Below are 72,089 nucleotides of genomic sequence, written 5' to 3'. Positions count from 1 at the left end.
AAATGACCTATGTATTAACACTGTCAGATTCATTTAATTAATCCCAACAAGATTTTTTTTTTTGGTCATGCCATGTGGCTTATGGGATCTTAGTTCCTCCATGAGGGACTGAACCTGGGCTCCCTGCAGTGGAAGTGCAGAGTCCAAACGACTGGGTCACCAGGGAAGTCCTTCAAAAGAATTTTTCAAGCCCAAGATTTTTAATACTGCACCATCATTTGATTTTTCACTTCCATTGAAATATAATCTTTAATCTCTTAACTATCAAGAATGTACATGAGACTAGGACCCCCAAACTAAGTAAGAATAGGAACACTACTTTGCTCCCTGTTTTTGTCACGGCCTGAAAACTAGCTTATGAGGCAGGCATCTTCCATTCTTAAAAGTGAAGACTATTGGCAAATCCTTCTAAGCTGAGATTTGCCAATAGTCTTCACTTACAAAGGGAATTGAAAACACTATTCTAGGCAGATCAAGTCTTCTAAAATAGCCACTGTGGTCTCATCATCACCTGCGTCAGAGCTGACTGACTTATTTAACCTACAGACAGTGCTCAGGTGCCATCCTCAATGTGTGGAGGTAAGACCTTCCTCTCAGTTCACATCTGTCTCTCAGCTTCTCTTTCTCTTCTCTTTCTGTTGTGTCCCCAATTCACACAGTTTCCTCCTCACTGGTGCAGACAGTTGTATCGAGTTGTACACAGAGTTGTACAGACTCACTGATTATCTCAGTAATGAGGCAGTGAGCCAACTAGGTTTTCTCTTTCGTTTTTTATTAATTCCAGAAAAGGGAGTTTACTAACACTTTTTGGGAGCAACTGATTCTTCACCAAGCTTTTCCTTCAGACAAACTTTTCAAAGAAGGCTATGTTTCCTCCCACCACAAAATAGGTCAACTATGTGCCACACCTCCACCCTGACGAACTGGTGCTGTTGGTAAACCATCAGCTATGAAGAGAGGACATTTTAAGTTTCTAAAGGGAAACTCTTAAAAAGTGTTCTTGAAAGTGTTTCCATGAAGGCTGTCTATAATGTTCCTAACAGGGTTGAGATTGTGACAAAATAAGGAGCGATTATTTAAAAATACTTCATTAAAAATTATTAAAATTTTCCTTTTTAACTACTGACTTTCATTTTTATCATTTGTTTATGATAGAATTGAATTGTAGAGAAAACTCACATCCCAAAATTCTTATTCAGCATAGTGTGAAATTCATGGAAAAAACCACCAGGCTTTTATGACTGTATTTCTCTTGTTTCCTAGCTACTAGCAAGGTAAGTAAAGACATGGCAGATTGGTTAGTAATGATCTTGGATACTACATTTTTTATTATTTCTATCACCTAAATAGATTTGTTTTATTTCAATGGACACTGTCTTTCAGATATGTATGTGGATGCCTTAAATCAGCACTTTTTAAAGACTGTCACAAGAAACCCTCTATAGATTAAAAAAAAAAAAAAAAAACCTGAGTTCTGAGATCAGATAATTTTCTCTTGAGATTCACAATTCACATATTAAAAGCTCTGTAAACTCACAAAGTTTTTTAAAAGTTTAACATCAAGATAGCATTTCCAAAATTGATTACAGAACACTTTTATGTAAAAACCACTAACCTAGCACACTTGGAGGAATATTGCTTTATACAAAGAGACTCGGTTAAGAGTCTTTTAAAACAAGCTCTGAAGGAATTTGCTGAAGTAAGAGATTTTCCTTTCAGGATTGAGGAGGAGCCACCCTGTGCCTGAGGCCAGGGGCAGCGGCTGGGAGGAGCAACCCAGTGTCCAAGGAGCGGTGGCTGCACAGGCGCAGGAGGGCCTAGAGGAGCTATCCCACGTTGAAGGTCAGGAAGGGCTGCGGTGAGGAGATATCCCTCATCCAAGGTAAGGAGCAGCAGCTGTGTTTTGCTGGAGCAGCCGTGAAGAGATACCCCACGCCCAAGGTAAGAGAAACCCAAGTAAGATGGCAGGTGTTGCAAGAGGGCATCAGAGGGCAGACACACTGAAACCATACTCACAGAAAACTAGTCAATCTAATCACACTAGGACCACAGCCTTGTCTAACTCAATGAAACTAAGCCATGCGCGCGGGGCAACCCAAGACGGGCGGGTCATGGTGGAGAGGTCTGACAGAACATGGTCCACTGGAGAAAGGAATGGCAAACCATTTCATTATTCTTGCCTTGAGAATCCCATTGAAAAGAAAGATGCTGGGAGGGATTGGGGGCAGGAGGAGAAGGGGACGACAGAGGATGAGATGGCTGGATGGCATCACTGACTCAATGGACGTGAGTCTGAGTGAACTCCGGGAGTTAGTGATGGACAGGAAGGCCTGGCATGCTTCGATTCATGGGGTTGCAAAGAGTCGGAACGACTGAGCGACTGAACTGAACTGAATTGATCACAACTGGACGTGTTCTCTTTAGGCCATCCTTTCATTTAGTCAGTTTAAGAAGGACATTTCATCAAATCTAATGTAAATTTTTCTGTGGAAACACACATCCTCTATTCTAATTCAGATAGTCTTTATGGTACTCTATCCATGAAATCTTCATGCTTTTAGTCATTATGGTCTTACTCCTTAGGAAGTTCTTCCAAATTCTATCAGCTGTAAATAAAAATCATGTTTTCCATGAAGGTAAAAATTTTTTAAATCTCACTTTTTAAAATTCTTCATTTATCTTCAGCACAGTCCCAGTAGCTAAAATTCCACCAGGCTTTACTTTTTGAGGTATTATGAAAAAACAAGTATAATGTATTTGCTTTTGTAAACTATCTATTGCTCCACTTCCATCATCACAAAATTTGGGCACGTATTTCCAAGAGGTTTGTCACTCTACTGTCACTTAAAATCTTTGCACTAGATTAATACTAATAGTTATCAACAAATTTCTACATAGAACATTTCACTTCAGTTTTCAAATTTGCTACTTTGAAGGCTATACAATGGAATACTTCTCAGTCATAAAATGGAACAAATTTGAGTCAGTTGAACTGAGGTGGACAAACCTAGACCCTGTTACACAGAGTGAAGTAAGTCCAAAAGAGAAAAATAAGTATTGTGTATTAATGCATACATATGGAATCTAGAAAAATGCTGATGAACCCATTTGCAGGGCAGGAATAGTGTCACAGACATAGAGATAAGACTTGAGGAAACAGAGGGGAAAGGAGAGGGTGGGAAGGATTGAGAAAACAACATTGCAATTTATACATTACCATATGTAAAGAGGGCTTTCCTTGTGGCTGGGCTTCCCTTGTGGCTCAGCTGGTAAAGAATCTGCCTGCAATGCGGGAGACCTGGGTTCAGTCCCTAGGTAGGGACGATCCCCTGGAGAAGGGAAAGGCTACCCACTCCAGTATTCTGGCCTGGAGAATTCCATGGACTGTATAGTTTATGGGGTCACAAAGATTGGAAGCGACTGAGCAACTTTCACTTTCACCTTCATATGTAAAATAGCTAGCTAGTGGTAAGTTACTGTGTAACCCAGGGAGCCCAGCCTGGTGCTGTGAGGATTTAGAGAGGATGTGCTGGGGGTGGGTTGGGAGGGAGGCTTAAAAGGAGGGGATATATGTATACTTACGGCTGATTCACATTGTTGTACAGCAGACACCTACACAAAGCAATTATCCTCCAATTAAAAAAAATGTGTTAAATGAAGGCTATTACAAATATAACCAAATACGTTTTCTAAATGTCAGCCATTCCCTGACATATGCACACCTGCTGTAAGGGAGTCTGTACCAGCCATGACTTCTGCTAAGTGTTCTTAGCCGTGTGAAGTCATGCTTCTCAACCTGACCAACAGGGCCCTTTAGGGCATCTGTCCGAAGTACAGTTAACTGAGAGACTAACGATCTGTGATAAATGTCACACAGCTTGAGAAAATGAAAATGTTCCAGAAGTGTGTGCCACAATCTCAAATAAATTTACCCAAAGTAAGACTGAAATAGAATGTTTTAAGGTTTTATTAAGTTGAGAACTGGCAAATTGAAGGAATGGGGGAACAAAGAAGTACATAGTAGTGAGTGAAGGAGATACACAATTAGAGAATGGACAGATGAGTAAGAGAAGCATAGAGCCTGGCAGAGGGACCAACCCTTACAGCTTCCTCAGGACCTAAAGACATTCCAGTTCTAATCCACATGCTTCTTTTATTAATCTTCCATCCTTCTTTTCATGGTGTCTTAGAAGGATATCTTGTCCATTATACTTGAAGGTTATACTGAGATGATTTTACATGGATGAATGAGAAAATAAGAATGAAAGGTAAGTTTATGAATATCAGGTACTCTATTAGGAAGGGAAACTTAATGACTAGACCATCCAGGTAGGACCTAAATCAAATCCCTTATGATTATACAGTGGAAGTAACAAACAGATACAAGGGATTAGATCTGACAGAGTGCCTGGAGATCTATGGACAGAGGGTCGTGACATTGTACAGGAGGCAGTGATCAAGACCAGCCCCAAGGAAAAGAAATGCAAAAAGGCAAAATGGTCGTCAGAGGAGGCCTCACAAATAGCTGAGAAAAGAACAGAAGCGAAAGGCAAAGGAGAAAAGGAAAGATATACCCATCTGAATGCAGAGTTCCAAAGAATAGCAAGGAGAGATAAGAAAGCTTTCCTCAGTGATTAGTGCAAAAATATAGAGGGAAACAATAGAATGGGAAAGACTAGAGATTTCTTCAAGAAAATCAGAGATACCAAGGGAATATTTCATGCAAAGATGGGCACAATTATGGACAGAAATGGTATGGACTTAACAGAAGCAGAAGATATTAAGAAGAGGGGACAAGAATACACAGAAGAACTATACAAAAAAGATCTTCATGACCCAGCTAATCATGATGGTATGATCACTCACCTAGAGCCAGATATCCTGGAATGTGAAGTCAAGTGGGCCTTTGGAAGCATCACTATGAATAGAGCTAGTGGAGGTGATGGAATTCCAGTTGAGCTATTTCAAATCCTGGAAGATGATGCTGTGAAAGTGCTGCACTCAATATGCCAACAAATTTGGAAAACTCAGCAGTGGCCACAGGACTGGAAAAGGTCAGTTTTCATTTCAATCCCAAAGAAAGGCAATGCCAAAGAATGCTCAAACTGCTGCACAACTGCACTCATCTCACAACTAGCAAAGTAATGCTCAAAATTCTCCAAGCCAGGCTTCAACAGTACGTGAACCGTGAACTTACAGATTTCAAGCTGGATTTAGAAAAAGCAGAGGAACCAGAGATCAAATTACCAACATCTGTTGGATCATTAAAAAAGCAAGAGAGTTCCAGAAAACCATCTACTTCTGCTCTATTGACTACACAAAAGCCTTTGACTGTGTGGATCACAAGAAACTGTGGAAAATTCTTAAGGGGATGGGAATACCAGACCACCTGACCTGCCTCCTGAGAAATCTGTTTGTAGGTCAAGAAGCAACAGTTAGAACTGGACATGGAACAACAGACTGGTTCCAAATCAGGAAAGGAATACATCAAGGCTGCATATTGTCACCCTGCTTATTTAACGTATATGCAGAGTACATCATGAGAAATGCCAGGCCAGGTGAAGTACAAGCTGGAATCAAGACTGCCGGGAGAAATATGCAGATGACACCACCCTTATGGCAGAAAGTGAAGAAGAACTAAAGAGCCTCTTGATGAAAGTGAAAGAGGAGAGTGAAAAAGTTGGTTTAAAACTCAACATTCAGAAAACTAAGATCATGGCATCCAGTCCCATCACTTCATGGCAAATAAATGAGGAAAAAATGGACACAGTGACAGACTATTTTTTTGGGCTCCAAAATCACTGCAGATGGTGACTGCAGACATGAAATTAAAAGACAGTTATTCCTTGGAAGAAAAGCTATGATCAATCTAGACAGCATATGAAAAAGCAGAAATACTACTTTGACAACAAAGATTCATCTAGTCAAAGCTATGGTTTTTCCAGTAGTCATGTATGGATATGATAGTCGGACTATAAGGAAAGCTGAGCGCCAAAGAATTGATACTTTTGAACTGTGGTGTTGGAGAAGAATCTTGAGAGTCCCTTGGACTGCAAGGAGATCCAACCAGTTTATCCTAAAGGAAATCAGTCCTAAATATTCATTGGAGGGACTGATGCTGAAGCTGAAACTCCAAGACTTTGGACACCTGATGCAAAGAACTGACTCACTAGAAAAGACCCTGATGCTGGGAAAGATTGAAGGTGGAGCAAGATGGGGATGACAGAGGATAAGATGGTTGGATGGCATCACCGACTCAATGGACATGAGTTTGAGTGAGCTCGGCGAGTTGGTGATGGACAAGGAAGCCTGGCGTGCTGCAGTCCATGGGGTCACAAAGAGTCTAACACCACTGAGTGACTGAACTGCACTGAAACTTAATGATTAAACTTTGCCTCCCCAAGTAGGAAAAAATAGTTGAGTCAATAAGGAAATCAGGCTTCAACTTTATAAGGAAGTCTTGCAAAATGAGGAAACTATTCCTTCTGTGTTATGCTCAGGTGGGGTTGGAAAGTTTCTGTTTGTTTCAACTGAAACTTGTATCAGGTAATTCTTTTCCTGAAAGTCAAATGTTAAGGGAATTTAAGAAAAGTTTATGTGACATTTTAGGGTAGAATGTGTAACAACTTTACCTTTTATTTCTAATTAAGGGCTGTGTGTGCGTGCTGTTGCTTCAGTCGTGTCTGACTCTTTGCAACTCTATGGACTGTAGCCCACCAGGCTCTTATGTCCTTGGGATTCTCCAGGCAAGACTACTGGAGTGCATTGCCATGACCTTCTTCAGGGGATGTTCCCGACCCAGGGATCGAACTCACATCTGCCTGTGTCTCCTGCGCTGCAGGTGGATTCTTTACCCACTAAGCCACCGGGAAAACCCACAGAACACATACTCAGAGCCAAAGAACACATTCAGATGATACGTTTAAGCCAGATCACATCACTCCCTATTCCTGTAAGTAAGCCGAAACCATTTTAGTGGCCTCCACAGCATGAACAATCTGGAGCTTTAGGTTTCTAATCTTCTGTTCTTTGCTCACACCATTCCACAGTTACAGGGGTCCTACCTTACAGCCTTTGTCCTTTGTTATCTTCTGCATGAAATCTCTTTTCTCTGCTGTCCACCTACATGATTCAGTATATTAAATACTCATAACACAGAGCACTTAAACCCAGTAAACAATTTCAACAAAGTAAACAAAAAGAATAACCAATAAGGGCTCAGCCCTCTGTATGCTGTATGCTCAAATGTCACTTTCTCATGCCATTATCCCTCAAACCCTACTTAAAACTGCGACCCACTTCCATTCTCCAACAAATTTCATTCTAACCACTTCTTCCCCACTTTTTCTCCATAACACTCATCACATTCTAATGTAAAATATATTGATTTATCTTCTTTATTGTCAATCTTCATCCACTAGACTGTGAACTTCAGAAGGGCAGGGGCTTTTGACTGGTTGGTTCACTGCCCCTAGATCAGTGCCTGGTACATAAATAGAAGCTAAATATTTGAGGAATATATAACATGTACATATATCTAAAATTATATAAAAAGTTCAGTGTCAGACATTTGTGGCAAAGATTTTACATACATTACTGGTAATCCTCAAATTGGGCCTGGCTGATGAATATAATTATATTAAAGTATATTTCTTAAAATTCAGTTTGTGATTATCTCACACCATCCTGGGATGAGGAAAGATGTCTTAACTCAATGTATTGAAGATTTCCTGCTGTAGAACATGGTTTTAAGCACTTTTTGGCGTTGTAAAGGGGAAGCATAAAGTCATATTAAATTTTACCATTGAAAACGGTTTGAGTTCAAATAACAGATCCCAGCCTACTTAGTTTAAAGAAAAAGGAATTTATTAAAAGTTACTGGATAATTCACAGAAATTTCTGCAAGAGCCACCTAATCAAGTTAGGCAGTTGTTCAGCCAGAAACAATGCCCAAATCATAATGAAAAACTACTTCAGTGGAGGACAGTCAGCTAAAGAGCCACCATGGGGACATGTGACTTCAAAATTAAAATTAAAACTACTTTAAATCATTTAGCATTTGGACTTAGATCGGAAGCTCTGGGCTCTAGGGCTGCTGTCACAGATACTGTGTATACAAACATAAAAAGTAAGAAGGAATCCCATTTACCTTTGAAAAAGCATCATTCAGCACTCATATTTTAGTAACCCATTACCTTTAATCCATTTGATGTCATTTGACTTCTTCACATGAATCAGTGTGTTCTTCCTGCTTCTTCCCTTGGCATAGTCACTGGTTCAGAGTTGAAGAGTAACAGGTCGTATCTTGCAAAATGGGTGTCACTTCTTGACGCTGTCACAGTTCCCTTCAAAGCCCAGTGTATCACCACCATCCTCAAAACAGATGCATACTACAGTGTCTGCTTCCTCACAATATCTGTTTCAGAATCTCAGTCTGTTCCATAGTTACAAGGTTACATATCTACTCCATAGCTGCAAGAAAGGGTGGGAAACTAAATTCTGGCTAAGATTTGGAGGTAGTAGAATTCAGTAAAGAAAACTTACCAAACAGGGTTTTCAAAAGATGCTAGCCACAAACATGACAAATGACCCTTAGAGATAGTAAGAAAACTCAGATTTAAAATAGATCGAGACAATTTTTCACTACTAGATATGTTTTAAGCAGTGTTTAACTTCTACTATTGTTCCAAGTTTAGTTAAATAAAGTATCTAAGGCAGTAAGTGATAAGCCCCTCCTCACATAACAGCTTTCTGGTAACTATATCAGTGACAATTTTTCTAGTAATACCAGAGGGAGAACCATAACACTGTTTATCAAAAACAAAGACCATGAGAATACAGTGCCTCACCAAGAATACAGAGCTGATCTAGAACACATGTTGCTCATTCAAATGGTGCTTTGCTTTTGTCTATAATAAGAGACTGAAAAACAAACTTTTAGGTTTAAATTTTCAAACTATAATAGTTAATTGAATAGCAAGTTGTTAAAGGGAAATCACCCTTGAAGAATTAGTGTTCAAAGTGAAGAATTTCTGATGTTTCCTGTGTGGTCCACATGAGTTTTTTTCCTTATTAGAACTCCTAAGTTTGGGAAGATTAGTAAAAATGGAAATATATTATTACAACTTTCCGGTTCTTAAAGTATTCCTCTTGACTAAAATAACAAAAGGGAGAAATAAGATAACTTTGAAAAATCTTTAAAGTTTTACAGTATAAGTAAGTAAACATATATATATTTGCCCCTCAAAGATCAAAAGCAGAAAGAAAAAAAAAAAAACCTCTAAAACATTTAGACCAAGTTTAATTCTTGTTTTAGCTCTATAAATCAAAAATTCATTTGCATTTCTCAGACTTGTCAAAATTCTTCAAGGTTGTAAAACAGTTGAGCTCAGTTCTGAAGTGAGGGCTATATCAGAATATGAGTATTCAAGAAAATTCAGGAAAAATTATCTTATTAAAATTACATAGAGTTGACAGAAACCACTTTTAACAAAAGTATCATAGAAACTAGCTTAAATATATTATTAATAATTACTATTAATATAGGGCTGCTGCTGCTTCAGCTGCTAAGTCGCTTCAGTCATGTCCGACTCTGTGCGACCCCAGAGATGGCAGCCCACCAGGCTCCCCCGTCCCTGGGATTCTCCAGGCAAGAATACTGGAGTGGCTTGCCATTTCCTTCTCCAACGCATGAAAGTGAAAAGTGAAAGGGAAGTCGCTCAGTCATGTCCAACTCTTTGCGACCCATGGGCTGCAGCCTACATTTGTGAATGTCAGAAAACAAATGAAGAGGAGGTAGTGATTTTCAATAAATTATCAAATGCGAGTGGTTCTAAAAAACATAAATCTCTTCATTTTTTAAAGATTAAAAAGGATTAAAGTATTATATATTCATTTAAAAACTGGTAATACAAAAAATACAAAGAATATGTAACATCATAACTACTTAAGAGTAGAAATAAACATAAAGAGGAATATAAATGCTTTAAAAGCCTTTTTATCTGTCTCATCTTCTATATAACTGCAATTGTATTTTACACATATTCACTATTTTAGGCTAGCTTTTTGTTCTAATGACAAAACGTAACCTCACCATGCCATTAAAAATTATTTGAAAAATGCTTTATTAACTTACCATATTAATTTTTATCACTACAAATAATAGTATTATTAAATGTGTTCTGCATAAATATTCTTCTTCAGATTATTTCTTCAAGAAGAAATACATTTTAGGAATAAAATTACTGGATTATGAGACATGTGTATTTTAAAGGCTTTTAAAGTAAATTTAATCAACTTCTTCAAAAAGTTATCATAAATTTGTATCTCCACCATCAGTGGATAAGGGCATTCATCTTAATGCCCCAGGCAGTCTTCAAGTGTATTATAATTTAAGATTTTAAGACTGGTGATTCAATGAATGAAAATCAGTATTTCATTGTCAAGTATACTCACCACTACTGGCAACCTCCTATCCGTAGTTGCAAATTCAAAACAGGCATAGAAATGGAGGTTTTGAGCAGAGAGACGTGAAAAAAAAAAACGAAAACAGGACCGTGAAAGTGAAGAGTTCTGTGAGATAAGATTGAACAGTTGCAATTATCAGTAACTTTTACTCAATGATGATTTGTCCTCAGTCCTCAGGACAATCCAAGTAGTTCACTTTTCACAGCTCTGACAGCTCCCATTTTATAGACCCCACCATACACATATTCATTAGGACTGATGCTGAAGCTCCAATCCTCTGGCCACCTGATGTGAAGAGCTGACTCATTAGAAAAGATCCTGATGCTGGGAAAGACTGAAGGCAGAAGGGGATGACAGAGGACGAGATGACTAGATGGCATCACTGACTCAATGGACGTAAGTTTGAGCAAGCTCCGAGAGATGGTGAAGGACAGGGAAGCCTGGCATGCTGCAGTCCATGGGGTCACAAAGAGTCAGACACCACTGAGCAACTGAACAACAACCATACACATAGGGCTTCCCAGGCGGCACTAGTGGTAAAGAAGCTGCCTGCCAGTGCAGGAGACGTAAGAGACTCAGGTTCGATCCCTGGATCAAGAAGATCCCCTGGAGGAGGAAACGGCAACCCACTCCAGGATTCCTGTTGGGATAATCCCAGGGATAGAGAAGCCTGGCAGGCTATAATGGGGTCACAGAGTCAGACACGACTGAAATGACTTAGCGTGCACACTCATCATTCACATACCCTCTCCACCACTTCTCCTCACTAAAAGGTAGTGCAGCTCTTTATATTTCAGCAAGTTTTCTCCTAAGCACTGGGACAAGGTAAGGGGAAGAAAAATAGGAAATGGGGAACTGTATGACTTGTGATAAGAAGCTTCAACACTTACAAAGCATTTTGTTGGTATTTTTATAATTAAGTTCTGTTAAATTCTTTCACAACATTGCAAATCAACTATACTTCAATTAAAAATCCTTTGTTCTGTCCTAAACTGCAAGTATCTGTTTATATAATGACTTCTCCAAATAAATTATCAACTGTAGGACAGGGACTAAATCATACCTACGTATAAATCTTGATTCCCAGCATTTCATAGAATGAAGAACACAAAAAACATTCTTCAAAAGGATTATAAAGTTTTAGCTTTGTGCATCTAATATGATTTGGTCTAAGCACTTATTTAGGACTTCTCAGGTGGTCCAGTGGTTAAGACTTTGTGCTCCCAATGCAGAGGGCTTGGGTTTGATCGCTGGCTGGGGAACTAAGATGATCCTTATGATTAAACAGTGGAAGTGAGAAATAGATTTAAGAGTCCAGATCTGATAGATAGAGTGCCTGATGAACTATGAAATGAGGTTCGTGACATTGTACAGGAGACAGGGATTAAGATCATCCCCATGGAAAAGAAATGCAAAAAAGCAAAATGGCTGTCTGGGGAGGCCATACTAATAGCTGAGAAAAGAAGAGAAGCGAAAAGCAAAGGAGAAAAGGAAAGATATAAGCATCTGAGTGCAGAGTTCCAGAGAATAGCAAGAAGAGATAAGAAAATAGAGGAAAAGAACAGAATGGGAAAGACTAGAGATCTCTTCAAGAAAATTAGAGATACCAAGGGAACATTTCATGCAAAGATGGGCTCGATAAAGGACAGAAATGGTATGGACCTAAGAGAAGCAGAAGATATAAAGAAGAGGTGGCAAGAATACACAGAAGAACTGTACAAAAAAGATCTTCATGACCCAGATAATCACGATGGTGTGATCACTCATCTAGAACCAGACATCTTGGAATGTGAAGTCAAGTGGGCCTTAGAAAGCATCACTAAGAACAAAGCTAGTGGAGGTGATGGAATTCCAATTGAGCTATTTCAAATTCTGAAAGATGATGCTGTGAAAGTGCTGCACTCAATATGCCAGCAAATTTGGAAAACTCAGCAGTGGCCACAGGACTGGAAAAGGTCAGTTTTCATTCCAATTCCAAAGAAAGGCAATGCCAAAGAATGCTCAAACTACCGCACAATTGCACTCATCTCACATGCTAGTAAAGTAATGCTCAAAATTATCCAAGCCAGCCTTCAGCAATACGTGAACCGTGAACTTCCAGATGTTCAAGCTGGTTTTAGAAAAGGCAGAGGAACCAGAGATCAAATTGCCAACATCTGCTGGATCATGGACAAAGCAAGAGAGTTCCAGAAAAACATCTATTTCTGCTTTATTGACTATGCCAAAGCCTTTGACCGTGTGGATCACAATAAAGTGTGGAAAATTCTAAGAGAGATGGGAATCCCAGACCACCTGACCTGCCTCCTGAGAAATCTGTATGCAGGTCAGGAAGCAACAGTTAGAACTGGACATGGAACAACAGACTGGTTCCAAATAGGAAAAGGAGTACATTAAGGCTGTTTATTGTCACCCTGCTTATTTAACTTGTATGCAGAGTACATCCTGAGAAACGCTGGACTGGAAGACACACAAGCTGGAATCAAGATTACCAGGAGAAATATCAATAACCTCAGATATGCAGATGACATGACCCTTATGGGAGAAAGTGAGGAGGAACTAAAAAGCCTCTTGATGAAAGTGAAAGAGGAGAGTGAAAAAGCTGGCTTAAAGCTCAACATTCAGAAAACGAAGATCATGGCATCTGGTCCCATCACTTCATGGGGAATAGATGGGGAAACACTGGAAACAAGTGTCAGACTTTATTTTTTGGGGCTCCAAAATCACTGCAGATGGTGACTGCAGCCATAAAATTAAAAGACGCTTACTCCTTGGAAGAAAAGTTATGACCAACCTAGATAGCATATTCAAAAGCAGAGACATTACTTTGCGACTAAGGTCCGTCTAATCAAGGCTACGGTTTTTCCAGTAGTCATGTATGGATGTCAGAGTTGGACTGTGAAGATGGCTGAGGGCCAAAGAATTGATGCTTTTGAACTGTGGTGTTGGAGAAGACTCCTGAGAGTTACTTGGACTGCCAGGAGGTCCAACCAGTCCATTCTGAAGGAGATCAGCCCTGGGATTTCTTTGGAAGGAATGATGCTAAAGCTGAAACTGCAGTACTTTGGCCACCTCATGAGAAGAGTTGACTCATTGGAAAAGACTTTGAGGGATTGGGGGCAGGAGGAGAAGGGGACGACAGAGGATGAGATGGTTGGATGGTATCACTGACTCAATGGACGTGAATCTGAGAGCTCCGGGAGTTGGTGACGGACAGGGAGGCCTGGCCTGCTGCGATTCATGGCATCGCAAAGAGTCGGACACAACTGAGCGACTGAACTGAACTGAAACACTTATTTAGCTCCTATATAAATTGATCTCACTTACATTCATTAGATAAGGTTAGCTGATTGAAGGAAAAGAAACCCACCGTAAAGATTATAACTTTAAGCTTCCCAATCCTAAGATGAAATGCTAAAGTAACAGTATAAGAATTATATGCTAATGTGCATGAGTAATACATTTGAGAAGCATAATTTTCTAACAAAATTATGTGAGGTGTTAATATGAAAGATTTTTTTAATCAAATATTGCCTGGCTGGTAGCTAAACTATGTTTCTTAAAAACAAACAAAAAACACATGGGCTATTAAAATCAGAGCAAAATATATAACAAAAAACTACATCTTATAAATCTCTGTCATGTAATATCATCAAAAAAAAAATACTTATTACAGTTGTTCTTGTCGTTCAGTCGCTAAGTCTGTCTGACTCCCTGTGACCCCATGGACGGCAGCACACCAGGCTTCCCTGTCCTTCACCAAATCCCAGAGCTTGCTCAAACTCATGTACACTGAGTTGGTGATGCCATCCAACCATCTCATTCTCTGTCATCCCCTTCTCCTCCTGCCTTCAATCTTCCTCAGATCTTATTTCCAAGAGGCCATTACTAGAGGATAGCAATCTTAAATTATCCAAAAGCACCCTCTAGTGGCAAAAACGTAATTCACACATCCAAGAAAAGTATAGAAATAAATGACTATTGTGACAGTATTTAACTAAATTTTTTCTAAATGATAATAAAAATGAATATGGCTATTGTAAACTTTGTTTCAATGATTCTCCACTACTATATTCAACAGAACAATCGTTGGACAAATCAATCTATTTTTAGTACTAAAAATACACAACCATTTTAAAATTAAAAATACACTTAACATATAAAATACATATATGTGCAATGTTAATAAAGACATAAGAGCCCTGCTGACTTTCTGTAGCTATGTACTTATTTTATTATTTTTCATTCCCTGAGCTTCTACTCATGGTAGAAAGTATCTACCTCAAGCTTAAGGAAAACTGAGTTCCAATAAACATGTCTAATATTTTCACTACAGACAGCTATAGTTTAAAGCTTTAAATATGATGATCTAATTAAGTATTCATCACAAATACTTTTTGCCACTGAAAATTATTCTAATTATTACCTAATTAGAAATGCTCATAATGTTTCCTTATTAACCTTATTTCTCTAATGTTTTCAACTGTCAAATTTTATTGCCTAAAAAAGAGAATTTCTATGCCTTAAAAATCTTATGAAGTAACAGATTTATAATACTTTGAAGTTATAAAACACTTCAAAATAAAACAGTAGTAACTCCTTTTAAAAGCTGACAGCACATAAAAAAACTGCCAGTGAAAACTCTTTCTCATTAAAAAAGTCTGTAATTTACTTTGAATATATTCTTATTATTTCAGTACATTGCTATCTTTCTACCTGTGTCTGGAAAAAAGATACGACATCAATGAAAACCAACTGGCAATTTTTTGCTTCATGTCTTTATTGAATAGGTTCAAAAATGAAGACACTATTTGTAATTTAAAAAAACAGAGTGAACAAGAGACAACAGCAGCCATACTACTCTTACTTTCCAAGCTAATAACTTTCATAATATTATATAAGCAATTTTTACAGTTTTAATTTAAGTTTAAATCATCTTTTCATTCTACCACATGGGGAAATACTTGTGAAAATAAATAAAAATAAAGTAAATGATGCATCAATCTAGGAAAATTTCTTAAAAACTGAACTATTGCACAACAAATCAACATGAAAATAATATATGTAAGTAATATAAAAATGCATTTAAATACACTGCATCGATATGTTTCATAATTCATTAATATATTTCACCTACTTACTGTTTATAACAATTTCTGGGTTTTAGAATTAGATGATTTCTTACCAACTCATTTCCATATAGTACATTATAACATTTACTTGCTACAATAAAATTCAGTGAGAAGCAAACATGTGCCACTTTGTTTAAGATCATTTACCTATCCCTTCCTTGGGCGGACAAAAATTATGTGATCTTTAAAAATATACTTGGAAGAAAATAGTGCTCAATTCTAGATAAAGCAAGAGTTTAAAGTTCTTTCTTTGTATGGTTTCTAATAATTAGAACAAGAACATAAACAATTGAAATGGAACTCTAATATGTACATTATTCTCCTAAATTTATTAAATCTTATTCTAGTTGATGGAATAAGCTGTAATATAGTTTTTTTGACCTTCTGGCCAATATGACTAAATAAAGGCAACCAGAAAAAGAATTATTGAAAGTCAGGAAAGGAACTATAATGTAAATCATAAATTTCCATTACCACTAAGTTATCCTCTGCCCAAATGAAAAACACAAACAAAACAAAACAAAAAAACTAATGAATAAAATTATAAAGTTAAGCATAAATGAATTTCAGAGAAAGCTATAAGCCACAAATTTCTACCCTGATCTTTACAATTGATCAGAATCATAAACAAGAAGTTAGAAATTGCCTATAAATGATTTGCTTGTACCTTTATAATAAGATCAAGGTTTGTTAGGTTTGATTCAACAGAAATAACTACTGAATTACTGAATTTGGCTGAACAAGAAACAAAAGGTATTTACTAGTAAATACAATATTACACTGAAAGTGACAATGATTAAAAGCTGTATTTTAGTCAACGTAAAGGTGAAAGTATAATCACATTTTTGTGACTGTTTAATTACATAATAAAGCAGCTATCCATTAAAGCAATGCATTTTCAGAGGCTTATTATTGTGAAGTAAATGGTGCTTCAGCACAAAACACTGGAAGAAAAACATGAGTAGGAAAAATTAAATATTCACGTTCTCTTAACCTACCCATAAATACATATAACTATACTTCGAGTGACTAAAATTCAGTTCTTTTTACCTTCATGCCCTGCACTAACGATTAATTATCGAAGTTAATTGTTTATTAGGTGAGATGATCTGTTTTAAAATCTATTAATTGTTTCTAAATTCAAATACATAGATATAAATCCAAGATTTTGCAAGGAACTTTGTGCACCTTCTATTAAATAATTATCTTGCAAACTGCAAAAATGAAGTAGCAAACTACCCTTCAGACATGAGATAATGGGGGGAAAAAGGACAAAAGTGAAATCTAAAGACAATCAGAAGCCGAAAGAATGTATGGTAAACTAATATACACTGAGCAAAAAAAAAGGAAATTATTCAGTTATAACTAGAAAAAGAAACAGCTGTATTTTCAGCTTTGTGTCTCTGAAAAGGGAACTGCATAATTATGTTTTAAAGAACTGAGTAAAAACCTCTACAGAATCAATAATACACTGAGTAAAGAGCAACATACACAATAGGGGTTTTTCCCTCTCTTTTTAAAAAATATTTATAAAATTAATTATTAAAGAGCTCTACAGGAAAATGACACAGCTAATTGTAACTAAAATATTCTCTCAGTTTCAAAAGTTCAAGCATTCCATCCTACAATGATACTGTCTGAAAATAGGTCAATAATAAAAATGTTTATTCTGATGTTCTGCTCAAAGTAATGATCATCTGAAAACTTACAGCGCTAAGCACTAATGCTAGATTGTTTGTGGAAGTATATCAACAGAAAAGGAATACCTAAGTGAAATGATTCCACCTAGAAGTTATTTTCTGACTGATAAGTAGGCATGTCCTTGAATGGCACAGCTTAGGTTACCAGGTATTTATTATATACAGTATACGTACACTCACATATATACACACACATTACACAGCCAAAGAATTATGCTCCAAAATGTTGAAAGAAAGTATTTTGAGTAATTTTAGCACGAAATCACTCGAGGAAGTGCTCTACATGTCCAAGCAGCAATAATCATAAAATTCAGGACTTAGCTTTTTCTTTTTTTTGGATTCTGTTCACAGAACCATTCTTCGAACGCCACATTCACAGCAGAACTTTGCCCATTCTACAGGGTATTTAGTCCCACATTCATGGCAGAATTTTGGTAAGTGTCCCGCTGAATTTCCTTCAATGCCTTTAGTGTTTCCACCATTAAATGAAGAGATGTAGTCTCCATCTGGCCTGGAGAGGTACAGAGAGAAAGTAGAAACACAAAGTTCAGGACAGTAATTTTCAATCTGTAAGCCTTGGGAAACAGAAAACAATACTATTAAGTATAACTAAAAGCTTCTTAATCTCATTATTAATGCTCTTGAAGAACTGATGTTTTCAAACTGTGATGCTAGAGATGCCTATTGAGAGTCCCTTGGGCAGCAAGGAGATCAAACCAGTCAATCCTAAAGGAAATCAACCCTGAATATTCATTTGAAGGATTGATGTTGAAGCTCCAATACTTTGGCCACCTGCTGAGAAGAGTTGACTCACTGGAAAAGACCCTGATGCTGGGAAAGACTGAGAGCAGAAGGAGAAAGGGGCAAAAGAGGATGAGATGTTTGGATGGTATCATCAGCTCAATGGACATGAGTTTGAGCAAACTCCAGGAGAAACTAAAGGACAGGGAAGTCTGGTGAGCTCCAGTGAATGGGGTCACAAAGAGTCGGACACGACTGAGCAGTTGAACTCTTCCCTCTTGTATTGAGTTGTTTGGTTCTTCTGTAAAGATCTCTAATCGTTCTGTGATAATATACTGTCACTGTTAATGACTTCAATTCCCTGTCTTATTCCTTTATATACTTCAACCTGACTTCTTTTAAAAGTAATGTCTGGAGAATTTCAGTATCTTAAGTCTTGGGCACATGTGTTTGTTTCCTGCTGTCACTCACGACTGATTCCGTTTCCCTGTATGGCCTGAAATTTGTTTGTTTTGTAGTTCAGAACTGCAAGCTCATGTGTGTTCACCCGTGAGAATCAGGAGGCCTGGGTTAACAGCATTTCACAAGATGGTTCTTTCTGCTTTTGCTTTTCTAAGCTCCAAGGAAGCCCTTAAACCAAGAGTATCCAAGTTAAGAATTTATTAGAATATGCAGATGTTTTAGTTTCAAACCTTAAACTCATATGAAGGCCCACCTATAGTTATGAATTATCAGTGGGAATTCACATCTCTCTGAGCCATGGCTAAGACAAGACAAGTATCCTTGGACTCTCTTATTCCTGATTGTTGTGTTTTTTTTTCCCCCCTAGTCTAGCTTTCACTCAAGAGATAACCCTCTGAATACTGTGAGAGAAGGGTTAACACAACCTTTCTCCTCTTCTGTGGACACAGCTGACCTTGGGATAACTTCTCAGCTCTGTTTAATAAAAACCCAACAGAGGTGAAATGCCAGCTATGTTTCTAAGCAACAGTGTTTGCAAGCAGTTCAATGAAACCAGACACATCCCTCAGGATAACCTGGAAGCTATGTCTATGAAACTGTTATTATGAGACGCCGATTCCCTTTGGGGAAAAGGACTTCTACTTAAACTGACCCTATACCCACCTATGAGATCTTATTCTCTTATACCTGAGCTGTCAGTTGGATAGCTGAGGAACACAAGCTTCAGGAATGCTGCAAAGCCTCCCATGGAAGAGAAAACACCCGATGCTGCCCTGCTATCCTCTCATATTTCTGAAAACAATCCCAGTGGCAAATGTAATTTACAGTCATATAAGTGCCTCTGGCTGAGTCTAAGAAGAATCTTTGCTGAACCTCTCAAGAATCCTGGCTTAGAGCAAGAGGCATGGCGGGAAGGGTGAGGAAAAGTTGTTTTTAACACTATTTTGTACAAGTACCAGAAGTCAATTCCTCTCTCCCCAAATTACCTTAAAACCCAAGTCTCTATATAGTGAAGACCACTGAAAACCTCAAAAGTAGCTGCAGTGTCACAGTTAATTTAGCAAATTGATCTCTAACCTTCTTCATATTTTTTTCTTTAGAAATTTCCTTTCTTTGTTGAGAGCTAAGCTATACATTCAGAAATATATATATTTTCTCTTTTATCCAGTATTTCCAGGTGTTCTATTTGGAAGGGTTGTCCAGGAAATGTAGTCTATCAGACTTTCAGAAAAATAAATCTCTGAGAATTCTCCATCTGTTTTGGTTATAAGTATTTTTGTCTAGGATGGAGGTTGAGTATTCAGGTGAGCAAGGCTCAGGACTTCCTATCAGATATAAAGCTCTTAAAAAAAAAAAAAAAGAATATCCTGAACGTTTTTTAATGTGATTTTTGCTCCTGCCTGTTAACAGTTTGTCTACTTCTTTGGAAAGATAAAATTATTCATTTATTCAAGCATATGTATTTATTAAGGTTTCCATTTTGTAACAGGATATTAATCTTATACTCAGCACTGATTCAAAGCACATGGTTCCACACATATAGAACACAGTACAACCACAATCCAGGACTCTAAGAAACAGAAGTTCACTTCCGTATATGAATCAAAAATACATATCAAAGCCTCAGGTGAGACAAACAATACTTATTAAAGAATCTAGCTGAAAAGACAGCAACATATCAATTCCTCTATGGTTCTCATCTTAAGCACAAGCATCGCCCTTAAAACTTTCTAAACGGCAGACACCCAGACCCCACTCTCCACCTGGGAGAGACGTCCACAAGTTTGGTTTTGGAAAGCTCCATAGATGCTTCTTCTAATGGGCAAAACCAGGAGGGAGAGCTAGCATCTTAGATACTTAATCTATTCCTGGATTAAATATGAATAATGAATGTCTGTACATATTATATACTTATAACAAAAGCAGATAATATATATAGTTTCATATAACACAACCAATCACATTCAGTAGGATGTTAATTAATAAGTTAATCACTAAATTACACAGCTTTTCTATATGAGAAATCAGAGCAGAACTTTTAAGATCTCAGGACTAGTTGTACTTTCTCAGAAAAAGAGATTTATTTTTCTGTTTCAGACAACAAGAATCATGTAACTACTCTTCTATTCTCCTGTACTTTGACTACTACAACAAAGCTTATACGCCACTTTGTAGCCCAGGGCTGGCCTATCTACAGGTCTCATGACACTAACTTTATAAACTAACCCCACTCTTTTTCCACTTTATCTTTTAATTCTCATCTTTCCTTTTCCTATTTTTCTCCTTAATTTAAAAAACAATGTTGTATTTCACTATACATTTCTGTACCTTTCCTTAAAACTTTACGGAATAAGTTGGCATATATATGAAAAACAAAGTATTTATAACTGGAATGATTTCATTATATGTTGAAAAACAGCCAATGTCAAAGCTGTGCAAATATTGTGACATATTAGAAAAGGACATACTTGGATAATCACAATCTCATTAAAGGAATTTAAATGTACTAAAATGCTGTTGAAAACTATAATAGCAGTAGTGTAAAAAGTCTATTATTCAATTTGAAGAGGTAAAAATAACCATGCTGCAGTTAAAATTAAGACATAAAAAACACAAATGCATCCAGTGGTACTGAATAAACTGTATTTGAGTATTTACCATAAAAAATTACATCTACAAGGTATAAGAAAATTCTATTTACACTCAAAACTAGGTCTTTATTGTATAATATTAAAGTCAAATTAAATCACACAGGAAAAATTAGATTTTCTATTAATAACCTGATAGAAAGTTTTTATGTGGTCTTTGGAAAACAATGAATACCTATTTTTATTTTAGTTATTACAATATCAGAGCTAAACATACCTGGCCATGTAGCTATCACTATATGTTTTTCTTTTGCTTGTAAGCACACCTGAGGCAGGATTTCGGGCCAAACTAGGTGGCGTGGAATTTCGAGGTTTGATGTTAGTCCTAGAAGACAGAAAGAGATGGCATGATGAAAAAAAAACTACTGAACAGTAAGCATTTCTTTCACAAATTGTTTATTAGAATGATTAGAAAAATAATTAGAAGCTATAGAGAGGTAAACTCAAAAGATTAAAATCCAAATAATTATTTCACATCTGAAATCCTTAATACAAAGTATAAGCCAAAGCATTTTGCATTGACTAAGATTATCTTAATGGTACATAAAATAATTTACAAATACATCTATATATTCTTGTCATGAAATTTATAAGTTAACACTTCAAATTTTTTAAAGTTTAAATCTACAGTCCCCTCAAACTAGAGATAAGTCTTGTTGAGTGCCCAGAGTTAAATAATAATGTTAGATGTATAAGATGTGGTTAAAATTTTTGCCAACCATTTTTAAAAAATAATATTCCATTTATGAAAGCCTGTTCTTAGAAAAAGCAACTAGAATGAATCGGTTAATATACTCTTGCCTCTAAAGATTTTACTTTCACCAACTATACAACCTGGGCTGTCTGTTACCAGTAAAGTAGCTGATCATACCTTTCTCAAAATTCCAGAATCAAAGAACACTTATATATGAGGTAAAAATGGTAAAATGTATAGGCTTTGGAATTCAGATGAATCTGGATTCAAATCCCAACTGCCACTGAACAACTCTGGGTCTGGCAATCTGAGTCCATGCTCCCTCATGTATAACATGTGATCATCACTTATAAGAAGTCAGATACACAAAATGTAATTGATACCACATTTAGCATAGTGGAGGGTGCTGATGGTATTACTTCTGTTAGTATTGCTACTACAAGTTAACACATTAACAGTGCTTACTGCATTTGATGTAGCTGCATTTTTTTTTCCTGGCCGCACCTCACAGCATGTATCGAATCCATGCCCCCTGCCATGGAAGTGCAGAGTCCTAACCACTGGACGCGAGGGAATTCCTGTAGCTACATTTCTAATCACCTTCATATGAAATTTATTTAATCCTCATAATAATCCTAGGAAGTAGTAAGGATTACTAATTCCATCTTGCAAAGGAGGCAACTGAGGCAAAGAGTGAAAGTGAAAGTGAAGTCACTCAGTTGTGTCCAACTCTTTCCCACCCCATAGACTATAGCCTACCAGGCTCCTCCAACTATAGGATTTTCCAGGCAAGAATACTGGAAAGGGTTGTAATTTCACCCAGGTGGCAGATAAGTCATTGCAGAACTAGGTGTAAGATGTTCATTACTGTTAGTTTCCTCCCTCTCTTTAGAAATTTAGTCAAATCTTTTCATTTCAGAGATAAGCAATATTGTGTTACATGATCAAGCAGAATCCTCTTTAAAAAAATGCCTTTGTATATTTTAAGTTCTCAAACTCTAGCGGAAATTCTTCCTTCTCTACTTATATAGCAAAGCTGGAGAGAGTCTCCCAAAATTTTAAACAGTTGTCTCCAAAATGCATGCAGGGAGTAACAACATCTATTATTTTCCAAATGCTCATTCCATGCCAGATATGATACCAGGTACTATACATACTTCACTTTCTTTAATCTTCACAAAAATCTCTGAAGATATTATTCCCATTTTAAAGTTGAAAAAACTCATAGTCACAGAGATTAAGTGCAAAGCTATTACATAGCCGGGCTTCCCTGATAGCTCTGTTGGTAAAAAATCTGCCTGCAATGCAGGAGACCCCAGTTCGATTCCTGGGTCAGGAACATCCGCTTAAGAAGGGACAGGCTACCCACTCCAGCATTCTTGGGGGCTTCCCTTGTGGCTCAGTTGGTAAAGAATCCTCCTGCAATGCGGGAAACCTGGATTCGATCCCTGCATTGGAAAGATCCTCTGGAGAAGGGAAAGGCAACCCACTTCAGTATTCTGGCCTGGAGAATTCCATGGACTACAGTCCGTGGGGTGGCAAAGAATCGGACATGACTGAGCAACTTTCACTCATATTACATGGCCAGAGTGTTTGCATTTGAATTTATGTGGGTCTCATTCCAAATCTTATATTCAATATGCAATGATGTCATTCAAAGGGAGGCAACTTTGAATACTTAAATTATTTCTAAACTTTGACAAGAATCACCCTGGTACATGGATGGGTTACCCTGAACCTCTTCAAAGGGCCTTCAAACGCTCACTGCAAGTCCACCCATGAGGTGTATGCTACTCTCCTTTCACACGGCCCCTCTAGGGATGTTGCAGAACTATCACATTCCTTTTTAGGAATTCAGTCTCTGAAAACTCCCTGCCAAATCGCAGCAATTCCTCCAAGTGAGAGTCCTAGAGGAACAGGATGGACAGGGTGTTTGGTTTTTTTGGCTCATGAACAAAAACTTGTTAGAAATACTATCACTTTCATATAATGTACATATGAGATATGTACATTAGACAGTACAAACATACCCATGCATATACACATACAACTTCACATCAATAAATAATTAGAAAAGAATTAAAAAATAATAAAATATAAGTTATCAACAACAGCTGTCATTATTCAGTGCCTATTGTGTATTTTTAGTAACATCTATGGGCTTCCCTGGTGGCTCAGAGGTTAAAGCGTCTGCCTGCAATGCGGGAGATCCGGGTTCGATCCCTGGATCAGGAAGATCCCCTGAAGAAGGAAATGGCAACCCGCTCCAGTATTCTTGCCTAGAGAATCCCATGGATGGAGGAGCCTGGTCAGCTACAGTCCACGGGGTCGCAAAGAGTCGGACACGACTGAGCGACTTCACTTCATAAGGTAGAACTGGAATGTCAAGAACCATTTTGATCAGTACTTAAAACATGTTACTTCAGTCTCACACCGTCAACACATTTTTCTTCCTGGTCAGAGTCTGAAAGTGCTACCTTATTATGTGTCCATTGATACAATCTGCCTGCTAAAGTTCAAGCCAATAATAAAAGAAGGTCTAACTTTGCAACTGCACTTCTTCTACCCCACTGCTAATCACTGTTTCTCTGAGATCTGCTTTGGAGGGTACAGACAGCAGGAATAGTGCAAAGAAAAAAAGCTCAGTCCAAAAATTCTTCCTTCTAGAATTTATCACTGTCTACTCAAAAACAACACATGATGGCTGTTAATGACCCAGACTTTTCCCATTTTTGTTTTATTATATATCTAGCTAAATGTATTATTATTTATGGATAGGAGACTGTTGTGGTAGACTTTGGTTTAAAAGTTAATTAGGTGAGCTCTATTAAGTAATTTAACTTATGAGACCCTCAGTTCATCATTTAAAGATGAGAGGGCAAGACCTGCTTTGGGGGCACAAACTTGTAAGCTTTGAAGACTTGTGCGGAGAGTTCCAAGACTGCCACTGCCACTCTTGCTTCTCCTCTCAGTCTGCAAGGCCAGTGCAGGGAAGGGAATGTGTTTACTTCCCTGTGTTATGTGGAATTTGTAACCATCTAACACAAAGACTGAGGATCCCTGGACTGAATGTTTTCTAAGATCTTTTTCCTGCTTTTTTATAATAATTTATCATCTACTTAACTAAAAGATATTCTAGCAATATTATATTTATATATAATATTCCCTATACTCTTTTAAAAAATATTACTCCTAAAAAATAGTTTCATAAAAATAACAATTATTAAGGTGACTCATTTCAACCCTCTGAAAATTAAAATTTAATTTATAAATGTAAATTTTATTCAATGTATGCTCTAAAAATAGACATAGAATAGAAATGCTCATCAAAATCAAAGCATTATAAATCTTAGAAGAAATCTTGGCTTAAAAATGATTAAAATAAAAAATTTTAAGTACAGGAATGAACAAATTTATAGTATTTCAATATATAAAGCCTTTAAGGAAATAGCTGAAAAACATTAACCAAACTGAGTTACAAATACTTACTTGTAAATGGGTAATAACTCATGTCTTTTGATGGCACTGTCTGATTTTGTATCACTCTCATACAACCTTTGCACATGTCTTCCAGTTCGAAGTGGAGGGCCTAACTTGTCCATCTTACTATTAAAATATATAAAGGTGTACCCATAAGGAGAAAGCTACTGTTTCTTTACATTAAAAAAAAAAATTAAGACATTATTTTAATACATCTAATAAATGCAGATAGGATGCTTGTTCTTATGGAGCTCACAAATAATCTAATTGTCCCCTTTCCTGAATTCACAGAACTTTCCTATTTCTGAAATTTATCCAGAGAAACATTAAGCATGATCCTCTGAAAACACTGATGGCAATTCTAAAAACTGCATGGAAAAATTAAAAGTGGCCATGCCATCTGAAGCTAATATCTTTTTAAAATTTATTTATTTTAATTGGAGGCTAATTACTTTACAATATTGTATTGGTTTTGCCATACATCAACATGAATCCGCCACAGGTATATATGTGTTCCCCATCCTGAACCCCCCTCCTACCTCCCTCCCCATACCATCCCTCTGGGGAAGCTAATATTTTTAACCAAAATTATAAAGGATTTTCAGCTAATGAATAATAGAAAACTGCAGGTTTGCAGAGATTTCATTATTTTATATCAAACAAATGATACTATCACCGATCAATATCCATTCAAAGTAGGGAGCAGGGAAAATTATATTAGGAAACTAGGAGTACTACCGTCAATGACTACTGAGTGACACATCACTGCTTGATAACAAAGAGTTTTTTCAAGGGATTTTTGTTTATTCATTTAAATCCTGAGCACCCACTATGTATCAGGCACTGTGCTAAATTCTGGGAATACTGTGGTAAATAAGACAGACCTGATGCTTTGTTCTTATTACAGAGTTTAGTGTCTCAGAAGAATCTGGTCATCCCTCTAGATAATAAGGATCTCTAGAGACGGGACACATTTTATTCAGTTTCTCTTCCTTCAATATCCTATACACAGCAGGCATTTTGTTCTAAAAGTTGGTATCAATACTCTGTGGGTGGTGCTGCTTTACATTAGGTGTTTACATCACACTCATTAAAACATTTTAAAGAATTTTTTAAATGCCTCCAATAAATATATTGTATATTTATTATATATTAAATAACAAAACTTCTAAAATTTGTGAGATTAACATTTTAAGCATTTTATTTGTGAGCAATTAGCAGAAAATTAACCTATTTAGAATTTTAAGTAATAAATCAGATTTTTGTTTAAATTATATAATAACAATCAAAGCACTATTGTTCCAAATAGTATTTTTCTTACAAAAGGTTACCTGTGGATTTGGAAAAAGAAAAGATTTTATTTTCTTCTTCAGAAAAAAAGTTACTGAAATTAAAATTCAGAATTAAAATTTAGAAACATTTAAAACATGGATTCCTCTCATATGATAAGAACTACTAAAATCTAACAAGTGATAAAACAAAGGAGGTGAGTAGAATCTAATAAAAATGTAAAGGCAATTCTCTATTGGGAATATTACATATCTTCTATATATGAAAGGATTGCTACTATTTTCAGATTTTAAAAATGTCAATTTTTAAAAGGCAGATTTCAATGATGATTCTACTACCACATACCTGTGTTATGAAATTCAACTCAATTGGTTTGTCTACCCATGTATATGAATGTGTGTATACACACACACAATTCAAATGTTACTTAGGCTGGTCTTCCCTGGTGGCTTAGATGGCAGAACACCTGCCTGCGATGCAGGAGACCCAGGTCTAGGTCTACCTATGTATATGTTTGTGTATCACAATTCAAGTGTTACTCAGGGTAAATGTTGTTATTAAGCTCAAATCACTTCATTCCACTGTAGATTTCTATTGTTATGCTATGTTATTTTCAAGGTCTAACTAAATAAATTTTAAATTCTCCGTATAATCAAGGTTATATAAGTTTACACATAAATGTATTTTATATGATTTTAATAAATATAATCTTTATATAAATTATCTATTTAAGTGCTTTTACATATAAAATTTTGCTAACATACACATGTGAGAAACCTTAAAATGACAGTCAACGTTAAAGTTTTAAATAAATTTGAAAATTATCCTGGGGCCTAATTAAAATGAAAGTAAACCATTTGGACATCAAAGTAAACCATGGATAAGACAACCAAATGAATGGGAGAAAATATTTGCAAATGGTATGACCACTAAGGGGTTAATATCCAAATACAAACAGATCATACAACTCAACATCAAAAAAGCAAAAGACCTGACTAGACATTTTTCCAAAGATGATATTTTCCAAAGCCAAAAGGCATAGGAAAAGATGCTCATTGTAGTTAATCATCAGAGAAATGCAAATTAAAACCACAATGAGCTACCAACTCACAACTGTCAGAAGACCATCGTCAAAAAGACCCAAATAACAAATGTTGGTAAGGATTTGGAGAAAAAGGAACCCTCTTACATTATTGGTGAAAATATAAATTGGTGCAATCATTGTGGAAAACTATACGGAGATTCTCAAAAAACTAAAAATAAAATTACCACATTGCCCAGTAATTCCATTCCTAGGCACACATCTGAATAAACACTAACTCAAAAAGATACACACATCCCAACATTTACAGCAGCATTATTTACAATTGCCATGATAATGGAAGCAACCTAAGTGTCCATCAACAGATGAATGGATAAAGGAGATGAGGTATATGCATATATATGTACACACACACAAACAAATGGAAAATGGAATACAGAATACTACACAGCCATAAAAAGGGATGAAATTTTGCCATTTGCAACAACATGGATAGACATGGAGGGTAACATGCTAAGTGAAGTATGTCACTTAGAGAAAGACAAATACTAATAGTATTTGTATATAAATTACAAATATATCAAATATATAAATTATAAATATTAATACTATTACATCACATATGTGGAATCTAACAAATAAACTAGCGAATGTAACAAAAAAGAAACTGACTGAAAGACAGTGGTTACCAGGGTGAAGAGGGAAGGAGGGAGAGGCAACTTGGGGTGGGGCACACAGAGGTTTAAACTACTATGTATAAAATAATTAGGCCATAGGATATATTGTATAACACAAGGAATATACCTAAATATTCTAAGAATTATAAATGTATTATCATCTTTAAAAATTGTGACTACTGTACATCAACTATACATCAGTAAAAAATTTAAAAAGCTAAAATTATCAGTTTACAACAAAAGATCTTTCAAATACTTAAATATTTTCCTAAACTGACTTGGATCCAGACCAGCTCTCACATACCATTTTCACATTTATTTTAGTGAACAAGACTGCATCTTTATGCATGTTTCCTTTTTTATTAAACCATTTCTTTTCTGTCCCTCTTCCTTCAGTAGCATTAAAAATAAGTCAAAGCAGCAACAAGATAAAGGGATATTTGGAAAGAAATTGAATTCTTTGCAAAAGTGGTGACACATTTTCAAAAGGAATTTAAAGTTTTAAACCCAACTGATTGCTCTTTGGTCAAATTTCTTCTCAACGTGTTGTTTGTTTGGTCTTGCAAACCATCCATAACTGACTTAAGGAAGTGAATAGAACAAGTAAAGGAAGCAGGAATTCTCTATGATCAGTTTTGCCCTGCCCTCGGGGGTCTTCGATGTTTCAAGTTATGAAAAACAGCACCACTGGTGATTTTAATACTTAGTTTATACATCTATCTACATCTGGGGTTACTCTGATAATAAATTTTGGAAAAGTACAATGAGAAATCTACTGTATTATGTATTTTTACCTTATTTCACAGTTTGACAATTGTAATTTCAATGTGATAGTAATCATTACAGAACTATCAACATCAATGTTTTCAGAATGCCTCTGCTATTTTTCTTTTCAAGGGTCCAATTCAGTAATGATAATGCTACACGAAAGCTCTGAAAGATATTAAGGCAGGAATAAAGAAATCCATTTAGCCATAAAAGCAGTGTTGCTGCTGTTAAAGAAGGAACATTGCCAACCAAGCACATCTACACAGCATAAATTTGGTGTAGACTAAGCAATCTGATATACAAAAGAGAATTCCAGTCTGATATAGAATTCCCATATGAAGTTCAACGATATATCTTTACATTGGTACTTAGATTTGGTCAGAGTCAACATTAAAGTATACTTTTAATCTGTTACTATTCTTTTAATTCAACCACAGAAACGTGTTTGAATGGAGTAATGAAAGTTCAAAAAAATAAAAACCCTTTGGTTCACTGGAACACTAATATATGGTCTAAATTCTTAGATAGTCCACATGACTTTAAAAACAGCTCCATTTTGGGGAATAAATGAGGACTCCTTAAAATCCCTACCTTCAAATTATAAATAAAATTCCTATGATAACTAACCCATTCTAAAACAGGGAGTGGCAAACTTTTCCAATAAAAAGCCAAAAAGTAAATATTTCCGGCTTTGTAGGCTATACTGTCTCTGCCGCACTCGACTCTGCCACTATAGCATGAATGCAGCCATAGACAATTCACCATTAGCCATGTGCAGCCATGTTCCAATAAAAACAATTGTTGGGCAGGATTTGGCCCTCAGACCACAGTTCAAAAAGATCACCTGCTCTAAAACATCAAAATTCCATACATGAGAGGATGCCAATTATTTTAAGTTTTTGAAAATCTAAACGAAAGGCAGATTTCAATGATGATCTAAAATTTTACCATACAGAGTTATGATCAAAATCACTATCTTATAGTCCAAGACAAAAATATGTAACTTTTTGTCAAGCTGATACATTTATATAAATGATAGACCCAGGGTTTTTAAAAGGACTATCTCTAGCTGTATGTAACCGCCATGATATGAATAGTATATGTAGAAAGGAAAAATGCTTCGGCAGGCTTTCCAAATATTCATTGCCGAATGAGCATTTTTGGCAATGCTGCAAATATTTGGCAACATATCCATCTATTTCTCAGTTGAGATAAACTTTAACCTAGGGAATGTCCCTGTTTATTGTTGACACCATGAGAGTGAATTCTTAGGAAATAAGCCACTCAGTCCTGTACACTACAACAGAGCAGAAGAGATAAAAAGATGACTTCTGAAATAATTTTGGGATAAATTTTACCAAGAGGTATTTTCTATCTTTGTGGACATCTATAGCTATGATGTTTCAAGGCACTCAAAGTTTCAAAGCCTTCCATACTTCTACTTTTGGTTAAACTCATTGATTAAATTCTATACAGATAACATAGTAACTCAATTCCACGGGAAAGTGAGCCCCTTAGTCTAATAGTTGAAACAATTGTTATCCGCATAGGAAGCCAAACTGCGCAATTCTAGGTTGAGGCATTTCTAGACCAATAATGAAAGTCAGAGAAGTTCATTATACAGAGTGAAGTAAGCCAGAAAGAAAAACACCAATACAGTACACTAACACATATATATGGAATTTAGAAAGATGGCAATGATGACCCTGTATGCAAGACAGCAAAAAAGACACAGATGTGTATAACGGACTTTTGGACTCAGAGGGAGAGGGAGAGGGTGTGATGATTTGGGAGAATGGCATTGTAACACGTATACTATCATGTAAGAATCGAATCGCCAGTCTATGTCCGACGCAGGATACAGCATGCTTGGGGCTGGTGCACGGTGATGACCCAGAGGGATGTTATGGGGAGGGAGGTGGGAGGGGGGTTCATGTTTGGGAACGCATGTACACCCGTGGTGGATTCATGTCAATGTATGGCAAAACCAATACAGTATTGTAAAGTAAAATAAAGTAAAAATAAAAATTTAAAAAAAATTTAAAAAAAAAAAAAATCTAACTAATGGTACACACAAACCACACACATCAAAAGATTGGCTTATAAGAAAAGCCACAAACATATACTCAAAACCTAGACATTCATTTCTCACTCCTGTTAATATAAAGCATGAGAAACCAATTTCTTTTTTCATTAAAAAAAAAAGCTCCTTACTTGCATTGTTTCTCTAGTTTTACCACACCTGCTGCTGCTGCTGCTGCTGCTGCTTCTAAGTCACTTCAGTCGTGTCCGACTCTGTGCGACCCCAGAGATGGCAGCCCACCAGGCTTCCCCGTCCCTGGGATTCTCCAGGCAAGAACACTGGAGTGGGTTGCCATTTCCTTCTCCAATGCATGAAAGTGAAAAGTGAAAGTGAAGTCGCTCAGTCGTGTCCGACTCTTCGCTACCCCATCAACTGTAGCCCACCAGGCTCCTCCGTCCGTGGGATTTTCCAGGCAAGAGTACTGGAGTGGGTTGCCATTGCCTTCTCCTACTATATCCTATCTCCAAAGTAAACTTCTAGTTCTCAGAGTAATTGAACAGAAGTAAATCTCTGCAATTTGATACTTTAACTACTGAAAATTATCAGCTGAAATACCCATTTAAGTTAGTAATTAACCATTAAGAAAACATAATTCTAAAGGTACCGCTGTGTAAACTCTCTGACATAATTCAAGTACAGCAATATTTATTTAAAACTCTGGGTTTCACCATACTTCTAATATCTCTAGGAATAAAGAAAACTATTTTTGGCACAAGAAAAAAATTTCTATTAGGGTGCATTTTGCTTTAAAAAATTCTGTTAAAATCAGCTGACTCATAGGTTGTCTAGAATTATCAAACATATGAGAATTTTTCCAAATAAAAAAGTGTGATTTCAATATATGCTAAATATTATAGATCATTGATATGTATGATTTCAGGCAAACACAACAGAGATTATACACACCAGGCTTTAAGTAATTCCAAACCACTAAAATGACGCATTTTACCAATCTCAAAAGATGCTCAACTTCTTGAACATTATAGCTAACCAGATGTCTTAATTCTGCCTTTACTCAATTCTGAATTATCTGTGTCAATAAAAATCATGATAATCATTTTTGTTGTTGTTCAATCACTAAGTTATGTCTCACTCTATGTGACCCCATGGGCTGCAGCACATCAGGCTTCCCTGTCCTTCACTATCTTCTGGAGTTGGCTCAAATTCAGACCCACTGAGTCAGTGATGCCATCTAGCCATCTCATCCTCTGCCACCCCCTTCTCTTTTTGCCTTCAATTTTTCAGTATGAAAAGACAAAAGAATAGTCATACAAACCTCAAGTAATTACAAGTACCAGAACCATGATTCTGTGATGTTGCAAAAAGCTGACAAATCAGGAACTGAATTTATTGATTCACTATTATTTCATGTATTCACCAAAAATTTGTGTGTCTGTATGCCAAGCATATACTACATTTTGTAGTTACATCTGTAAGCAAAGCAGACACAGAGCTTTGCTATCACAGATTTTATAATCTAGTAAGGGAAAGAGACAAACCATTACCTCAGTAATTCTAAAAAGGAATGAGCTCTGTCACTAACTGGACAGCTATGAATGATTCTATTCAATATAATATTCATATTACTATCAGTTAATACAGTAATTATATTAACTTATAGTAATATAGTAATATATTGGTCAGAAGCATACATCACCACTCTCTTTCCAGCAGTTAGAAACAGTCCTTTAATACATAAGCATCATATATAGTATGGACAAATGAGATTTAAACAGTCATGCCTGACAGTTTAATATGGGACAAACAAAAATTTTTAAATCTTTATAGCATTATAGCAGTGCACAACTTGTACAATTCTTGTGCCCAAAGTTTTTGCTCATTAATAAAACATTAGTAAAAACATTTTCATTAATAAAACATTTGCTCATTAGTAAAAACATTTTCTCCTAAAGATTAACAAATGTTCATCAGCTGTCAAGGTGTAAGCAGAGTTAAAGTTGTCAGAGCAAGAAAAAACAGATAAGAACAAAGTCAGGTAGCTGCTAGTTAGGGGCAAAGTAGCATCTAGAAATCTAGTATTTTAATCCAAAACCCAGTAACCCTTTTCATTTTACCAGCCAGCTTCACATGCCCTCTTAAAAAGAGTGTCAGGATAACTTAATACTGCCAACTGGTTAAGATTACCAGTATGATAGGAAAGGTACTAAAAAAATTACCAGCCTATAATTCACAGTCAACCATAAATGAAACCTCCATTTATAAACTTAAGACATATTGATATTTCTATATTTACGTATCTAATGAGTTAACTCAGTAGGGAAGCTATAAAAAAAAAAATCAGATCAGGTTTTTTTTTCAGCACTAGAAGATGAGAACCTTTTCCTTTCAACCACCTGTTCTACTGATAACCTGTCTCTTTCTTAAGAATAGCCTGTCTCTTCTTTTTGGAAGCATGACAAAAAGAAAAAGCATTTAACTAATCAGATCTTGTTAGCTGATCTTGTTCTTTTTCTACAATGATAATACAATAAACTATCTTTAGATCTTAAACACCTTATATGTAGTCCAAATTAGGAAACAAAAGGCAATTACTCTCTATTGATCTTAAATATTTCTTATATAAAAGCCAAAACTGAGACTCTCGATCTGAAAATAACATGTGTCATGCTTCCTAAATCAACTTTATAAACAGTATCTGTAAATATAAAGAATAAGGCTACATTCTAATAATCATATGGCCATCCCTTAGTTTTCTTGTTTATCAAAATGAAAAGTGAATTTCTACTAGTATTCTATTGAAAGACTTCTATTAAACTCTAGTATTATCAATGAATTTTCCCACATTAAAATAATTGCTGAAGGCTTATTATACTTTATTAAAAAGCATATACATAAAATTATAGAAACATAAACAGTATTAAATTTTTATAGTTTCTATCAAAGTATACATGGAGTTTATAGCCAACCTACTTCTCCAATAACAGTAGACTCATCTTTTTAAAATTTATTCATAGATCATGATTGTATATTATTGCTTTGTGTATTTTCACAGTTTGATATTCAAATATAGCTACACATTTTTTGTAACATTATAATAAAACCATATGTAAAGAGACTGATACTTATCACCAAAGAGAAGTCAATTTGTATCATGCTACCAACTCTTTGACAGCTGTGTGGCTTTGAGCAAATTACTTTGCTTCTCTGATCCTCTGCTCCTACAGCAGCAGGGTGGTTTTAATAAAAATAATGTTAAATGTCTAGCACAGTGCCTGATACATGCTTAAAAACATTGTTAGTATAAAAGGTCTACTGTATTTTAAGTAATTTCCTTAGACTAGATTCTCGAAAGTAAAATTATGAAATGGAAAATATGAATGTTTAAGGCTCTTGATAAAAGCCACCAGAACCTCTTCCAAACTGGTTATACTAATTTAGACTCTCAAGAGCAGTGTGCGAGCTCTTGATCAACAACATAGTAAAAGACAAACTTAGAAAACTGAGATTAATGAAAAAGCCAACCGTGTGTGTGCTTATGTGTGCTAAGTCACTTCAGTTGTGTCTGACTCTGTGCGACCCCATGTTACCTAAACAAAATAAAATCTTAGTATCAAGCATACATGAATATACATATCACTAAAAAAATAAATTCTATGTAGACTTACCCTACATGAGGGGCTGCTATCGCTTTATGGGAGGGAGATAAGGTCTGAAGTTTGTTTCCCAAAGAGCTGCCAACTGAAGACACTTTACCTGAAGGAGCACCTTTTAATAAAAAAGATATTAGTTTTAACAACACTCTGAAAAAGAAAAATCACATTAACCAAAGCATGACAAAACAATGCTTTCATGGCAATAAATCTTCATGGCAAAAAGTCAAAAAATGAATTATTAAATCAAAAATTAAATAAAATTTTTATGGGACAACATACAGCATCCTTCATTTCTAATTTCTGTACTTCTTTCTTACAATTTACATACAAATGAAGGTACACTTCAGCAATCAAAATCTTTTTTAAACCATTAAATATTTGGATATAGACAAAAACAGACAGGTATAGACAAAAACAAGGGAAAAAAACACTGTGGTCAAAGAATCAAGAAAAGGACCTTGGTTGACTATTCTGAAGAGATGATGTATCGGTAACTATCTACATTTAGGCTAAAAAAGAACTACAAAACATCTAAAGTAGAAGCTACTGAAAGTTACTTTATTTTTACCCAAAGTAATTACTTATCTTCCACATCAACTCCTAATAAACCTAGTTTTACATAATCCAAAACAGAATACTGTCTTCATTTCCTTCTCTACTGATTCTGATATTTAAAAAAAAAAAAATCAAGTTATTTTACAGATGTCATTACCTACAACAGTTTTGCTAGTGCCACTTGGTTGTGGTAATCGTGATGATCCTGATGAGGTGGTCCCAGGAGAATTAAACTTTTTAAGTGCAGGCGGCTTATACTAAAATAATGAAAACACAACGTTTTATCAACATCACATTTTGATTATGGATTACAAACCAGTATTTCAAAAGCACACATGCCCTTCAATGAGCCAGATGTTTTACCACCTACTCAAATTATCCAAATTTAAAGAGCAGGTTAAAATATATCACCTTTAGAGAGAAGTTTCCCAAGAAATGATCCTTCTCCTAATTGCCATACTAAAATTTTGGCTCAGATGTCCTACTGCTAAAATAGAGTAACTTTTCCCAGGTCAAAGAAAACAAAATGGATCAAATGGAAAAAAATTCCTCAATGTTAAGATTTTAAATGCCAACCATATTATAAGAAAAAAGTTAAAACCGCCCAAAGATGTTCACTTGGTGGTACGGCTTTAAAGGTCAAGACTTTTGTATGTTCCTTGGTACAGTTTTGTATTTCACATATATAATCCAGGCACATATTTTACTGATGGAAATTCCTAAGAGCAAATATAAGCACGAACAAGTTTTAAATAGCTGTCTAATGGATTATTGCTCCAATGTGAAAATAAAGAGCTAGTTCTTCATTAACCTCACCAGAACATGTTACATGAATGGGATATGGGCTGAGAAAAGATACAGTATTTCAGCTTATCTCATTTATTCTCATTTTTTCTCTATAGAGAAATATCACCATCAAGTTTGTTTTACTGCCTCTTATTTAAACAGAAATTTTCTGTTACTGAATATAAAAGCATCTTATTGATCACGCACTCCAATATAAAGAAGTAAACTTGCCCAGGGTTACACCCCAACTTAACAGAACAGGAATTAAGACTCATACTGTCTTAGCACTAGCAGTGTACGCCAACTATAAGGTGTTTATTGTGCTTGCCTGTGTACTTGAGCCCTATGCTTAGGACTTTATGAGAAAAACTGGCTTTAAGCCCAACTTTTAAAAATCAAATCATATTTATAACCTATTATCAGTATAAAATTTAAGATGTTCTGCTATTAAAAACTGCTGGCTAAGCATAAACATTAAAGTCACACATTGTAACTCTTCAAAATTCAGTATTTGACCTTTTATCAATGTAAAAGGGTCACACACACACACACACAAATAACAAGCACATTTGACACTATAATGCCAGAAACTTCTATTTCTTAACCACTTGGCAACTAGAAAACCTTCAATAACTGTCCGTCAAATGAACAAAATGACTAGGAGACTTTGGAAATGTATATGGAGCCATACAAATATACTGTTTCTTGGAAAACCTAAGAGGTATTTCCTGTAGTATCAGTCTTTCCCATGAAAATATCAATACTATTGAATACATTAGGAAAGATTTTTAAACTAACACTATGGAAAACAAGACCTAACAAAGACTTGTCAAAATATTAGAGGCATGCCTACTAAAAATATGGTCAATAAAACTGGATTAAGAAACAGGACTGGCGACTTATTCACATTTTGCTAATTATCAAAACAGAGAACAATATACAGTGAGAGGTCAAGTTTTTGGCAGGAAGAGCCCCAGCACCATTATACACTGGGAATAAAGATTTTAATGTATATATTAGGTATCTCTATATTAACTTAATGGTTTATAAAGAGAAAAGTGCTCTTTCAAAAAGTGCTTTGTTTTTCTGCTCTGTATTAGACCGCCTATTACTGCTTTTTGGTCAGGTTTTCTGAGATGATGAGAACCTAGCCCAACTGTATCTATCTCCTACAGTATTTTCTATTACTTTCCACCAGAACAAGTCAGGTTAGTTTTGTTACTGACTCCTCATACTACTCTGAATGCCTCTTGTTTAAAACATCCTCATATATCTCTCAGTAACCGGCTGTTCCCCTGACCTAGATAATATGACTCCTTCCTTACTGAGCTGTATTTTATCTGTTCTACATATCAAGCTGAAATTCTACTGTTAGGCATTCAGGATGACTCTAGCTAGCAATGATTTCACATAAATTCATTTTAATGATCAGAAGAACAAAATCTATTTTTACAGTTATACTCAATACATGTTTCATTTACCATGTATTAAGGAGATGATTATTTCATGTGTGTTTATACAGATCACAAACCTAATTACATTTCCTTGGTAAAATAATTATGTTCACAAAGACTTTTTATTTCTGATAAAATGGGAGAAAGTATTTATTTATTTGGACCAGGGCAGCATTCAGCCCAAAGATGGGCACAATAAAGGATAAAAATGGTAGTAGAGACCTAGTAGACGCTGAAGAGATCAAGAAGAGATGGAAAGAATACACGGAAAAACTTGTATAAAAAAGATCTTAATGAACCAGATTACTATGATGGTGCGGTTAGTCACACAGAGCCAGACGTTCTGGAGTGCGGTGGGCCTTAAGAACTGCTGTTAATAAAGCTAGTAGATATGATGAAATTCCAGCAGAACTATTCAAAACCGTAAAGGATGATGCCATCAAGGTGTTGCATTCATTATGTCAGCAAATTCAGAAGACCAGCAGTGGCCACAAAACTGGAAAAGGTTAATACTCAGCCCAGTTCCCACGAGTAGTACCAAAGAATGTGCTAACCACTGGACAATCGCACTCATCTCCCATGCTAGTAAGGTCATGCTTAAAATCTTGCACGCGAAGCTTCAGCATTATCTGAACCAAGAACTTCAGATGTCCAGGCTGGGTTTAGGAAAGGAAGAGGAACTAGAGACCAAACTGCCAACATTCACTGGATTATCAAGAAAGCAAGGGAATTTCAGAAAAACATCTCTCTGTTCCATTGACTACGCTAAAGCCTTTGATTGTGTGAATCATGACAAATTGCGGAAAGCTCTTACAGATGGGAATACCAAACCATCTTATCTGTCTCCTGAGAAACTTGTATGCAGGTCAAGAAGCAACAGTTAGTACCCTGTATGGATTGGTTCAGGATCGAGAAAGTACAACAGGGCTCTCTGCTGTGGACCTGTTTGTTTAACCTACATCATGAAAAACGAGCATGTCATGAGAAATCTCAGGCTGGATGAGCTACAAGCTGGAAACCAACTATACTTTAAGAAAAATATTTATAAAGCTAGCTATCATAGATAAAAATAACATCATGGTCTGGAGACTATAAATAAAGGCCAAAATTGATTTCATATAAAATCACAATAGTGACTACCTCATGGATGCTTGGGGCTGAGAGTGAGAGAACATTACATTCTGGGACTGAAATAGTGCAGTAAGGCTTTTGTAAGACTAAGAATAGTCTATTTCTCAATGTTCTTGTGGTTACACATGAATTTATGTGTTGTGCATTTTTTCCTGCATATAATTTACCAGAAAAAATAAAATAACTGGGAAAACTATAAGAAACAAGTCAGAATAAAAGTGTTGTAAAAAATAAGAGCTTAGAGATTAATATTTAAAATATTAACTATGGTGATAATTTTTAAAATATATACATGTATACTTAATTTTCCAGAGAATAGAAAGCCCTTTAATAATCAGAAAACATTATTAACAATTGAATAGCACATTTTCAGACTTAAAACTTCACTACTTTAAATGTAGGGTAAGTAAGAATCAATCAGAATACTGAAAATTCCTAAACACAAAATATTTACTGTGTTGCTTGAAACTCATAATGTTATTCAACCTAACCTAATCTGATACAGATCTAAATTATGCATGGGTTATTTAATTTGTTCTTTTAAAAGAACAATATGTAATTTAGCATACACTAGATGACATTATTTGGTCTGCTGTCTTCATAGGTCTACTTTAATACAGCCATGCTTGAACTTGATAAAATTCCTAACGAAGAAGAATTATGAAAGCTTAACTGAATGGTAGAACTTTTTCTTTAACTACAAGAACCTGATCTTACTGTTTTTGTAGTGGGCTGCAGTAAGGCCAGATTATAGTTGCTAAATATGATAAGGAAGCATTTAAGCAACTTTAGGAAAAGTATTCTACTTAGTTTACTCATATAGATCCAGTACTTGGTACAGTATTACTCAAAAATGAGTGAACACAGATGAAAAAATATAGAATTAGATTGAAAGAAATATATATGACTGGGCATGGAATCAGAACTGAAAATTTAAGGTGGGAACTAAAAACTACCTGGATTTTACGTTTATGAGTCATTTGGCACCACACTGTTGAAATATACACACCCTATTATATTTCCTTTACTCTACTATTTTATTCTTAAAGATCTTGTTGGGTGTTCTTAAACTGTTTAAAAGATATGCTTTGTTTGCCATCTGTTTTGAAAATTCTTCAAAATTAGTTTTCTTTGGTGTTCTTTCCCCACAATGATGATAACAATCATATGCTCTATTTCCAAAAATATTTACAGAAATTCAATAGCAGGATTCTCTCAAGGAGGTCTCAATTGCAATGGGATCTTTTAATCCAATATTTTATTCATAAGTAACAAGATAAGTGAATTTGGTTATTCCCATTTGCTAAATTTACAGTCCAAAAGAAAAGTTAACAAATGAAAGCTTTGCGAAAAATAAAATCTGCTTACAGGGGAGCCTGGCAGGCTACAGTCCACGGGGTTGCAAGAGTCAGAGACGACTTAGCGACTAACCCACCAGTAAACCACTACATAATGCTGTCTAAGTTTTTATGTAACAATATACTTAAAGAAAAACAACAGTAGTGCAAAAATAAAGTACACATTACAAAATTCTCTTATGATTTACGGTTCTCTAACCGCTTTCACATACATCATTTCATTTGTTTCTCACAATAGTTATGCAGATTACTTCACAGGTGAAGAAATAAAGGCTTACATATGATTAACGTCACTTTTGCCTAAAAGTTCAAAAGCAGAAGTCTGGATCTGAACCTATGTTTTCATTTCCTGAAATGTGTTACTCACATTATCACATGAAAATATTCATTATTCACATGATTTTCAAATGTGAATTTTTACTGCCAATTTCTCACTCATCTAACCCCTCTAGTTTCCTCTGAATCTGCTATAGTGATTTTAACACTTTCTCCCTAACACCTCTTTAAATCAAGTCTACTTCAAATTTTGCTCTCAAATAGCCATTTAAATTTCTTATTAAATCCTTGAACATTAATATATAAATTTTAGCAGGTGAAAAAACTGTAGTTAAATGTTCTGTAAAGAACAAACACAAAACCGTGAACTTAAATCACCTCATTATTTATTTGCAGGAATGATTACAAGGATTACCTGTGTCCGAGAAGTCGATTTTCCTTTGGTATCAGTAGAAAATTTGCCTTTATTACTAATACGTGCTGCCTGTTCTTTACAAAAATTTATATGTCTATCAGCTGCATTTTCATTAAATCTTCTCTGGCAATATGGACACTGAATATAGTCTAAAATAGAAAAAGAAACAGATTAGTAACAAAATACTTGAAATGAGACATAAAGACTTGTAAGTTTTATAAACAGTAACTTAAGATGTATACACAGTGTTTGTGAAGCAAAAACTTGTTTCTTTATAACTACCCAACCTGACTTATCCGAACTTAGTAGACATTTAAGAAAACAAGTCTGCTAGCATATGCTAAATCACAATTTTCTTCTAGCTTAGAATCAAATTTAAGGGGTGAAAAACAATAAATCCTCACTACAAAAAAATAAGGAAAAATGTTAATTCATTTTTGCCTCTATAATACTATATGTTTCCATCATATATATATATTTTATATGGTAGACTAGGTTAAGTAGTAATAACTGCTGCTGCTGCTAAGTCACTTCAGTCGTGTCCGACTCTGTGCAACCCCATAGACAGCAGCCCACACATTACATTAAAATATACTTTAAAAATTGGGCTCATCTGTTAAAATCTTTAATTTTGGTTAGATGAAACCTGTCAAGAAATAATGTAAAAGACTTTATAGAGTTTTATTTTCTTTAGAGGTCCCAACAGATGGAAGAAGTGATAAAAATATATCTCATTAACATAATTAATTCAAGTTTGAGAAACAGCAAATGCTTCAAAGATTAAATAGGCTTCCCAAATGTAATGTACATTATAAACAAAATTTCTTATAAAATTAAATCCTAAAGTTATCCCAGAAAAAAATCAAATTTTGTAGCAGTGTAAAAGATTTCAAATCTATGAGATATCAACAATAAATAAATATATAACAACTTAGCAAGGTCACAAAAAAAATCAATTTATTTCAAAAGGCTTACTTTTTGAGATGGAGTTTGCCTTTTAGAATTTACACTCATCTCAAGCTCAGAAATCGTCCTGCTAACTATTGAAATACATCTAAAACCTCTAATGACAAAGAAGTTGTTTTGCTAGGGCCGAGAGATAAAAAAATCTCTAAAGTTCAAATTATCCTGAAGAACTGCCACTCTCTCTCTCTCACTGACTTATGCAAACATGAGAAATATACCTATGTTGGTTGAATCAGATAAAATATACAAACACCTCTAAAACAAACAGAGAATTCAGTTTCATGGGGAAAATTAAGACAGAAATAGAAGAGACTCACACCCAGACAGAACATTCCAGAGTTACTCAAAGCATTAATGTTAACTACTAAGACTCAAACAGGATTGGCAAACGAGGGAGGGCCCATGGGCCAAATCCACCTTGCCTGCAACATGTTTTCATAAAATTTTATTGGAACACATCCATTTACATATTTTCTGTGGCTGATTTCTAGAAACAGTGGCAGAAAGGAGCAGCTGCAACAGAGACCTTATGGCTTGCAATAACCTAAGATATTAACTATTGGCCCTTTATAGAAACTGTTTATCAACCTCTCTTCTACAATAAAATGTTATAAAGGATCATATCTAACTTTCCCTTTACTAACAAATTAATCCCAATCTAGAATAATGACACAATTTTAAAGCAGGTAACTTGCTATATTAAAATAACTACTTCTTAAGGCTACTCTGTACCCAATGGCAATATGTCAATGGTGCTATTTTAAATCTTTCAGTATCTTGATTATCTCATATATGGTTGCCAGCATCTTGCCTTGCTTTTGGTAAGGATAAAAAAGCAACTTTTACCCACCAAATGAAGAAAATATAAAAATACATGAATATAGGGCAAATTTAGTAATATCTGTTTATATGGTGGTTATCCCACTAGAATAATATATTTTTAGAAGCAAGATTATTATTTAATTCCTCTTTCTAGAAGAGACGATACCAAAGAACTAAGCAACTTAACTATCTGAATCTTACTGAATGTCTACATTTCAACTGACAGTATGCATGATTAAAATGTTTTCCTGGAACATTTAATAGTTACTACAATAATTTTTAAATTATATTAAATACTAAATGACCACCCACTCCAGTATTCTTGCCTGAAGAATCCAAAGGACAGAGGAGCCTGGTGGGCTCCAGTTCATGTGGCTGGAAAGAGTTGGACACGACTAAGCAACTAACACTACACTACTACAATAATTCTTAAATTATATTAAATGCCTTACAAAAGTACTGAGAGAAAAAGTTTAAATAAAAGTACTGACATAAAAATATAATGCATTTCTATGTTCAATACTGCTGTGTCTTTTTAAGCCTAAATGCCTAGACTGTCACCATTATTTTATAGGAAACTTACCAAGATTATGCTTCATCAAGTTCAACTATTATAAATTAAGTTTAGTAATATCTTAAAATTTATAAGAATTCTACCAATACTATCAATATTTTGTCCTCATATGAACACTTTCTGTCAAAATATGCCATATACCAGGATCATAAGACGGTGGAGGAGGTGGGGGAAGTTTGCCACCCTCTTTTAGCACTTGACCAAGGCCTTTAGCTGCTCTTATTGTGGCAATGAACTCTTCATGCTTTCTTCTCCAATTAGATGGCTTCTTTGGTGGTTCAGGCTGTAAACAAATTAAAAAAACAAAACAAACCCCTAGTTTTCAAAAACAGTTTTTAATATAGTGAAACAAAACTCAAGAAAATATTTTAAATGTTCTCTTATCAGGAGTCCTTAAATGATCTTCTTCCCAAAGTTATAATTTTAAAAAGAAACTTTAGGCAATGGTATTTATATGCAAATTTTTAAATACAACTATAAATTGTGTCAGACACTGCTAAACTGCCTTCTGTCAGTGTTACAAACATTTAACCCACCACTAAGGATGTATTTCCCTATTTTCCCATAGCTTCTCCAACAATGTATGATACTGACATTTTGTTTTTTTTTTAAACTGATGAGAGAGGTGAAAAAACAGTTCTTTCTGTGGTTTTTAACCGGCTTTTTCCCTATAATGAGTAAAAATGAACATCTTTTTATATCATTAAGAATCATTTGTATTGCCTTTTCTGTGGTGTGTTTATAAAGCCTGGTCAACATAGCTATTGGGTTATTGGCCTTTTTTCTGTTTTTAACAACTTCAAGTAATTTTTTTTTTATAGACTAGCCTCACCCCTCCCCCATAATATATCTCTTTTAACCTTGTCTAAGTGTCTTCTGATATGCAGAATTATTATTTAAATGCAGTTTAACTTGCTTTTTCTTTTACTGTCTTCATATCTGTAGTCACTCAGCAAGGTCCAACCTCACACCAAGGTAAAATAAAAATTTCCCATGTTTCTACCTAGCCCTTTCATGGTTTCATTTTTAAGATTTTTAAACTTTTATTCATTTGGAATTTATCCTGATGTATGGAGTGATATATGGACTCAACTTTATTTTTTGTTTTCTAACATAGCTATGCAGCTGTCTCACCATCCATTACTGACTTTTCTCCCTAATGAACTGAGACAATACCTTTATCATATTCTGTTTGGCATTTGGGCCTATTTCTGAACTCTGTGTTCTACTGTTTCAACTGCATGTGTCAAGACTCGTGTTTTAAATATTGGGATTTTATATTTTAATATTCAGTAAGGACTTTCTTCGGAGAAGGCAATGGCACCCTACTCCAGTATTCTTGCCTGGAAAATCCCATGGATGGAGGAGCCACTGAGGGTCAGACACGACTGGGCGACTTCACTTTCACGCATTGGAGAAGGAAATGGCAACCCACTCCAGTGTTCTTGCCTGGAGAATCCCAGGGACAGGGGAGCCTGGTGGGCTGCCGTCTATGGGGTCGCACAGAGTTGGACACGACTGAAGCGACTTAGCAGCAAGGGCTTCCTTGGTGGCTCAGTGGTAAAGAACCCACTTGAGATGGATCCCATCTCCCATAGGAGATGCGGGTTCAATCCCTGGATCAGGAAGATCCCCTGGAGAAGGAACAGCAACCCACTCCAGTATTCTTGCCTGGAAATCCCATGGACAGAGAAGCCTGGCAGGCTACAGTTCATGAGGTTGCAAAAGAGTTGGACACAACTGAGCGACTAAACAACAAAGGTTAATTCTACTTTACTCTGCTTCTCTTTCAATTTTTCTGGTTATTCTTACATGTGTATTTTTCCATTTGAGCTTTAGATTCAGTTTGTTTTTTTTAAAACTATATTTTAACTGGAAAAATTAAACATTACATTCATATACAACTTAATTAAAAATCTCTATTTAGCTGAGATTTACTTATCTAAGAATGTGATATATTTCCATTAGAAGACATGTTTGTTTGGGTCTTTCAATAGTTTTTTAAAGTATTCTTTGTGAAAGTTTTCCACCTTTATTACTATAAGGTTTATTCCTAAACTGGAGAAGGAAACGGCAATCCACTCTAGTATTCTTGCCTGGAGGATTCCATGGACAGAGGAGCCTGGCAAGCCCGTCTTTGGGGTCACAAAGAGCCAGACACAGCTGAGTGACTAACACTAATTTCTAAATATTTTATATTCTGTGCTATTCTTTCATAAGAATCTTTTAATCATTTTTATATTTCAATGAGTTGTTGTTGAAATATGAAACCTTTCTGCATATTAACATTACATCCCATTACAACAATGATAGTCTTTTATTTCTTTTTAATGAATCTATTATTAAAAGAACCACAAAGGAAACTCCTGGCCTAGATGCCTGTCTTTACTGTTAAATACATGTGGGCATTTAAGGAAGAAAAAGCACCAATCTTTTAAAAACTCTTTCAAAAAATAGAAAACAAGAAAACAACTTTCGAACTAGTCATTATGAAAGCAACACAATTGATTACACAGACATTCCTCTTCTGCTTCTCTAAAACAACACGTGTCCAGGAGGCCTGCTGCTGTCTATACTTCCCTCAATTCTTACACTAATCACTTCAAACACAGGACACTTTGAAGTGGCCCCCTCACCTTCAGAAAGGGTATTATCTTTTCCATTAGTGCTCTCTGAGAGCCTCTGCTCTGGACCTCTTCAAATTTCGGTGCCTCTTCCCACTTCCTCCCTCCTGGCTTTTGTCCAATTTCATACAGGCTCATTCCACTTTCAGCTCATTCCAAGTTCCTGCAGCTCACCCCAGTTCCTGCCTCTGCTGTGATAAACAAGGGATATGTACTTTCAGATATACCCTCATCTTTAAGGAGTCACCGTTCAGGGTGAGGAGACCCCCTCAACTGTAAGGTGGCAGGTTCTCCGATTCTAGGCCATGGGCGTCCCAGAAACTTCCTGCTCTTCTACCCGGATCTCAGTTTCTTTGGGCAGCTCTGACATATCCTTGTGGCTCAGACAGTCAAGAAACTGCCTACAATGTGGGAGACCCAGGTTTGATCCCTGGGCTGTGAAGATCCCCTGGAGAAGGAATGGCTACAGATATGACAAAGCAACTCTGAGAGGAGAAAGAGACATATTTTGTTTGTAGTCCCTGGAATATGCCTGAATTTCTCCAAAAATAGGAGTCTGTATTTACTTTGCTCCACTCTGCTTATGATTTCTGTATTGCGAACCTCATTGTGACAGCTGTGTGTGCTCAGTTCCAACTGACTCTTGACCTCATGGACTGCTGCATGCCAAGCTGCTGTGCTCATGGGATCCTCCAGGCAAAAATAGTGGAGTGGGTTGCCACTTACCCCTCCAGGAAATCTTCCCGACCAGGGATCGAACCTACATCTCCTGTATCTATTGCACTGACAGGCGGATTCTTTACCACTGTGCCTGGGAAGCCCATACTATGATGTTTAAAATCTTCTATACACTGTTTCTCCAATTAATATGCATATGACTCATTCCAAGATTTTGTTAAAATTCAGATTCTAATTTAGTATGTCTGGGAGGAACCTGAGATTCTGCATTTCTATCAAGTTTCCAAAACTGCTACTATTACTGCTCTATGGACCACACTTTAAGAAGCAAGAAAATAAAAGTACTTATCGTAAAGTAAGTTTTTACTTGGCTTTTTCTTAAAGATTAATTTTTTAAAAGTATACAAACCTCCTCTTTAAAGAAATAACTTGGATGTCCATCCACAGATGAATGGATAAAGAAGCTGTGGTGTTATACATGGAGTAAGTCAGAAAGAGAAAAACAAACATCACATATTAACACACATATGGGATCTAGAAAAATGGTTATTGATGAACCTACCTGCAGGGCAGGAGTAGATAACAGACTTGTGGACACAGTAGGGGAAGAAGAGGGTGGGATGAACTGAGAGAGCAGCACTGACATATCTACCACGTGTGACACAGAGAGCTAGCGGGAAGCCGTGTGTAACTATCTACCACGTGTGAACAGAGAGCTAGCAGGAAGCCGTGTGTAACTACCACGTGTGAACAGAGAGCTATCGGGAAGCTGTGTATAACTATCTACCATGTGTGAACAGAGAGCTAGCGGGAAGCCGTGTATAACTATCTACCGTGTGTGACACAGAGAGCTAGTGGGAAGCCGTGTACGACACAGGGCGCCCAGCCCTGTGGGCAGGTGAGGCTCTAGAGTGAGGGGAGATACACACACATACACACACTATGCCTGATTCATGCTGTTGTATGGCAGAAACCAACACAACACTGTAAAGCAACTGTCCTCCAATTAAAAAAACAAAATTACTGAGAGATCACCATGGATAAACTTAATGTAATTCCCTTAATCATTCCACAAGATAGACAACTACTATCACCATTTTTCAGAGAACAGACGTATAGATTAAGAAACTCGCCCATTACAACAGAGAAGGGGAGCCAGGGGTAAATCCAGGCACTCTGACTGTTGAGCCAGCTTTCAAACTCACTACTTTATACTGCCTCCAAAGATTTGATTAGTTTACGTAGGCTAATTAAAGTTAACATAATCACATATCTGGCAGGTTACCACAGAAAACTAAATAATGTATGCACCTTGTCCAAGCTTCTCCAGCCTCCCCTTAAATATTCATAGACTGAAAAACAAAGATGAACTGACTTCTTTTTTATTATCAGAGGACTTTACTGCTGCTGCTACTGCTAAGTCACTTCAGTCGTGTCCAACTCTGTGTGACCCCATAGATGGCAGCCCACCAGGCTCCCCTGTCCCTGGGATTCTCCAGGCAAGAACACTGGAGTGGGTTGCCATTTCCTTCTCCAATGCATGCAAGTACAAAGTGAAAGTGAAGTCGCTCAGTCGTGTCTGACTCTGAGCGACCCCATGGACTGCAGCCTACCAAGCTCCTCCATCCATGGGATTTTCCAGGCAAGAGAACTGGAGTGGGGTGCCATTGCCTTCTCCAATCAAAGGACTTTACTAGTATGATTAACTGCCCCAGAGGGAAATGCTTTCCGGTATTACTGGGAAAAGCTATTATGACTGAAAACAGTTTATTTCAAAAACATATAAATCAGGCACTCAAATTTTGACTACTGCACTAAAATGACTCTCTAAAAATATGTTAAAGTATTTATGTGATTTATTCTCAGCAAATAAAATATCATGACAGGTGGTATTAAGGTGAGATTAGCTAGCACAGGAGATTTCTTGCTTGGTTTCAAAGAAGAAAGTAAGCTAACAGTGGTCAATTTGTGGACAATTGAGCAATGGATAAAACTTCTCCCCAGAAGGCATACTAAGATCACAAATGCTGAAAAATCAATCAAGATAATACTTATTGGGGTAAAGCATTTGTAACTAACAGCTTTCCTTTTGTATACTACGTGGATTACACTACTAGTAACAGAGACATAAACTATCACCAAAGTAATGAACAACGAGTTACAATGAACATGTGAAGACTTTTCAATTATTTTCAGCCTATAGCTCAGGAACTGACTCTCCAAGGCTACGAAAACCTCACTGTAGTTGGACAGTACTTTGGTCTCCCTTTTGCTGAAATTCAAAATAAACAAGTTTATGATAACGTCTAAACTGAGAACATGACACAGAATTCTGCTTACTCTTCAATCTTAGCATAACAGATTATTTTTTTCATTACACATGGCAGCAAGGTTTATACTATTCAAAAGGTCATAGAATTACCCTAGGTTTAAGAGGTTTCACTGTTGGAATATCAGTTCCTTCAGCTCTTTGTCTGCTTGAATCAAAAGTCTTCCGTTTTTTAGTGGCAGTTTTCTGGCAAATAGGTCCATGTTTTTTCTGTTCAAATAAAGAAATACAACATATCGTTTTCTTTTCTACAAAAAGACTATAAAATTTTAATTGTCATTAGAGACCAGTTTAAAACCTGAAGATAAATAATAAGGCCTAAATAAGACATTGCTTCCTTTAACTAAATAGCTAAATATATATATATATATATATAAACATGCTATAAGTTATCTTTCTCACAACAAGAAAATATAAATATTTTCCCAAAATTTTATTGCCAGTTATTTAATATTCTCCTGGTTTTCACACTGCTAAGAACATGGAAGCTAATGCATGTAAGACACAGCTATTTAAGTGGGGGCAAAAAAGTTATCTTTATTACTAAATACCTGAAAATAGATACTAGAAAAAGGAATGTAAATGGAAAATGTTTTAGCAATAGGATTACGAAAGCTAACATAACAATAGTAGTTTGGATTGCTCTCCTCAAGCTCACATAATAAGAGTTTGTTACGACAGCACAGGACAAGGCGGTCATGTTCTGTCTTTCCTCCACAATCATCTCCACCCTCTTTCTGGAACTCACCAAGGATTTTTCTTGTGCTATCTAGTGTTCCATTCCTATAGTTCTTCTGTATGTGTAATTTTTAAAAAATATGGTTTCCAACTCATTTAAAGCCATTACAATGGAAGCTCTCTTAATTGATCTCAAATTAACTGGATAAATAATAGTTCTCCTTCCCCTAAATAAAACATGTTGGCTAACAACACAGAGTATTCTAAATGCACTTTTTTCTTTTCTGTTTTGATAAACAATGAACAAGTTGGAAATATTAAGCTTTATCTAGGAAAACTGGAAACAGAACTATTTCATTCCATGTTATAGAGCTTCTAATATTTTCAAACAAAAGCAATACTCAGTTGTTTTACATATTTGTAAAACATACTTGTTTTCAGATTTCATTCCGACAAATGAAATAATTATAACTATTAGAACAAAATTTCTTATATATTAAAAAAAAAGGCATGTTAACAGGCAACTTTCTAGAAATGGCTGTCCTCATACTGAGTAGCATATAACAAAAGACTGTAGCACCTACTCCAAAAAGTGATATATTATATAAACTGACAGTGATTATTTAAATATTAAATAAATGAGAGCCAAAAAAGATATACCCCCCTGTGAAAACTCAGCTTAAAGTTTTGAAAATGGTTTGAAAAACAGTGAATCAATGACAACAAAAAGTGACTTAACTAAGTATGCACAAGAAAGGATTAAAGAGCTGTTAATATTTAAGAGAAGTCTGTAGTCAGATGGCCATTTTGGATGATTAATTCCTTCTCACTGCTTTAAAGAAAAACTGGAAACAGTAAGGATATAAAATAAAATGTGACAGAACTCTAAACAGCAGAGCCATACTCAAAGAAAAATCTTTATTCTAAATGAAAATATTCATAAATACCTATTTATACTCAAAGTTAAACAGAATATATGATATACTGATTTTTTCTTATTCTCTATTTGGCTAGATATTTTATATTAACGTAAGATGTGCTTCTATTTCTATTTGCATACAAATGTATTTGCATTCTAACGAATGCATAATGTATTTTAGGAAGTTTTAATTAAAATACTTTTCCTTTGGAATATTTCAAACATACGTAAGAACTGATAAAATAGTATAATTAGCTCCATTTACTGATCCCCTGCCTCAAAAACTACCAACATTTAAACAATCTTATTTCATTGATCTCAAGCCCCAGCTTTTTTTCCTGAGGTTTAAAGCAAATCCAAAACATCATATCCTTCTCCTTCTTTAAATACATTATTTTTAAGAGTATTTCTAAGAGTATTTTGTTTTGGTTTCATCAACAGCCACACAAGGGAAGGAATACTTTAATACCCTAACAGAGGAATTTAAAAAACCAATCAATCTCTGAAGCAAAGAAAGTATTCTGCAAGAACGAACAGATGGAACTGGTACTCTTGAGCAAAGAACATTAGCCAGTATCTCTTTATATATCTTGCCGCTGTTCTGAAGTATTAAACCACTAAAGCTCTATCAAATGCCAAAGGAAACTCACCAATGCCACTGGAAAGAACGTTCTTCCACAAATCTTGCAAGGTAACAATTCTCCAACTTGGACACTTCCATTTTCTAGAACAGAAGAGAATATAGTCAAAATATTCAATGGCTCTTATTGTTAAACATCTAAATTTTAGACTTTACTTAATTTCATATACAAGTGGTCTGTTGCTGCTGCTGCTAAGTCACTTCCGAAAAACAATTGTGTCTGATTCTGTACGACCCCACAGACAGCAGCCCACCAGGCTCCTCTGTCCCAGGGATTCTCCAGGCAAGAATACTGGAGTGGGCTGCCATTTCCTTCTCCAATGCATGCATGCAAAGTCGCTTCAGTCATGTCTGACTCTGTGCGACCCTATGGACAGCAGCCCACCAGGCTCCTCTGTCCACAGGATTCTTTAGGCAAGAATACTGGAGTGGGTTACCAATTCCTTCTCCAATATAAGTGGCCAGTTCTTGTGAAAATGTCTTTCGTTACTTTGAAATAAGCAAATTTACTAATTAAAATGCACAAGACTTAAAGTTATCAGTGGTCAAAAGGCAAATGGTGAACACAGAATTTATAATTTAAAAAGAAACAAACCGATCCTGCTGAAACTGGTTTTGTTCTACTTTAACCAAATCAATTTGTCACAGTCAATTAATTACAGGCTGTCTCTACTGTAAATTACCAAAGTTTAAAAACAAAATTTATCTGAAGATTAATATATATTACTTATCTTCAAAGCATTAAAAAAAATAACATTGGTGGCTACAGTGGGATAGAGAAAGTAGGAAAATCCTGAGTTTACCTTTTTCTGTGAGCACAACAAAATTTCAACTATTTACAAAGCAGCTACCATGAGAACCCGAAGACTAGTAGAAACAATCTTCCACAACTAAAGATAAAAGAAGGAACTATAATGAGACGAGCAGGAGAGGTGGGGACATGGTGCAGTCCAGACCCACACCCTCAGGTAAGCTACCCACCAACACAAGAATAATCACAACTGCAGAGGTTCTCCCCAGGAAGCAAGGGGTCCAAGCCCCACACTGGACTCCTCAATCCAGAGAGCCCTGCAATAGGAAGATGAGAGCCAAGAATGTTTAGCTTTGAAGGCTGAGGGGTAACTTTCAAGGGACCTGAGGGCTGTAGGAAACAGAGACTCCATTGTTAAAGGACTCACACAAAATTTGCATGCTCCAAAACACAGGACAGAAGCAGTCATTTTAAACTGTCTTGGGCAGGCACACATGCTCATCTTGGAGAGCCTCCCAGAGAGAACCAGGCAATCGGGACTCAGTGGCAACCATATTTTAGAGCTCCCTCTACCAGGAGGAATGCTAATGCTGGCAAGAAACATTACGGGGTCCTACCTCTAGCTTATTAGTGCCAGGACCCAGCCCTGCCCACCTGTTATAGTGTGTTACAGTCCCAGGGACCCACAGGCCAAGCAGCTAACTGCAGGGACACAGCTTCACCCAACAGCAGGCTGACAGAGACCACCAGGTGCCTTGATTCCCCCAGCCTACCACGAACCCAGTCCTATCACCAAAGAACCCAAGACCCAGCTGCACCCACCAGAGGGCAGGCACTTACTCCAGGACCTGGCCTGACCCACCAATGGGCAGGCATCAGCCACTGGATGCCCTTGGCCCCAAAGCTGCAGATCTGTGGGCTGACACCATCTGTGAAAACCCTTCAGCCAGCCACATCAGGATCTACCCAGCTCTGCCCACCAGTGGACCAGCACTAGCCTTGTAAGCCCAGGGTACAGCCACCTCATAACCTGGGCCTCCACCAGTGGCAGTCAGCATCCACAAAGGCCAAGCCTAGCAATCAACTGGAACAGGGACCATCAGTGCCAACTAGACCACTCATAGCAATCAGCCCGCCATATCAGAAGGGCCTATGAGGCCACATAGGGGGCACTCCTGAAACATAAGGCTCTGGTGACCAGAGTAGTGAGCTGCTGGGAGGCACAGAACCTTGTCTACAAAAGACCACTCCAACAAGATCAAGAAATGTAACCAACCTACCAAATAAATAGAAATAAAAACAGTGAGTTAGGCAAAATGAGGAGACAGAGGAATATGTTTCAAACAAAGGAGGAAGATAAAACACCAGAAGGACTAAGGGAAGTGGAGCTAAGGAATCCACCCAGTAAAGAGTTTAACATAACAATCACAAAAATGCTCAAAGAACTTGGGAGAAGAATGGCAAAACACAGTGAGAAGTTTCAAAAAGAGTTAGAAAATACAAAGAAGAATGAACCAGAGCTGAAGACTGCAATTAAGTGAAATAAAAAACATACTGGAAGGAATCAACAGTAGATTAAGATGATATAGAGGACTGGAACAGCAAGATGAGAGACAGTAGTAGAAATCACTCAAGCTGAACAGAAAGAATTTAAAAAACGAGGACAGTTTAAGATACTTTTGAGACAACATCAGGCACACTAACATTTGCATTATGGGAGTTCAAAAAGAAGAAGTGAGCTGCAGGGAACATATTAGAAGACAACATGGCTGAAAACTTTCCTAACCTGGGAAGGGAAACAATCATCCAGGTTCAGGAGGCACAGAGAGGAGCCCCAAACAGAATCTACCCAAGTGGACCACACCAAAAAACAGTTTAATTATAATGCTAAAATTAAAGACAGAGAACCAAGAGCAGCAAGAGAAAAGTAAATAGTTACATACATGTGAATGTACATAAGATCATAAGCTGACTTTTCAGTAGAAATCTTGCAAAACAGAAGGGAATGTCATGATACATTTAAAATGATGAAAGGAAAAAAAATCTACAACCAAAAATACTCTACTCAGCAAAGCTATCATTCAGGTCTGCAGAAAGATAAAAAGTTTTCCAGACAAGCAAAAGCTAAAAGGTTCAGTACCATGAAACTAGCTCCACAAGAAACGAAAATGGACTTCTCTAACCAAAAAACAGAAAGCCTCACCTAAAAATATGAAAGTTAGGGAAGGAAAAATCTCACTGGTAAAAGCAAATACACTGTAAAGGTGGCAGACCAACCACTAATAAAGCCAGTAGAAAGATTAAAAGATAGAATTAGTAATATCGTCCATAGACAGAATAAGCAGCTGAGAAATATAAAAATCAAATGATCTAGAATATGATATCAAAAACATTTAACATAGCAGGGGAATAAAAATGCAGGACTGTTAAAATACATTCAAACTAAAGAGGACATCACATCAACTTAAAACAGCCATAGACAGATTGCTATCGAAAGCACCAACTAAAAAATCTATAACAGACACAAACACAAAAAAATTGAAAGGAATCTAAACATAAAACTAAAGTTATCAAATCACAAGGAAAGAGAGCCAAAGAAGAAAACAAGAATAACAAAAACAAGACTACAAAATAAACCTGAAAACAATTTCAAAAATGTCAATGAATACATACCTATCAACAATTACTTTAAACGTATATAGACATAGAGTGCTATAATCAAAAGACACAGAGTAGCTCAATGGAAACAAAAACAAGACCTTGTATATGCTGCTCAAGAGACTCAATCAAGATCTAAAGGAAAACATGACTGAAAGTGAAGGGATGGACAAAGGTATTCCACACAGAGAAATTTATAAAAAAAACCTAAGTAGTAGACTCATATCAGACAAAACAGATTTTAAACCAGTCTTTAACAAAAGACAAAGTAGGACATTACCTAATAAAGAGATCAATCCAAGAAGTTATAACAATTGTAAATATAAATGCACTCAATAGATACATCTAAATGCATAAAGTAAATATTAACAAACAAACAAAAAAGAAATGGACAATAACAGTAGGGGACTTAAACACTCCACCTACATCAATGACCATATCATTCAGAGAGAAAATTTATAAGGAAACATTGGCCTTAAACCAAATGGTCTTAACATATACAGAATATTACATCCAAAAGCATCAGAATACACTTCTTTTCAAGTGCACATGGAACATTCACAAACCATATAACAAGTGGTTGTTTTGTGGTAGACAAGACTCCATGAATTTACGAAGACTGAAATCAGATCAAGAAACTTCATGCTGAGACCAGGAATCAACTACAAGGGAAAAAACTGTCCAAAAAACCCACAAATATATGGAAAAAACTGCACAAATATATAGAACTAAACAACTAATGGGTCACTGAAAAAAATCCCAAAGTAAAAACTATCTGGAGACAAATGAAATCAAAAAACACAATGATCCATAATTTATAGTTGCAGCAAAAGCAGTTCTAAGACGGAAGTTTATAGCAATACAAACCTATCTCAGGAAAAATCTCAAATAAACAACCTAATCTTACACCTAAAGGAACTAGAGAAAGAAAAACAAAACTCAAAAATTAGCTGAAAAGAAATCATAGAGAAAATAGAACTAAATAAAATAGAGATTAAAATGATTTTAAAAATCAATTAAAATACAAGCTGGTTCTTTTAAAAGATAAAAAATATTGATAAAACTTCAGCAAGTCTCATCAAGAAAAAAAGAGGGCTCAAATTTTAAAAAAAATTAGAAATCGAAGTGGAGACGTTATACTTAACACCATGGAAAAACAAATAAGAGATCACCATGAACAATTTAAATGCCAATAAAATGGATAACTTAGAATATATGGACAAATACAATATCCCAAGAGTGAATCAGTGTTGATACTGAAATCTTGTCACCTGTGACAAAATGGATGAGCCTAGAGGGTACTATGCTAAGTAAAACAAGACAAAGACAAATTCTGTATACTTTCACTTACATGTGGAATCTAAAAAACAAATGAACAAACTTACAAAACAAGCATAGTCATAGACACAGGAACAAACAGATGGTTTCGGGGGTGGAGGGCGGTGAGGGGGGGCAGGAAATAGGTGAGAGATATTAAAGCATACAAACTGAGTTACAAAATAAATCAGTCACAGGTATGAAATGTACAGCATGGGAAATATGGTCAGTAATACTGTAATATCATGCATGACAGATATTAACTAATGTCTTGCATGACAGACAGTAACTAAACTTACCATGGTGATCATACTGAAATGTAGAGAAGCATCAAATCACTATACTCTGCACCAGGAACAGAAATAGTTTATAGTCTTTATACTTGCCAGTACTTTATACTTCCCAAACAAACTCACAGAAAAAGAGATCAGATCCGTGGTTACCAGAACTGAGGATGAAGGAAGATGGGAAAGTACAAATTTCCAGTTATAAGTAAGTACCAGGGATGTAATGGACAATATGATAAAGATAATTAACCATTCTATTTTGTATACGAAAGTTAAGAGATTGGATCCTGGGAGTTTCTCATCAGAAGAAAAAATAAATTTGTTCTTTTCCTTTTATTTTGTATCTGTGTAAGATGAGAGATGTTCACTAAATTTACTGTGGTAATCATTTTATGATGTATATAAGTCAAATCATTACCCTGTATCCCTTACACAGTGCTCTATGTCAATTACATATACAAAACTGGAAGGAAAATAAGATAAAAACAGATGATACAATTTGGATGATGAAGCCATTCTGGGGATGGATAGTGACGACGGCTGCACAGCAATGTGAATGTACTTAATACAACTGAATTGTACACTTAAAAATGGTTAAAACTGTAAATTTTATGTTATGTCTATTTTTTCACAATATAATGGTTTTAAACTTAAAAAAAAAAAAGGAAGAAATAATACTGGAGATTAAAGAGGTGGCTTCCTAATATGATTAAGGAGTCTCAAATAGAAAGAATGTTGTCCCCACCAACCTCAGAAGCATTATGCTTTAAGGAAAAGATCACCTAGTTACTATGCATTGTGTAAATTGTTGATTTTTTCATACACATAATATTAAGATTCACTGGACCAGCAGATTGAGATAATCTGACATTAATGAATCTGACACAATTCATTAAATAAGTTTCTGCAATTTTCACAAAATCAAGTAATTATAATGCATCTTTCATTTACTTTCACATAACAAATTTCATCATACATACACATACACACTCACTGCATTCCTTGGGATCTACATAACTAAGTCAATTTGTCATTTTATTTTCTAGCCAAATACCACACCTAAATTTACTTCTATACCTGCAATTTTCATTAAAATGACAAAAGTAGTATCCTTATCATATTTTCTACTGAATACACTGGCAAAGGAATACATCAAGGCTGTATACTATCACCATGTTTATTTAACTTTTATATGCAGAGTACATCATGAGAAACACCGGCTGGAAGAAGCACAAGCTGGAATCAAGATTGCTGGAAGAAATATCGATAACCTCAAATACACAGATGACACCACCCTATGGTAGAAAGCAAAGAAGAACTAAAGAGCCTCTTGATGAAAGTGAAAGAGGAGAGTGCAAAAGCTGGGTTAAAACTCAACATTCAAAAAACTAAGATCATGGCATCTGGTCCCATCACTTCATGGCAGATGGGCAAACAATGGAAACAGTGACAGACTTTATTTTGGGGTGCTCCAAAATACTGTAGATGGTGACTACAGCCATGAAATTAAAAGATGCTTGCTCCTTGGAAGAAAAGCTATGACCAACCTAGACAGCTTATTAAAAAGCAGAGACATTACTTTGCCAACAAAGGTCCATCTAGTCAAAACTATGGTTTTTCCAGTAGTCAGGTATGTATGTGAGAGTTGGACCATAAACAAAGCTGAGTGCTGAAGAACTAATGCTTTTGAACTGTGGTGTTGCAGAAGACTCTTGAGATTCCCTTGGACAGCAAGTAAATCAAACCAGTCAATCATAAAGGAAATCAGTCCTGAATATTCATTGGAAGGACTGATGCTGAAGCTGAAACTCCAATATTCTGGCCACGTGATGCAAAGAATTGACTCACTGGAAAAAAAAAACCCTGATGCTGGGAAAGACTGAACGCGGGAGAAGAAGAGGACGATATGGCATCACCAAGTTGATGGACGTGAGTTTGAGCAAGCTCCAAGAGCTGGTGATGGACAGGGAAGCCTGGTGTGCTGCAGTCCATGGGGTCACAAAGAGTCAGACATGACTGACAGACTGAACTGATTTTACTGAGGGTTAGAACTGTTTTATCAGAAAACCATTATCTTTTAAGTGACAAACTCATGATAAAAGTACAGTTATTGACTTCATATATATGTTGTTGCAAGGCATTTATTGAGTCCACAGAAAACTTATTAGGAAAATCAAAACAGACATTGGTGGGAACACAATCAAACAGTAACAGAAGAATGTTTATTCTTGCATACTTCAGGTGTTCCTCTGCCCTATTTCAGGGGCAGAGAGTGACTATTTGTCATGTCAGATGGAAGTCAATGCCTGGACGGTGGCAGTTAAGCTGTGAACAGTACAAAAGCATAGCTAAGCTTTGCCTGATTTGTCCTTTCCAATAACAAAGACTAGGTTATTTAGGGAGATCAAAGCAATTTCATTTATCTGGATCACTTAATTCCATTAATTATCCAGAAAGCTGAGGCAATTGCTGGCAGCTGAATCCATTAGATACATGAAGATTAGAATGTCTTCAAAATGACTGTCAAAGTGATACCACATACTACTTGCCTATTTATAGTTTTCATGTCTTCCTTCAAATTCCAAACAATGATTTAAAAATGTATCAATATAAAATGCTGAATAGTACCAAGCGTTACTTGCTTCAAAGTATATTTTAGTATTTCCTTGTTAAATAGATAACAAAGCAAAATCTTTTGAAAATTAACTGTTGAAAAAAATCAGTTAACACATGGAAATAATGTGAGTGCCTACTTGAGTCCCTACCAACTGCCAAGCATGTACCAAGCAATAGTGACACAAGCAATCACTGCTTGATAAAGCCAACAGTCTACATGATTTACTTCTTTGGTTCTATATCTAAGAACCAAATCCTCTTCCTTTTTTTTTTTTTTTTTTAAATACAAAAGCTTAAAACTTAATATAACAGCAATAAGACTACCACCATAAAATCAACTCCTGGGATTAATTCCTACAAGTCAAACATGTTCAAATTGTATTTAAAGAAAAAGAAAATTATTACCACCAAAGGCATAAAAAAGAGAAAATAGCATTACAGAGAAAACATTTTAAATTATTTCCAAAAACAAGAAAAAATTAAAAGTCATTATGTTATTTAAAATAAATATTATATATATAAATTTAGTTTTCTCTTATACAGCATAGCCCTATAATCCACAAAATATGTCACGTGTGTTGGCATCAACATCCCCTGGAAAGAATGTCTACCAACAGGTCATGATAAGCAGCTTAGGCTTTTAGTCACAAAGCCACAGTTTGTCCTAATGGCAATGTTCTAATATTCTTTACTATAGAAAAGGCACTGGAATTTGTCTCATACTATCTAGGTCAAGTCTCAGCTCTGTCACTTAGAACTATGACTTGCTGGGCAAGATATGAAACCTCTCTAAGGTTCACATTCTTCTTATATAAAATAAGGATATTAGATTAAATGACCTAGGAGCACCCCTTCTAACTCTAATACACCATAATAAATATAGCATATTTATCAGCTCATCCTAGATTTCAGTATTTCACAGTCACCCTTAACCTACTCAGCACACAGTCTTCACCCTTCATTCACTTTAGTGACCTGCACTCCAGCAAAAACAACCACTGCTAAGACAACTTAGAAAGCTCCATCTCTGGACTCTTAAAATACACAAGCACTCTAACTACAGACTTCAACAATCAACCTCTCGGTCACTTTCTTGATCTCAGAGTGACTTGCATTTTCCTGATAACCCATTCCTGGTTGTACTTCCATTCCTATCCATTCTGAACTTGACTAGTCATTTCCACTACTTCTACCAATCACCCTCAACTCCTTTGCTTATGGTTAAATGTCTGGAAAATGCTAGATTAAACAAACAGGTTTTCTTAGAGTAGAACTTCCTCAGTTTTAAGAGAGAGAGATTTAGTATGCATTATTTCCCCAACAGAAATCCTTTCTGTGCCTAAAAGTTATTTAGGACCAATATCCTGAGTAGCATATTTTTTGAAACACCGGCTTACATTTACTGACTAACTCTTCTCTACCTTTCATTCACTCCCAATCTGAAATACAGGCAAGCTTTATCAGGACTAAACACTGTATTAAAATAGACACATATGTTGATTCAACAAGTACTTACTGAGCACCTACCATGAGACAGGAACTGTTCTAGGAATTAGGCAAACAGGAATGAAATTAGGTATGAAATGGATGAAAACAGGGATGAAATTAGGCAAACAAGATGAATCAAAGATCCTGATCTCACCAAGCTTCTACTCTTTGGAGGAAAAAAAAAAATCACTTTTTTTCACTACCTGACATTTTATATATTTACCTGCTTATATGGGCTTCTTTAGTGGTTCAGATGGTAAAGAATCGCCTGCAATGTGGGAGACTCAGGTTCCATTCCTGGGTTAGGAAGATCCCCTGGAGAAGGGAATGGCAACCCACTCCAGTATTCTTGCCTGGAGAATCCCAAGAACAGAGGAGCCTGGCAGGCTACAGTCCCTGAGGTCGCAAAGAGTCAGACACGACTGGGCTAATAACACTCTTCATAAAATGTTTTTTAGTGAAAAGCACAGTGCAACGACAGAAAAACAGAACAGAGTAAGGAGAGAGAAGATGGTCATAATACTATGAGTGTGTCTGGGAAGTAGATACCATCAGGTAAAGTTTATTCAATTAGGAGACAAAGACCTTAAGAAACAGAAGCAACTGATTACCATTAAGCTATTAATTGTCAAATTGAAATGCCTCTTGAATCCTCACCTTACTGGACCTTCCTATATCATGAGACACTGCTGACCAATCCCTGTTACCTTTAAAGCCCTTTCTCTCTTGGCTTCAGTGATCTTTCTTTCTCCTAAGCCCAAGTGTTTCGGATTTCACAAGCCAGCAGGGTTGCCCCTGGTTAGTACTTAGGTCTCTAAGAACACCAAGTGCTACAGGCTTTTCCCAGCATACTCAGTAAATATTCATTCTGCCCCTCTTCCCTTTCTTAACAATTTTGAAGCCTTTTTAAAGACTGCCCCCTCCTCTAGTTTCCTTTCCTGCTCAACCTTAAAGCATCAGTTCCCCCCAAGTTTTTTTTCTTCATTTTGTTAAATATAGCTTCGCTTAGCAAACATACCTATTTTCTGTCACTAATAAGCTGATGACTACTAAAAACTCCAAACAGACATTTACAGGCAGCTATAAAACTCTTCCACCAGATATGCCCTGAGTACCATACAAATACAACATTTCTAAAGCCAAAATCATTACCTCATCTTCCAAACTTGTCCTTCTCTTGGTTAAAGATAGTATTAAGTCTTAATCCAAGCTACAAAACTGCTTTATCCTTGATTCCTCTTCCCTCCCACATCCAGCAGTTCTATTTCATTTCTCTATCACAGAAATGTCTTCTATACCTATCTCCCCTCTTTAATTTCTGCTGCTTTTGCCTTAGTTCAAATCTTTATCACATATACATGTTTCCAGCCTCTCCCTTCTCCAATCTATTCTGCTGCCACAATTATCTAGTGAGATTGCCCACAACCCCTTCCAAGTCTGCTATGTTTTACCTACACTGAACTACTCTTAAGGTTCTAACACACTTCCTGGGATTTTTATCCATCCAATAAACAAGCACTAAAGGGGGCCTCCTATGTACTAGGCAGTTTGCCAAATGCTTAATATATGTTACATCATTTAATACTTAATATAGTTCGGGTAGATTGGAGTATATTAGCTCCAAAGCTAAAAGGAAACAAAGCAAGGATCCAAGCACAGATCTGTCCAATACACTGGCTATTAAAATAATATGGCATCAAAGTCAGTACCAAAAAAAGAATGAATCAAGATAAATTAGTAAAGATGATGAATTAATTATCAGTTAAACCAGTGCTTAGATTAGGGAAAAACAAACAAAAACCCCTAAAGGGACAGCGTGGCTTTCTTCAACTATATCAAGAGCTACATTAGAAAAGAGCAATCAAACTTTAATCAAGTTTTAGAGGGCAATACCCTAAGCCCTACTAATTTTAGCAGTCCAAAAGAGGACTAGACAGGAAGATCTGTCACAATTGTTGATAATGACTTATCAACATATTATGAAAGGAATGACAATACATATGGATAAAACCTGCTTAGGGTTTGTCCTCTCTCCATTTTACAGATGAAAAGCTTAAAAGAGATTGAACTTTCCCAGGTCTAGAACTACTTTTATTGCCTTTAGACATACCTATACTGCATGGTGGTGGTTTAGTTGCTAAGTTGTGTCCAACTCTTGCGATCCCATGGACGGCAGCCTGCCACCCTCCTCTGTCCATGGAATTCTCCAAGCATGAATACTGGAGTGAGTAGCTGTCCCCTTCCCCATGGGATCTTCCCAACCCAGGGATCAAACCCAGGTCTCCTTCATTGCACTTGGATTCTTTACCATCTGAACCACCCTGGAAGCCCAAGAATACTGGAGTGGGTAGCCTATACCTTCTCCAGGGGATCTTCCCAACTCAGGGATTGGACTGGGGTCTTCTGCATTGCAGGCAGATTCTTTACTAGCTGAGTTACCAGGGAAGCCCCAAGAGTATGATAATCTTCAATAAAATTTTTCAGGAGTCCATATATTTTCTGATTTTAAAATCAAGTTTAGTCTGCTAACTGGCTTCAATTAGAAACATGGGTTTAATTCCTTTTAATTTAATGCCAAGCTGTACTATATTTGCTTAATTACTATGGTAAAGAATCCTTCTGCAGTGCAGGAGACGGGTTTGATCCCTGGGTTGGGAAGATCCCCTGGAGAAGGGAATGGCAATCCACTCCAGTATTCTTGCCTGAAGAATTTCTTAGACAGAGGAGCCTGGCAGGTTACGGTCCATGAGGTCACAAAGAGTCAGACGTGTCTGAGCAACTAACCACACAAACACACATGGTATGTATTAAGCAAATTCTCAAAGATTTTCTACTGAATACTGCAATATGAGGTTCATTAGACACCTTTGATATGCTGGATTTTCATTTCCAATAGGGAAAAACTCTATCTTTTACTGTACCAATGTATCACTGTTTATTAAACGAAGTCACAGAGGAATGAATTAATGAATTCCTCATTAAGACTCAAAGGTCTTCTTTATAAAGTGTGACCTAACAAGGGCTAAATTTTTAAAAGGAGGAGGAGAAAAAGAAAGGGACTAACTAACTTCAACAAAAGTCTCTGAGAGCTTTTATTAAAAATTTTTATTACCATTTGAAATTACCAATATTCAACTGTTTTGCCCTAGAAAAAGGATAACTTCATATATTGTAACCTAATTTATTATAATTAACACACCATAACATTGTTAATGATAGCAATTTTGTTTAAAAAAAATTAAATGAGTAAAGAAGTACTGTTTAACATGAAACATCACAAGTTGGGCCCCTAAAACATACCCATGATAACATAACATATTACAGCAGAATTCATGTTTTTCTTCACCCATGTAATTGAGTATCATAATAGGTTTTCATTGTATTTTAAAAGCATTCTTGGTAAGATTTCAAAAGTAATGTCAGCACTGCTAAAACATAAGATTCACTAAAATGTAGGTTCAATGAGAAGAGCGCTTTGACTTTTAATTTTTTCCTCTATCCCCAGGGCCTCTCATGGACAAAGTCATTTATCTAACAAATATTTATTGAACACCTACTTTGTGTCAGACATTGTTTTATATGCTTAGCATAAATAAATGAAAAGTCAGATGAAGATCTTTGCCTCAATTACAAATGCTAAATAATAGAAAAATAAAGCTTCAGAAAAACCATTCTAAAGCACTGTATGTGTATTAAAATAACTTCATGAGAAATGCAGGACCCATGATCCTATGCTAAAATACCATCATATGTTTGAAAATTCATTTAAAAAAATAATAAGCTGTCTCCAGGAGTTCTCTAAACAAAAACACCTTGAGTAAGGAATATCATTACAATTCCTACTTCATGCAAACTTTTGAGTGATCTGCCTAAAATAAACTAAATAAGCAAAGAACAAGAACTTCATTTGTTATACTACACTGCAGCTGCACACAAATAGAAAATCATCACAGGTCTCGATTATCTATCATCCTCAAGGTGGTTAGTATGAGAGCATCACCTAGGAGCAAAAGCATGAAATCATATCATATTCATTACTGAATTTGCTTTTTGGTGAGACTAGGTCACTGCAGAAAGTTATCAGTTATTACTTTTCTTTTCATAACACAACTTAATAATTTACTCTCCAGCATACAACAATACACAGGGCTCAATGCCTCTGTTTATTAATTCCACCTGAATCTATGTAAATTAAGAGGAGGAAAAAAAGCTAAATCATTGCAACAGTATCCCTCCGTTCTGTTAGGGTTATTCTTCATTAGAAGGATTAAGCACAATTTGAAAAGGAATCTTAAAACTGCTGTTGCTGATGCTGTTTTCTTTTTTCCTTTGTTGTCTTTAAGAGAATGCTGTATTACACAGGATGACATAGGTAAAGAGAACAGAGAAGTGAAAGAATTGGAACAAAGCAAGATCTGGAGTCCTGGTACAGCACGAAGATAAACCCAAAGATAAAGAATCAATGCTGGCTTTTCCTTACAGAGTCCTCGTGAATAAACCCTTAAACCCTTCTGTTAACCTATTGTCCCGGCCCTAAAACTGGCCAGTGACACTTCCTCCGGAGATGCTCTCGGCACTCTTCCCACAAAAGATGCTGCAGAAATGGAAAAACGGTTACCTAGGGAAACCAAGGAAAGTGGCCAAGGAAAGTATCAGCAGCTCAAGGTTGGAGACACACCCCGGGGCTCCAGCAAAAGCTGGCGGTGGGGAGGTGGCAGACATGAATGGAGAGTTCGCTTTGCAAGGAAAATAAAATTTGGTCAGAGGCTGTTATTACCAATAGGACACTCAGGTAGTGAGGCAGACCAGAAAATGGTTAAGAAGGGATTTGCAGGCGTTTACCAGAGGCAGATCAGGCTCGTGGGGTAGGGCAGGGGAGCGCATCAGGTAAAAACCGTTTGAGGAGGGGTAGCCTAAGGATCATTAGCTCGACCGTGTCTGGGGCTGCAGAGAGCCCGATTATCCCGGCCTCCGAAGGAGCGGCGGGGTCCACCGCTATGGAATCTGCCCTTGCCTCCCCGGTACCGAGGTCCAGGGCAGACCCTTTCCCCCGCCACCCCACCCTCAGGCGCCCCGCCCACATCTTTTCTTCTCCTCACCTTCCAGTCCCTCCATTGCGCCAACGCTTCGGGATCCGCCGGACTCCTTCAGCTGCACCCGCCACCGCCGCCGCCGCCCAGCTCCCGCTGTAGCAACCCGGCCGCACCTCCCACCTGCTAATATTCCGAGCTCCCATTGGTCCGGCGCGGGAGGGGCGGGGGGTTACGAAGGGACGGGGCCTCGAGGTGGCCCGCCCCCTGCCGCCGCTGCGCGGAGGCCGCCCAGCTCCGCGCTTCAACAGCGCGGGTGAGCCTGCACCGCGCTGGATTGCATTTTGCCGCCCGAAGGCGGGCTTTGTTCGACTCTCGCCTTGTTTTTCTCACGCCTTAGCCTTTTGTTTAGAATATCTCAGCACCTCAGGGTTCCCGTCAGCAGTCCCTCAATCAAGTGCAGTTCTGAATTGCCATCTGTCCCTCTCTCAGGACTTGAAGCAAACACGCAAACAAACCCTGCGTCCTACACACTCTTGAGCAGCACCCTCTCCATTCCCCGCTGTGTAGTCACATTTCACCGGAGTGTATTTCCTAGCCTTTCTCTTCACACACGGATATGTGAGTCTTAGGACCGTTTTCCTACAGAAATCGTACTTTCTATCTGGAATTGTGGAACTGAGATTTCTCTCGGCCTTCAGAAACAATTTCCTCAGCAGAAAAGCTTGGGCCGAAAATTAAAGTGAAACCCAGAGCTACCTTCCTCTTCGGCTACTTTTGGCCTTCCCGGGCCCCAGACTTGGAACTAAAGTAGTCGGTCGGCGCCCCAACTGAGGTGACATAAAACTACGTTTGATCAGGGAGTTTAGAGGGGAAACTATATATGACAGATGGAAGCCTGTTTCTGTCAAAACATCTTGGGATGAAGGTAACTGCAAAACTAGCTAAAACCTCTGCTTAACAATCTAACACATTTCCCCAGAACTAAATGTCTTTGAAATTTTTATTTAGATAAGCCGTCTCATTGGCTAACTCTAGTATACGTCTTGGCAATTTGTCAGTATTAGTGTAATTTCTGTAACAAATCTTATATGAATTCTCCTATTACTCTGTTCCATTGCAAAATGTTGACATCATATCTAAGTTTGTCTGCTTATAAAAGTACCTAACTTACGAACCAGAAGCCTTTATGAAGCAAGAGTTCTAATCTCCATCCAAGAATGCCTTATAAATGAGTAATCTGAGCACTTGGGGCTTTCCAGGTGGTGCTAGTGGTAAAGAACCCAACTGCCAACCAGGAGACATAAGAAACTCTGATTCAATCCCTGGGTCTGGAAGATCTCTTGGAGGAGGGCACAGCAACCCACTCCAGTATTCATGCCTGGAGAATTCAATGGACAGAGGAGCCTGGCAGGCTACAGTCCATAGGGTGGTGTGGGGAAATTAACAAGATGGTGCCAGTTAGGCTCTCTCTCCCCATGTTCTCAGGGCCTTCTCACCCATGTTCTATAAACAATGGTTTTGCATGATTATGTTACAGCCAAAATCACATATAGCACTGCACATTTGCTTCAGGAGGTACTCACTTGGTCATGGGCTACTTTGTGTGGTGGGCCTGTGCGACCTTCACCATGAAAGCTCTGGTTGCTGCTGCATTGGGGCTACATTGGAGAAACATCATGGTTATGTTACATGAGGTTATGTTATGACTCTGTTATGGCTTCATTATGGTTATGTTGTGGCTGTTGCTATGGTGCTGCGTCAGCCAGGAGAGAGACTGTGATATGGCTACCGTGCCAGATAGGCAAGAATAAACCTGTCTGCAGGTCCTATGGCTCCTCGAGTCTCCCTCCAGCCTCAGCTGGCACCTTGCCTACCCTGGGTTCAGCAAACAGTGCAAACAGTGTGAACAGAGAGACAACCGGTGTCAGGAACAGGATCAGCAATACAGGTGGCAAAGAGTTGGACACAACTGAGGCAACTTAGCACGCAGACATGAACAAACACCTGAGGACTACACCATCTCTTATTGGGAAGGTGATTTTAGTATGTTTGAATGTGGTGCAGTCTATCTCTGATATGGACTCTTGAGACATGCCTGTCTCAAGTCCTCCTCTCCCCCTAGTTCTGCTCTGGTTTTTTGATTCCTTTGAGATTTGAGATCCTAGGCCTAACTGGCCAGCCCACAGCCTTGCCTGCCACTTAGTCACCTTGGAAATGAGTAGGGAAAGGTCCTTTGGTGCTGCTAAGATTAAAGTTAGAATCAGGGATGGGTGGGGGATGGGAGTGCTTTAAACAAGCACTAAAAAGGAAAAACCACCATTGGAAAAAAACCCAAAATAGAGAAAAAACTTACTAACTTACTTTACAAGTCACAAATCTTGAACTGAAGTCAAGTCACAAATGGAATTGGCTGATACACACCCTATTGGGTATAACTGCTACAGTAACAACAACTGCTACAGTAAAAACAATAATAATGATAATAGTAATGATTTTGAAAAATTATGTCAGGCATGTTTTAGGTCCTTTTCATATAGGCACTTATCTAATCTTCAAAACAACTCTACAAAGTAGATATAATTTTCATCTTTTAGAATTAAATTTTGAATTTCTAGAAGTCTCAGAGATTAAATTTTTGCTAATATTTATGCTCTTAGTGAATGGTGAAAGTGAAAATTGCTCAGTCATGTCCAACTCTTTGTGACTCCATGGAATTCTCCAGACCAGAATACTAGAATGGGTAGCCATTGCTTTCTCCACCAGATCCTCCCGACCCAGAAATCGAACCAGGTTCTCCTGCATTGCAGGCAGATTCTTTACCAGCTGAGCTACATTAACTTGGATTTAAACTCTAGTCTGTCTGATTCCACCTATAATGGATGATTTCATATGACTCCTCACTTCTTCCTCATCTTGCTTTCTAATTACCTTAAATGTAAATTCAGATAATTCAGATTGGTTATTCAAAATGTATTTGTGTAGGCATAGCTACTGTGAATCTTAACTCTCTAAAACGTGCCTGCCAATCTTTAGGAGTAATGTTCTCTCAACACTCTTATCTACCCTGGCTTCTTCAGCTTTCCCTGGTCCTGACCCCTGGGTGAAAAAGACAATTTCTTATCTGCCTTTCCTTCCTCTGCCTCCTACGTGCCTGGCCCAAAAATGTCTTTGGTCTTAATGTACTCTTCTGGCTTTTCTTTTTCTTGATCTACTCCATTTTTCTGTGACATATTCATTTAACAAATATTTGTTGAGTACCTACTATGTTTCAGGCCCATTTCATTTCAACCCAGTCATTAAAATGAACACTGCTCAGTTTCTCCTCTATGTTCCAAAGCTTTTATCATTCATATTTTTTTTATCTTGCCAGTGGTCTTTTTAGCTAATGATAACATTCAAAGAGGAGTGTAAATTAAAGGTCTTCCCATATCCCTATCATAAAAAAAAAGAAAACAAAGGTTCAGAGATGTTTACTGACTCTATCCAGTTTACAAAACTACTAAGTAGCTGAAATAGATACTGCACCCTTGTCTGATTACATCATATCCCTGATTCTTCCCCCTTCACATTACTTTCCCTTCAACCACCATTCCCTGGAGTCCATCCACATCTCATTTGCACCTTCCAAAGAGCTGAGCAAGCTACATATATCTTCTTGTTTCAAAGCTCCAATTTCCTGTTGGATCTTACACAAAGATCAATTTCCCTCTCAGAGATATCCCTTGGCCCTCATTCAAATCCTTTTCAGAATACAGCTGAATGAGATTCTGAGTCTCAATTTATATACCCACTATATATACCCTCATAGAAAATTATTTATACATTTAGCAACCATAACGAATATGATAATTTTCATCAAAAACAAAAGGGATATATTTTTTCTTAAAGGGAAGAAATGACTGAACAGTATTCTAGATTGAAGAACCATATTCTGAGTTAGCTCTTACTAGTTTTATTTTTAGACTGAAGTAAAACAAAAAGTTTTCTGTGTTCAGGGACATAGTTATAGTACTGAACAAGAAAACATTAAGAGAAGGAGAAAAGAAGATCCTAAGGCAGACTTAATTGCCTTCATTGATTGGAGGGTTACTCTATTCACAGTGTGAAAGTGATTGTTCTACTTCTTTCTCCTCTAGTTCCATAAAGAACTCCATTTCTTTCAGGATTCTCTGCTCTCCTCCACTTTCAAAACTAATTCCTAGCTGCAAAAGGATGAATTTTTTTAAACCTTCAATTATGATCCCATCTCTCCATCTCCGGCCACCACCATTCCAAATCTGAAATTAAAATCTATTAATTCAAATACTTATTGAGATACTCCTACATATGTAACACTGTTCTAGGCACAACAGGGAGCTCTGAAGAAGTCTCTTTGGTTTCCAGGAAGATAACATCTAATAGAGGAAGCCTGAGCAAGACATAATACAGAGCAATAGAGGACAATTCAATGGACTATTAAGTTGAGGTCCAGCTTATAAAAGTAATTGGTTCTAAATAAACATTCATTTATAGATTCACCTATGCTACTGTATAAAACACTAGTTTATTGCTTCCAAGTGCTGGAATGTATTTTACCGAATACATATACTACATTTTATTTACTCCTTCCTGCAGTGATAGGCACCCAGCTTCCTCTAACTTGCAGCTACAATGAACATCTTTGTGACTGTCCCCTTATGAACCTGGGCTCAAGTTCCTCTGGGATGCATCCCTGGAATAATGGATTGCTGGATCACCTTCATTTCCAGTAAGTATGCCCACATTGTTCTCTGCAATGTCTGTACCAGTGTATCCTGCCACCAGCACTGTTTAAAGAATACCCATCTTCCTGTATCTATTTAATACTGGCTTAGGTCTAATTTTTGCCAGTCTACTGAGAATCAACAGTTGGGAATCTCTTCATATATTTGTAATTCATATTTGACTTTCAAGGAATTGTCTAATTTAATCACTGTTTTATGGGGTTTCCCTGGTAGCTCAGTGATAAAGAATCCACATGGCAATGCAGAGACAATGGTTCAAATCCTGGTCAGGAAGATCCTCTGGAATGGGAAATGGCAACCCACTCCAGGATTCTTGCCTGGGAAATCCCATGGACAGAGGAGCCTGGCGGGTTACAGTACATGGGCTCACAAAGAGTTGGACGTGACTTATTCACTGAGCATGCACACATGCATCCCTATTTTATGTTGTGATTCTCATCTTTTTGATATGGATTTGTAAGTTTCTTTGTATATTTTAGATTTTAAGCTCTTGCTGATTTTGATTAGTTCAAAAATATTTTTCTAGGCTGTCAAATATTGGATATCTTTGTCTATGATGCCTATAATTGAATAGAAATCCTTAACTTTAATTTTGTCAAGTCCATCAATATATTTTATTTAGGAAATGTGCACTTGAGGTTTTATGAAGGTTCTCTTCACCTCTAGATTATGAGGGTATTTGTTTACATGTTTTTCTGAGTGTAGCCAAACCTAATCCTAAGAAAATGGAGACAATTTAAATTCAGAGTAGAGAGGACAACAACATTTTTTCTAGTGTCTTTTAAGTTATGAGGTAACTCTAAAAATTCAGATAGGAACCAATGCCCAGAACATTTTGAGACTTTATGAATTTCAGCTTTATCCAGTTTTGCCCTTTGTTGCCAGGAAAGCAAAGTATTTTCAGATGCTCCTTTTCCCACCTGGAGGGAAAAAAAAAAACAGAAGAAAAAGGAAATTTTGAGTTCTTTCCCCCTTGCTTTATTGTTAATCATAGCAGCTTCTCACAACCTTTAAAACAGTTTCCTTTAAGTGTTGTAAAGTATTACAAATAAATATTATATAATGATGATGATGTCAGGGTATTTATACTAAGAACAAAGAAGGAAATTTTTTAAATCACCTAAATGAATACCTTGGCACTCCTTTATGATTTTAAAAGCTTTATGGCTCTGTTTCTTAAAACAATTATTAGATCCTCCAGTTTCCACAGTTACCTTTTAATGGAAACAACTATTTATGAATTCACCCTATAAAAACATGCTAATTATTAATATAATTGATCACTCGGCTTTGCCTTAAGAATTAACAGGTAAAAGTAAAAAACTAAAGCTCTAATTTTCATTGTGGATACACATGTTATTAGAATTATCTGCCTTTAACTATTTATACAAAATGCCTACATGTGCAAACCTATCTTTCTAGAAAAGTTGCTTTTTACAGTTTTACAATGAAAGTACATTATTCTCTTTACTTACTTTTTCCTTAGAATGTATTTCAAAAGTATAGGTAGAGTATATTGTTGACCTAATTTTATCATATAAATCCAACAATTGTTTGCTTGCTATTGCCAAGAAACAGAATTGCTTAAGCCTATTCACATTTATGTTTCTTAGCAGCTGACAGATAATCAACAAAACAGAAATAAGAATCTCTTCTGGTTCTGTTTCCAAAACATAATAAATCTTATATAAGGAAGAGAAATTCCATATAACAAGATATTAGTATTCATAGGAATTTAATTTTTATATATTAAGGAGAAGCAGTTTTCAGAGCATTTGAATTCTGTAAAAGACTATATGGATGTTAGTAAGTCTGACTTGAGGAGTCAGAAAGCCCTGAACACCTTTGCACTGCTTCTGTTCTTTTTATGAACATCACTGGCCCTTTGTACTGCAGGTTATTGTTGCCCTGTTTTCAGATTCCCTTTATACTGAAAGGTATACCCAGCCCCACTTGTTAATTATGTTGGCTGATAACCCATGGCTACTTTCTTTCCCCTGAGAGGTTATGGTCTCACCATCAGGGAGGCAGCCCACAGCCAGTGAGTGACTGACTCTGGGGTACCACAAGTTAACCTTTGACTCAAGGTGGGCTGAAGCCAGTCTTCTGCTTACCTTTCTTCTACCCTATTGCCCTAGCTGCTTCCTTCACTCAAGAAGAGTCTCCTAACAAATCA

At 36.5% G+C, this 72,089-nt stretch overlaps 1 protein-coding gene across 1 annotated transcript; it reads right to left on the bottom strand.

Annotated features, from left to right (window-relative positions):
- Nucleotides 1-17,641: 17,641 nt before the first annotated feature.
- ZC2HC1A (zinc finger C2HC-type containing 1A) lies at nt 17,642-52,305 on the bottom strand. Its single transcript, XM_068983429.1, has 11 exons — nt 52,246-52,305; nt 51,982-52,141; nt 51,011-51,084; nt 48,857-48,973; nt 43,274-43,415; nt 40,762-40,919; nt 35,508-35,607; nt 34,808-34,907; nt 25,331-25,447; nt 21,365-21,472; nt 17,642-17,807 (listed from the first exon to the last, which is right to left on the bottom strand). Exons 1-11 carry the CDS (start codon nt 52,303-52,305, stop codon nt 17,642-17,644), a joined length of 1,302 nt encoding a protein of 433 aa, XP_068839530.1.
- Nucleotides 52,306-72,089: the final 19,784 nt, after the last annotated feature.

This window comes from Capricornis sumatraensis, chromosome 11, assembly GCF_032405125.1.
Source record: "Capricornis sumatraensis isolate serow.1 chromosome 11, serow.2, whole genome shotgun sequence".
Taxonomy (NCBI): Eukaryota; Metazoa; Chordata; class Mammalia; order Artiodactyla; family Bovidae; genus Capricornis; species Capricornis sumatraensis.
This window is presented reverse-complemented; position numbering and strand designations above follow the sequence as displayed.

What these genes read in the sequence shown, in the direction of transcription:
- ZC2HC1A (XM_068983429.1), bottom strand. Translation starts at nt 52,305, where the DNA reads ATGGTTGCCACTGAGTCCCGATTGCCTGGTTCTCTCTGGGAGGCTCTC. An exon ending in TGAAACCTCTTAAACCTAGG is followed by an intron (nt 43,416 to 48,856) that starts GTAATTCTATGA and finishes ATTTGTTTACAG; the next exon opens with CCTGAACCACCAAAGAAGCC. An exon ending in TCCACCGTCTTATGATCCTG is followed by an intron (nt 40,920 to 43,273) that starts GTATATGGCATA and finishes TTTCTATTTTAG; the next exon opens with ACTATATTCAGTGTCCATAT.